The sequence below is a fragment of the Mytilus trossulus genome, chromosome 10, assembly GCF_036588685.1.
Source record: "Mytilus trossulus isolate FHL-02 chromosome 10, PNRI_Mtr1.1.1.hap1, whole genome shotgun sequence".
Taxonomy (NCBI): Eukaryota; Metazoa; Mollusca; class Bivalvia; order Mytilida; family Mytilidae; genus Mytilus; species Mytilus trossulus.
In genome coordinates this window covers 68,090,157-68,151,104 of record NC_086382.1, presented here as the reverse complement: position 1 = coordinate 68,151,104, position 60,948 = coordinate 68,090,157, and the positions used below count along the sequence as shown (strand labels likewise).

The following is a 60,948-nucleotide window of genomic DNA, read 5'->3' as shown; positions in this document are numbered from 1 at the left end:
ATGACAAAACACATAAAAAACGAATGGACAAGAACTGTCATAAAGCACAGTGTAACTCTTTCTGACATAGTGACATATTAAATAATTTAAAACAAGAATGTGTCCCTATTACCAGGAATGCCACATCCGCACTATCATTTTCTATGTTCATTGAACCGTGAAAATAGGACCAACAGTCTTATTTAGCATTAAAATTAGAAAGATAATATCATATGGAACATGTATACTAAGTTTCAAATTGATTGAACTGTAACTTCATCAACACCTGCCTTGACCAAAAACTTTAACCTGAAACGTGACAGACGGACGAACGGACGCACGAACGAACAGATGGACGCAAAGACCAGAACACATAACGCCCATAAATGGGACATAAACAAATACAGAACTCGAAGTCAAATCCAAAAGGGAAAAATCATAACAACTGAGAAAATCAAACACTATTTATCAACGAAACAAATGAAATAAACAACTGCACTGTAAAACCTGGTACAATTAAAGCTGAACATAAAATAAATGATTAGATTTAATTACAGGAGACACAATATTACTGGGAATGATAGAAAATATCAGGTGAAAAAGGCTTTGATTGGTGTTGTATGTCGATCTTGTAGTTGTAAATTTTACTACAATACAGAAAAAATCCTTTATTAATAGAGAAACCATTCAAACTAACTTGATCAATTTGTAATCAGTATATTTGATTCTTTATATTAATAGTCTATGATTGCTTATGTCTTTGAAAGTATATCTTACTAATGGTTTCTATGTTTCATTGTAATCAATAAATTTGTAGTTCATGTAATTAGTTGCTATCTCACTGATGTTAACACCCTCACCTACACACTTTTAATTATTTATAAATACTTTAAAACAAATGAGCATTCACTACATAATTTGAGTAAATAAAAACTTTAAAAATCTCAAGCTGTAATTATCATAATTTTATGCTATAGTTTTTACACTGTACCAATAAACTGATACACACGTGTCATTGTTAAATCATCCCCACAAACGGGAAACACATTTACAATTTTGTCCCCAAAAATTACATCTACAAGAAAGTGAATCACAACAGGAATATTTTAGTTCAGATGACCATGGTATACATCTTCTATTCCAGCCAGAACATTGGTTGATGTATGATCGTAGTTGTTGATGGTACAAACTATTCCTGAAAAAGAGTGAACTCGTTAGTACCGTTATGATAAGGATTTACACAATATAGAGAACTTTACAATACAAGTATATTCTATCCACCGAAGGTTATAAACTTAAGCATTGCAAAATATTTTCAATGAGAATGGACCTAATTGCATATATCATCTGATCTTTTTTAAGTCTTTTGAGGAATCTAGTACTTATGACAGCCATTTTGGTTGTCTCAGTTTAATCATTCACATTTTGACTTTGTGCTATACAGAGGTCCGTGTGTAATGAGTAAGACATATTTGTTTTTTTAAGGATTTGTTTGGTTGCTGTTTGATCAAATTATCAGCAATCCTCGTTCGTGTTTCAACGGGTGCCACATGTGGATATACTTTGCATTCCGGAGCACCAGTTTCTGGTAGAGTTGGTGTTGCTCAATTTTTAGTTTTCTATGTATTTTTATGTATACGGTTATGTAGTTTCATCCTCTTTTGTGGTTGACTATGACATTGCCAAATTGTTTCGACATAAAAGTTTGTATCATATTTCACTCTTCTATATCAAAAGATATACAGCATGTGTAAACAACTTAGGGATATACTGTGTTGATCTGAATAGGAATTAGTTTTCCAAGGGTTAAATATTGATGGTCCGTAATCTAGCCAAATACTCCAATGTGGACGTGAAAGCTGTTCTCAGTTTTTGAAAAATGTATTCAGGATGTTGTGTTAGATACGTTATAGTACATGCGATGCAGTAATGGCAGCTACGAATGTCAATCCAACAAAATATCCAGACGATTATGTAATAGTTTCATTAAACACAGCACATTACGTAACTCTGAATCGATTTTGTTGTTATTTACGTTTCCTGGATAAATGTACTGGTTATATGTCATTTTTCAGCAAAAGGAATCGAAATGTATCTCTCAATAATGATTAAAAAATTAAACGTATAATGAAAAGTCTTCAGAACAAATAAGATTAATATTAATCCCTTTAGACCATTAACTTCAAGTAATAGTGTTTTATGTTGCTTATTTTTCAATGAAAATGTTGCAAATAAACTCATCATAGATACCAGGACTAAATTTAGTATTTAGCAAGCACATTGAATAAGATGACGATACGCACATTTCGACTATTTTGGTGATTGTTTTTATGTGATATTTAGTTACTGTAAAATTTGGAGTATGTTCTGTAAGACCTCTTTTTGGCCCCAAAATATAGCAGTTTTACAAAGTTGTGAAAATTAATCTTTTATCTATTTACTGGAAAGCAGAATGCTTTTGCTACATAAATATGGGCGGCTTTTGCCCATACAATACACATACATCGGATACTAGCATCATTAAGTCATGTTAAATTACTTAAATTTTCATAACTTTAACATATAAGATAAATTTTAGACGGTTTCCGTCTTAAATGAAATTGGACGCATTCGCGTTCATTCATTACATTCAAATGTAAGTTGTATTTGATGATTATACATTACATATATAAAGGTTGAGGATGAACACGGATGCGGCCACTTTCATTTTTGACAAAAACATCTGAAAAGTGATGTTATTTGACATAACTGATAGATTGTTTCATATTTACGCTTGAATCGGAGCGTTTTTGATGACTGAATCAATTAAAATGTTTCACACAAACTAATTGAATCCATTGAAATAGACACTGAAGTGTTTAAAAAGTGTCAAACATCTTTCGTTAGATGAACCTGAAATTTGAGGCCAAAATCGGCCCTAACCGGACCTACTTCTTTGTTAACTCGGTATTATAAAGTGTTGTTACACTTATCTCTGTTAATTCATTGTCTGTTGTAAACATTCTTCCAAAAGCTATTTTCTCTCATCTAGATATATGTTTATCGACGATTGTTTATTATACGTGCTCCTACTACTACTACTTCTTCGGATGACCAGCATACATATAAGCTGATTAATTTCTAAGATTAAATTCTAACAGAAAGTCGCTTAATTTGCCACAAGTCATTACACGTGACTAATGAATCATTTGGAACATTTCAAAGCATTTTTATCCGTCAAGTTCAATATCTCAAAAAATTAGCGATTCTATGTCCACTAATAAAGTATTACAGGAGATTATTAGTAGTTATATCCAAGCAACTCTACCACGCTTCTTCTGCTCAATTAGACTGTCAGCACCTTAAGTACGTCAGAAAATATGAAAACGTACGCCTCAAAAAACAAAGCTTTGATTTAAATATATATTACGTCTCTGAGTAATGATTTATTTGATTATTACAAGTGTTGATAACTTCTATTTCATTTGATCTCTGAAAGGGAGTTGTCTCATATCGTATGATAATCATATCACATCTTCTTATTCTTATATTTACTGTAATGCTATACAAATCTCGGCTTAATATGTATTATGTGTAATGCAATTCAAATGATAGAATGTCCTACAGGTGTTAAACAACTCGTGATTGAGTTATTCTTTAGATAATAATCATTATATAATAGTGTTGTCAACGAGTACGGGTGAACGCGCGCGGTTAGGAAATTTTACACTCAGTTTCTTAAATCTATTTCTCACCTCTAGGCAAAAGCCTACGACTATTTACAAGTATCATGTATAGTTTTTCCTTAATCGTCACATGAAAAGTGTTCACCGTTCAATTTGAAAATACAAAACTAGATACATAAGGGGCATTATTACCATGCTGTATGGTTTTCATCTTTCATCTACATAAGAAAAAAATAGGAATATGACAGTTGTACTGATTCGATGCAACTGCGTGTGGACGTGTATTAACAGAGGGTAACACCAGCATAGTAGTCACTTTTTATAAGTTAAGTGTTCACAAAATTATGTATTATTCGAAATACTAAGGATTTTCTTATCCCAGGCATAAATTACCTGAGCCGTATTTGGCACATTTGTTTGTAATTTTGGGTCCACAATGCTCTTCAACTGTATACCTTTTTGGCTTTACAACGTTTTTTAGCCTGAGAGTCACTGGTGAGTCTTTAAAGACGGAAAACGCGTCTGGCGTATCAAATTATAAGACTGGTACCTTTGATAATGTATTCGTTTGATGTGTGTGCGCTTTTAATTCGATAAAAAAAATTGATTAGGGACTTTCCGTTTTGAATTTTCCATAGGGTTCGATATTCTTATTATTTTACTTTTTTTCTTAAATCTCCCGACTAAACAGATAAACAGGACCAGTTTGGATTGATTAAATATTTTGTTCCCCAGTTATACAATTCATATATGTTCCTATGTTATACAATTCAGATATGTTCCTCAGTTATATAACTCAGATGAAAGACAGATGTTAATGTTTGTGTTTAAACCAAGTAATTATCAGCTGTCAAGTATAAGAAGACGTGTATTGCAGACCATGCGACATTCGTTACTCCAGAGAAAATGTTCTAATCTTAATAAATAATCATCATTATTGTAAACAGAAAGTTAATTATATACACCTCAATAGCGAAATATGATTGATATCTGTTTTAATTCCCTGATGTATTTAACAATCACAAATGTACTTATTGAAAATGTTAATCCAATTGAAATATTGCTTCTACTTCTAAAATTGAAAAAAAATTAAAAAATTGAGATGTAAAAAAGTTGCTACATGGAAAAATTATTTCTCAACATACAGCTCAACAAGATTATACCTATCTTTATTTCATACAGTGGTAGAAAATGCATATAACTTATTCATAACTTTGAGAAGTTTTTATCTATGAATTGCACCTTATCTCTAATAAACCTATACTTGTCAGAGTTATTTTTGTTAAATAACCCGTTTAACACTAAACATCGATTGACACATGTCCATCTTTTCGTGTCAGGTATACAATTGTTTGCTAGATTTGATTTAACATCAGGTAAAATTTGTAATTTCAATAATGAACATAGTACTTTTCGAACAGAATAATTTTGTGCACCTTATCACATCAATATTATGTAATTGATACTATTTCCTGAATATCCATGGGGGACTTTAATTGTATATTAAATATATCTTTTTCAAAAGATCAAAACTGTGTATATCATATTTATTTGTAATTGCTAAGTTGTATCGTTTCAATATCCAATTTTTCTAAAAGACCACTCCTATTATTAAATGAAATAAATAGTATATTTCCTGAATATTTAATCTTTCCTTAACCGATTGTCATTACAGAGATAATGTTTGTCAATTACAGAAAAAAAAAGACAAAAACAGTACTTATTGGTCTTCTAATTACGGCATACAAACAGACAAAACAATACTTATTGGTCTTCTAATTACGACACACAAACCACCCATATGACACTGTATGACTGCAAATCTACGCTATAATAAGGAAATGATAGAGGATATTTTAATGTAAATAATCAAAAATAGACGACAACGAAATTAAATCGGAACCAGATAGTAAAACATGAATGATTAAAGGCAACGAGGTTAAACCATTAACGGTATGATATTTACAAGACAACATCGATGACGAAACCTAGACGTAGATATAATTTTTATCAAAATAAATATTACAATATAGTTTATAATAATAAGAATGAAGTAGTTTCCCTAATATGAAAACTTGAAATGTAAAAAAGAAGATGTGGTATGATTGCAAATGAGAACAACTCTCCAAAATGACACAGAAATTAGATATAGGTTTTATTAAAATAAATATTACAATATAGTTTATAATAATAAGAATGGAAGTACTTTTCCTAATCTGAAAACTAGCAATATAAAAAAGAAGATGTGGTATGATTGCAAATGACAACAGCTCTCCAAAATGACACATAAATTAGATATAAGTTTTATCAAAATAAATATTACAATATAGTTTATAATAATAAGAATGAAAGTACTTTACCTATTATGAAAACTGGACATATACAAAAAGAAGATGTGGTATGATTGCCAATGAAAACATCTCTCCAAAATGACACAGAAATTAAAAACTATAGGTTACCGTACGGCCGTCAACAATGAGCAAAATCAAAGGTCCCGAAATGACAATGTAAAACAATTCAAACGAGAAAACTAACGGCTTAATATATGTATTTTATATTCATTGGAAACTCCAGTTGAAATATACCAAACCGTATATACCAATCAAGATCAAATAAAACCTTCATAGCATTTCTAAATTAAGAGAAAGATGAAATATTTTTGTCAAGTTTGTATCATTCCAAAAGTCTAACTTGTTAGTGTTTTATGATGGTAATTTCTTTTCATATTACATATTACTTAACCATTCAAATCGCATGCGACATAAACCATGATACAATTGATTTGATATCACATGACTAAATCAGGTTACCTTATCAATACAATTGCACATCTCCATATAAATCATGTCATCACAAATAGTTCTTGGCGATTCTTGGTAATACCTATTGAGTTGAACTTATGATTCATTCATTGGAATAATATCTATCTATATTAAATCTATCAGAATACTTATTTCTCCATTGCTCGTTCGATATTTGATTAGAATTATCTTCGTTATGATGCTTTATCATATATTTAGTACTGAATACAGACATCTTGTATATCAAATAAAGATGATTTTTTCCAGTCTGTATAACCTACCCTGTATTATATACCCCGTTTCGTATAGCTAAACCCGTATCGCATACCAGGCGTGGTGTCATATATTGAACAACGTTCACGTTTGAACTATGACGTCCAGTTGCAGTATTTTATGACATAAAACGAAATGAACCGTATTTAGATTGAATATGTTTGGCTCATTTATGACACTGATTCAGATGGAAAAAAAATATTTTGGAAAATGATAAAAATTCTTATTTTCTCTCCACTAATATCCACTATTTGTCGTGCTTAGATGCACATATACCAATACAAACGAAACTGATTCTACCAAAAAAAAAAAAGAGGAGTCTCATCATCCAAATTGGTAAAGTAAGCGAGTAATCATATTTTTGAGATTTCATGAAGGAAATTATATTTATTTCGGTGAAAAGGAGAGGGAACATTCACTGCATATTCCTTAAAAACAACAACTGACTATAAAAAATGTATTTTGGGCCAGAATATTTATGTTTCATGTGTAATACCAAGACAAGATTATTCTTTTTCAGCTAAATTCGAGTGTGCATATCTAAAATCTTCCACGCCCCATCGCAACAGCAAATGATTGTTTCCTTACATATCATGAATCTGATTGTGTATGGTCGATACAGTATGCGATACGGATTTTACCTTGTATGATTCTTTATGTACTTTCATACCACTGTCTTTTAGATTTATGTATAATAGTTTCACATATTGACATCCCGTGGCCTTTTATTACTTTCAATATGGTATGTTTAATATTGAATGACCGCCATTGGGACAACTATAATCCACAAATGATTTGAAAATAAAAACAGATCATTGTATGCTATCATTAATTTTTTTTGTAAAATATTTTTTGTTGTCGTGCTGTCGCCTGTCTTTCGTGGGTTAATGGTTTATAATTGGAACTACAATATATTCACTCCTTTCGAATTGAAGATATTTACAGTTTATGCCGAGGAAAAGTGAACATATTTCGTTTTTGGTGTCGGTTCCCACACGGATTTTACTTAATTTAACAAGATCCTCGGTTTAATTGAATTCAATTTTAAATACTATTTCTGCATGCGAAGTAATTATGTTAACCCTTCCTTAAATTCTGGTTGTGATCAATCCATCTAAATTAATTGGCAGTGGTAAGAGACAAGTTGAAAAATTGCAAAAAGCGAAAGAAGACATGTAACCATTTTAAACGTTTCAGGTCGATGTAACAGATATTGTATAAGATGGTAGAATTTGATATTTCCGATTGGTTATTTTCTTAGGAAAACAAATCATGACGACAATATACGTTGGGTATTGCGAAAAAATTCTACTTTGCCGAAAACATTAAAAAGTAGAACTATAGAAATATATTTTGAGTTAATGTATAGGAAGATAGTTTCAAGTTGCAAACTTCTGTATCTATTATGTTGTTACTTCGCTCATTAACATATGTGTTGAGTTTAGTAAAACTTATTGAGAGTACTTATTTATAAGTTGTTTCACAATACTACACATTAGTCAGCGAATTGTACTAATTTCACAATAGAGAGCCGTGCCTTTCTAAAGTCATTTCTCATAAACCAATTTCAAATTATCCGCCGAATGTTGCTAGGCCAGGTCAGTTTGACGTAGACTCTTCGAGTTCAACTATCCATTTTTTGTTTTCTGCATATCTCCAAATCAGCACAAACTTACAAACTGATGATATAACCGACAGAAATATTCACAACTACTTTCAAAGTTCCCTATATACAAATTCGTAACAGCCATAACTAAGTTACTCAGCTCGTCAATGTAATTGTTCTCATTGTTAGAGAGAAAAAGTGTACGATACTATAACCAAACTAATCCATTTAGAAATTCATTGACTGAAAATGTTAACGCCAAATTCATGAGAAGTAATAAATTCAGTTAGGAAGATATCGAGGAAAAATCAAAGACTATTAATTTCTAGACGACGTTAAAATGCTATTCATCTGAAAAAATGTCAATGCTTAAAGCAAGATAAAACAAAACATAACATGATTATTGCATTAAATCAGAAATTTAAAGTTATGTTCATCCATTCATCCATATTGTACTAAATCTAAGACATTCCCACAAAACTAAATCAAAAATATCCAGTATCATGTTGAAACAATTGCAGAACATCGTTACGTAACATACCAAACATCATATACTGTATTACGACTAGCTTAGTATTACTTTAACGATATCCATACTTTAGAGGTAACAGTAGTTTACAGATGTTCAATTCTCGTCAACGTAAACATGCAAAAAACTGAGAGGATTGTATAAACTTTAATGGCGTGACATCCAATACGTAATCCGCGTAGACTTCTATGCGAATGCACATTCACCCAACATGTTACTATCGAGAATAGGATACATACGACAAAAAATATGTAATTCCTGTTACATCTAAGATACAAGACCGCATACATAATCAGATTGTGAGTCGAAACACAGATCGCTTGCGAGTTGAAACACAAAAACATCGTAACGATTAACCAATGTGACATCATGAACATTAAACATTTGCCTAGACTATTACAGTCGCGATTATGCGTTTTAAAAACTTAAACTATTAATTGTAGTAAGCTTTAGACAACTATCCCCTTTGCTTAATTTACATATCGACTACATTGATTAATCAAACAGTTTTTTCTTCGTAAATGGGCACGGAAATATAATTCCTTGAGTTATTGTGAAGAACCAAATTTATTCCAAATTCCCTCCGAAGATAGTTGCATTAAAATAATGCACTTTTTGATCAATTAAATATTTGTTGAGTGTTGTGGCTTGATATTCAATCAGACATTCGGTATTCCAATGGGTACGAATTTACCACTTCTGGCCGATTCGTTTTTTAAAACTCATTATTTCATCCGTCCAATTGTCCACTTCCTAGTTTTTAGCAGTAACAAACCGTATGATCCATCAAATAGTAATTTCATATTTCAGTTAATACGTTACGCTGGTGCATGTTCAGACTAGAATGGACTTAATAAGCAGAATGTGAATTCGCATGACTTGTGATGTATTTATAGCAGTAGACGCTTCCCCTGTCGACATACCTTGATTTTATTTTTGCAGTAAGTGTAATTCCCATATTTTTTTGTGGCCTTTAGATTGTGTCTTAAACATAGATTTACGAGATGTGAGCAACGGTAAACTACTATCGCTTCAATTCGTACAGAAGCACATCGATTAAATCAAAAATAACTTTCAACAAAACCAGCCTTGTAGTTCTATACAATATACTTCAAAGGAACAAAGCAAAACAAGATCACAAAGGTATCTTGTCTTCAATTTCACCTTGTTAGACTTGTGCATAATGATCATTTTATTTAAGTGAAGTGGATGATGATAAATCACTGTACATCACTGCTTGCAATTTAACCAAGACATCGAAGTATGGTGGCTGTCTTCTGATTTAGAATTCTTAACTGAAAGACAAAGGCCTGTATGTAACTTTCAGGCCCCCAGAGAGTATTGCCAGAATGTTTTATTACCCTTATAAAAAATCATCAGACAGATTGAATCCATTAAGATAATAGTATTAACCAACATTAATGTATTCTCGACATTTCGGCATATAAGGCATTTTCGTGTACTCCTAACCATCTTGAGTTTATAAATGTCATATTGCTAAGTCGGGATTGATATACAAGCAAATGTCACGAATTGCTTATAAATGATTTTACATGAATACACTTTAACAAAAAAACCGTATAAGAATGCTTTTTGAAAGAAAAAGAAAAAACCCATCAGTTGATATTTAGCTGTTCGGGTTAACCAACATACTATTAATGTATTCAATCAAAATCCGTTTTAGTTTTATGTTCCTCTATCCAGTTTCGAAAATTGAAAAGACAGTTTTCAATGACCACGACAGACATTAAGTGTAGCAATTGTTCTCCAAAGTATGGGAATTTGCATGACTTGTGATGTAATTATAGCAGTAGACGCTTATCCTGTCGACACACCTTGACATTACGTTTGGAGTTTTGTGTGATTACCATTGTTTTTATGTGTTACTGTAGATGATTTCTTCCAACTCGATTTACAAGATTTGAAGCTCATCGATTAAATCAAAGTAAAAACCTGCATTTTTAGTTTTATACAACAAACCTCAAAGGAACAAAGCAAAACACTATCGCATTCGTTGAAGCTATACTTCAAATTTACCTTAGACTTGTGTATTATTATCATTTTATTTAATTGAAGTGGAAAATGATGAAGCGATCGAAGTATGGTGGCCGTCTTCTGATTCAGAATTCTCAACAGAACGACAAAGGCCTGCATGTTACTTTCACCCGCAGAGATTATTGCGAGAATGTTTTATTACCCTTATAAAAAATCGTCAAACATTTGAATCCATTACGATATATTTAACAAAAATTAATGTACTCTCGATATTTCGGCATAAAAGACATTCTTGGTACAATATTAATCATCTTGTGTTTGTAAAAGAGGGACGGAAGATACCAAAAGGACAGTCAGCTCATAAATCGAAAATAAACTGACAACACCATGGCTTAAAATTAAAAAGACAAACAGACTAACAATAGTACACATGACACAACATAGCTATATAGAAAACTAAAGAATAACAACACGAACCCCACCAAAAACTAGGGGTTATCTCAGGTGCTCCGGAAGGGTAACCTGCTCCAAATGTGGCACCCATCGTGTTGCTTATGTGATAACAAATCCTGTAAAGAGTATGATTCGGTAGGTCACATTCATGAAAGGGAAGGGGATTGTAGTTAGGACGTAAGGAACATATCCGATATCATTTGTAAAACGGTTAATCCATAACGGTCAATCAACTCGTGATAGCGTCCGTAAAATTTACGAAGGGATGATTTCAACTTCACCATTTCGAACTCCTGGTTTAATAGCGTCCTTTTGAGCAGCAACCCTCTATCAATAAAATGCAAGCACGGGAATATCGTATCAGTTGGGGAATATATATCCCGTATGCAGGTGCTGCTGGAATTTGGCTACTTAGAAATGGAAAGTTCACAATTGGAAAGCTGAAATCATCTCTTTTGTCGTAAAGTCTTGTCTTCAACCGACCCTCATTGTCAATTTCTAGAGATGTAAGTCAAGATATGATGCTGACTCAACAGAATCTCTAGTATCTTTTATCTGTAGTTCGATGTAAATGTCATATTGCTACGTCGGGATCAATATACAAACAAATGTCACGAATGAGTTATAAAAGAATTTACACGAATACACCTGAAAAAATCCGTATAAAAATGCTTTTTGATAAAAAAAAAAAAAAAAATAAGTTGATCTTTAGCTGTACGGGTTAACCAACATACCACTAATGTATTCAATTAAAATCCGTTTTAGTTTAACGTTTCTCTATCAAGTTTCGAAAATTGAAAAGACAGTTTCCAAGATCACGAAAGACACGATTTGTTAACAATTGTTCTCCAAAGTACAATTTTGGAACCTTCAATTAATTGCAATGCAATGAAACTAAATGAATTTCAATTCCAAATTTAGAACAGCTAAGATATAAATCTTTTACGACGAAATGTGTATACAAAGAACGCTTTAAGTGATAGTATTTGAATTTCTCCTTATTCATGCAAGACAAGAAAGCACGACGAATAGTAAGAAAGATTCATCTTGGTTAATATCATCCATCCCACTTTTATAGAGATAACAGAAATATTGGTCTTTTATACATGATAAATTTGAAAAGAGTATACATTTCATATTTAACACAGATGTTCTGAACTATAATACTTGTTTTTTTATCCAACAAAAGTATATACTCGTTTGTTTATTTACGGGATCGTGTACATATCTGGTTCTGCCAACCTCTAATGACACACATTACTAACTGCATTTCTATTTTTCTTACCTCCTAAACATGTCTAGGAATATTATTTGATAAAAGCTTCCGCGTAAAGACCATGTATATTCCAAATTGGGTTAGTAGGGAGGTGGGGCTTATTTTAAGACACAGTTAGTACTGGAGTTACGAATTGGGCACTATTTTATTATTTAAATGCATTTAAACTTCTGCTTGAAATTGTTATATGAAGGTTGTAGATATTAAATTGTAAGTGTCGACATCATTTTTTGTGTGCAGACCAATGGAAGTAGGTTCTTAAAATTGAACACTTTGATATAGGAATAAGAAGATGTGGCATGATTGCGAATGAGACAACGCTAGTCTGAATTCAACAAATAAAGATAGTTGATAAGATAAATTTATAACATAGAGTGCTAGCCTAAAACGATTCAAACGGGTTCAGTAAATTCCATTTGGGGTTCGAGCTTCGCTCTCACCTGATCCTTTATATATCCTTTTTGGTCATTAACACACGATGTAAGTTAGAATAAAGGACTTTTTTGCTTTTAATACTGACTTTATCACTGTGAAATAGTCAGTATTTAAATAAAAAAAAGTCCTTTATTTTGTTTATCTGTAATTACGAAAAATAAAAATAACTACAATATTAAAGCAAATAACAAACGAACTATTATATCGCATCGAATTACGGCGAATCACACCTGACGTCACAGGCTGCATTACGTCATTTTAAAGTTTGTCACAGTGTAGTAAACATGGCGTTCTCTTGCACAAAATATTAAAAAAGAAACGTTGCATGCGTTTTATTAATTTTGCTTTGGACACTATAACAATTCCAAATACAAGCTGTAAGTTCTTTTATTTTATTTTTCACAAAGCACTGAATGATAGGGATATGATATGAATCAGCAAATTTGTTATTGTTTTAGAAGTTCAACTTCAAGCTTTTATTTTTATTAATCTTTGGCTTATGGATAACATTTATCTTGTCTGACATTATACGTTCAGCGTTCATCCTGACAACGACCAAATTGACGTCAAATCATTTTTGGAAAGCACAGTGTAAGGATGACATTTATTTACAAATTATAGGCAGAAGCAACGAATCTGAACAAGCTGATTTTAAGTCGACTTCAAAATTATTTCAACTGCTACAAATCCTATGTATGGTTAATGTTTACTTTTTACGTATTACTGTTCCAATTCCAACGTTTTCTACATTAGGCCCCCAAGTCGTCCCTTTTTCAAAATTTATTCTGGACACGCATTTAAATTTGTTGAATTTTTCTTTGGTCTATGTGTACATATTGACAATGAAACCACATATTCTTTATGTTTGTCAGATGGTCTCCAAATGTCGGAAATGTTTGTTTTTCCTTTTCTAGCGGCTCTGATACGACAGTGTTATTTTGTGAGTAAAATTCACTATTATTAATATTAATCTTATAAATAAAGTACCAATGCTTACCATAAGATAAAACAAGTCAAAAATAAGGCAGATATTTTTCAGTAATGATGACTTTATGATAGCTTAGACTGTTTAGAGTAAAAGTATTTTTTCAAGTTCAACCTTCTCATTACCCAGACTATCCGCGTTAGGTCGGAACATATGAGCATAGTTGCATATATTTGTTACCATACGCTTATAGTGCAATCCTCATATTGTTCCACCCTTATATACAATTCTAATACATGAAGTTTGATAACACTACACTGACGAAATACTATTTTTCTTTGCTAAAACAAACAACCAAGAAAGAAAAATTTGACCACAGTGTTGGGAACAGGACAATGATCACAATTACAGTTCAAACGACACTTGCCCTTTCCATAGATTGTCCAGTTAAAATAATGCACATTACATATCCACTTTCAGAAGGGTTTTATATACTGTTATTTAGTTAAAGCCCTATTACTTACAAACAATTTTCTATTCATTCAAATATATTTGTGTCCGATTTTCTATTTTTTTTTATATATTAGCCTTTCATTGTTGGGAAAGAATGATACTTTTATTTCATTTGACATGTGCTTTACAATAACCATTTATGCAGGTACGGTAGATATGATGATACCTTTGAAACCAGTGGAAACATGGTCAAACTATGAGACATCAAAAAGAAATCAATTGTGTTTATTTATTTACAACCACTGGGTCGATGCCACTGCTGGTGGATATTCATTTCCCCGAGGGTATCACATGCCAACTAGTCAGCATTTGTGCTGACATGAATTGTCATTGATATGGTTATATTTATAAATTTACAACTTTTAGAAAATTTTGAAATACTAAGGCTTTATAACCTCAGGCATAGATTACCTTAGCTGTATTTGGCAAAACATTAAGAATGCTCTTCAACTTCGTTCTTTATTTAGCCTTTTTAACTATTTTGGAATCGAGCGTCACTGATGAGTCTTTTGTAGACGAAACGCGCGTCTGGCGTATATACTAAATTTAGTCCTGGTATATATGATGAGTTTATTGTTAGGTTTTATGTAGATCTTATCTACAACGCATATATTCTTTCAGTTAATGTATTCTTTTGAAAACAAAATACTATCCATCATTGATTGGAAAATGTCTTTATTTGTAAGCAACATACAGAGGAATTTACTCGGGTAAAAAATACAAGACAACTAAAATTTGAAAAGAATTTGCTAATTCAAAACGTCCAAAAATTTGACAGAACATTTCAAAGATCGAAAACATTCATCACTGCAATATGGCATATTATCAAATATAGAATAACGGAATCATTTGGTGTATCTAATATCTCAAACAAACTGATTGACTAATTACTTAGATTCAGGACGGATTGGAAAACATACAATTAAAAGTTTAGATGTCAATTCCTTAATTAATTATATTCATACATATGAATGAATGAATGGTTTATTAATCCACAATATTGACTATTTAAGGAACTGTCTGTAAAAATTCAGGAATATGACCATTTTTTTTCATTTCCTATGAAGTGTTCGCGCTTTTGATTTTGCCATTTGATCTCCGTCTAAAATCTCCAAGGAATTCGGTATGTTTGTTTTGTTACTTTTTATTACAATGCAGTATGCCAGCCAAAAAAGCTGACGATACACTGGTAAATTGAAATGCATTTAATTTGATAATACATAATAAAAGTATTTGGACAAATGCATAATTTATTACAAAACGCAACAGTTATTGTACACAAATGACAACTTTCTCTCGAATACAACAATCAACGATAAAGTGTGTTATGCATTTGTAGATAATTAAAATGTCGACAGTTTTAATACACCAAACCACGCACTTATAATTCAAAATGCCAGTGTATGTTTTTTCTGTTTATAAAAAGCATATATTTTTAAATGATGACACTCAAACTAAAGCACAATAACCAGATTTACATATGACAGAAACATTTCGAAACGTCCATAACATGTCAGTCCGTACCTATTTATGTTGGCGCTTGTCTGAGTAGCACTGTTTTACTGTTGTGCCGTTAATAAGTTTTCCTCGGTTTTAGTTTGTAGCCTGGAATTGCTTTCTCTTAATCGATTGATGACTTTGAACAGTGTTATACTACTGTTGCCTGTATTTAATCAGTTGTCCAAAACTAAAGAATATACGCCAACATTTTAAAAATATTCCAAAGAAAAAAATAATAATGAAATGAAGGCAAGTGTGTTAGAAAAATGAAAAATAAAAGGAATCCATCTTTATGATTACATCAAGAAGTGCTCGAACTTAATGAGTACCAATGTTTAGAACTATAATAATAACCGTATAATTGTAAATATGTACCAGTTGCATACTTGCCTTTTTATTACTCGTAATTTTTCTATGGCTTCAGTATCGGATTCAGGATCTACAAAGTAGAAATAAAATCTCCAATAAATACATTTGTGAGAGCTCTGTGACAAGTAAAAGAGGAATACCGGGTTAATATATATCCTTTACGACTGTTCAGGTGTATGATGATATATTGTTATATTGTTAGAACGTTTTGTCACACATATCCATTTTTTTTTATACATGAACAAACAAATATTTAATTCCAAAATGTTGCCTTGGTTTTACTTTTGAAAGAGAGACAAATGATGATATATCTAATGGATAGCCCAACTCAGACAGAAGCTGACATCAAACTTGCATAAACGAAAACCGACCAAAAGACTAACAACAGTCTACAAAACACAACATAGTAAACTGAAAGATTGAAGAACACGGATTCAATCCAAAACCAAGGGTAAATTCAAGTGATCAGGAATTATAATTAAATCTTAAGCCTAATACATGAAACATAGTTGGTGGTGAACTAATAAATCATTCGTCGTCAATGATACTATGCTCCTCCAGCAATTTAATGATAAAAATTATATATGATTTGTTAATTTTTGGTTCCTGTTATTTTGTAATGTGTAAAGTTAAAAGTTCCTAAGGAATAATCTACAAATGTTTTTACTGTTCTAGTAGAACCTTTTTTTTTCTTTCTACAAAACGTGTGAATAGGACTTTATTAACTTTTTGGCGGGCTCTGACTTCATGAAGAGTAAAAAGAAATATGAAGTAATTCCGTCACACGTGTCATATGCATGACATCTAGTTATTATCTAAACACTAAGTAAACCACAAAATCACACTCGGAGATATGCCTGCTATGCTTTTTTGTTTAAACATATTATTATTTCCTAAAATATAATTATTCTGGTCTTTTTGCTGATGTTTTACTCTGACGATAAATGTATAAAGTCAATTTTTATAATCATCACTTAGTTAAGTCGATTAAAGCTTTGTGGTGTTATACCAATTACCTATTTGTTCATATAAATTTGAAACCCGTCTTTCAATTGTGAAATTAATCTCTATGATATTACTGGCTTTCACGGTTATGCATTTATGCTGGTCGAAATGATTTCGTTTGTCCTTTGTTATACTATTTGTTCCTAGTTTTGAGATAAAATATGAACATCATATACACAAGGTTTGTTACTATCTAAACTTTTCATTTGATGAATGAACAACTTTTCCCAGTAATGAAAATAACATATTACATGTCCCCTCTATTTGAAAGGTGTTGTATGATTGCACATGAAACAACCATCTATCAGAAATATAATAACGTAGACGTTAAGAAAAAAAAGTCCTTATAAGGCCTTACTTACCAATACCGCATAGTTAACTATATTTAATAATATGTGCTTTATTTTGTATGTTCATTTGTATTGGTCGCTGGTGAAAAGTTTTTTCATTGTCAATTTCTACAAATCTTCTTTTTTTACAACATTTCAATTCATATCTTACAATAACACAATTAGTCAATTGGGTTAGTTTGTGTCCAATTCAAATAATATTGATTTTTCTTTGACATTTTTTGTTGTTTTTGGTACTGATTGGTAATGAATTTAATTCGTTTCTTTAAGCTACCAGATAACATATTATTTTTTTAAGACAAGATAGCACTGTGCACTTTTACAAAATAACAACTTGGTAATTGAATAAAACTAATATTATTATACATCTTCACTATTCAAGACTGGTAAATATTTATGAAGAGACAAAAGATAATAAAATGTTGCGTTTAATGTAATTCAAACAGACATAGTGGTTTATCGTAGCTATAAATACTAAATGAACATTTCACAGTTCGTTAATGACGGTATAATAATGACCGTTCCCGATGCTTTTCCCAATAAACATACAATAAATTGTTCCATACGGAAATTAATTTCTGTAAAGTCGTGATCACTAGTTACAGTTAAGGAAGCGTTGATAACTTATATGGGGTAAAAACTCACATATTGTAGGTGAGATATACATACATGGGAAAACGATCACGTACTATGTAGTATTAGAACGATAGGAAGGGAAAATTAAGTTAACCTATATAAATGTTTATTTGTTTGATAAGACGCCTCAGTTCATTGTTCTGATGGACATGAATATGTTTTACTACTGAGATATTTGACTGCGTAACTGTGCATATAAATGAATTCAACATGGATCTGTTAAAGCATTTACATATTGCACACACCAAGTATACTGTATCCGGTATTTTTCAATGCATGGCATTCTAGAGTTTGTGAAATTTAAAGTAGCTTAAATTATAACTTTCCATCTTGTAAAATATTAATTTCTGCATAGTAGCAAATTCACTTCAACTATGTACTGTATGTGAATATAAATAGATCAGAAATCCCACATATAGTTTTCAAATCAAATACCTCCCACACCAATGATTTGTGTATAGTATACAAGTTAATTAAAAGAAAATCACAATCTGGCAAAACGTTTCATAGTGACAAATCTATTCAATACATCTTTTCAGTTTTAATGCGTATAAAACCATAAAATTCACATTAATTTCTATCAAGATACTTCATGTAATTGAACAAAATTCTTTATTAGATTGCACAAAAAGAAAGTCAAACTAATAGGTTTGTTCATGAAGTTGGTGAATAAACCATTAGTGTTCATTACAATTTACACGGATAGTGCAAATAAGATATCAATGAACACATTTATATACGATGTTCAAGAAATGCATAGTATCACAAATTAACTGCATGAGGATATCGATTCACAAAATATCGGATATAAGCTTTCACCTAATTGATCTAAACAAGACTCTGATATTACAAATTACAGATACTTCCGTGGTGGAGCATAGTTGATAACTCAAAGTAGTTATGAACTAGCCTCATTAGACTCTCTCATTATCCTCACATCTGACGGTACATTTTCAGGTGAATGAGTGACATATCCATTCATTAACTCCTTTAATAGATTTCTCATGGAATTAATTTTCCTCGTATCTAATTTCACGAATCACAGATCGCACTTAAAAGATGTCTTTAATTTGATGGTAGACTATATTTATCATAACGGATGCTAATTCATATTCCTAATTGGAATATATAAGAGGTGTTCGTGGATAAGAATAAAATCATGATGGTGCTAACATATTTGTTTATTAAATGTGGTCTACTGAAATAGACGTTAGAATACTTCACTGAAACAAAGCTCAAACAAAGAATAACGAAAATCAAATTAGAAAGCGTTTTCATGTTGCATAACCTCTCCTTTATTGTTTTCTCTTCTTTCAATTTTAACATATTTTCAGAAATTTGACTTCAGATAGAATGATAAAATATTTCTAAAAAGGAGATATACCTATAATTCTATGCAAAGCCTTCACATGCAGACTTTCAGAATTAGATATTTATGACAAATTATTATAATGAGAATTTATCTCGAATATTCAATTCGTACTTTTGATTGTAAATCTCACCTGCTTACGAATTAATGAAAGCACGGCAACATTTATAACCAAAACCAGCAACACTATAACCAATCAAATGTTTCACTTTCAAATTATATAAAAAAAAATGTTTGAGACATACAGAGAGATTCTTTTAGGTTTTTTCTTTTTATTGAAAGTTGAGTCCAGTAAATGCTTAATAACAAACATTTGCATGATCTACACAAACCGACTTTTACGTAAGAATTATTGAAAACATTAATACCTACCGAACAGCAGAAAATCAATGTATTGTTATGCTATTAGCGATTATTTAGCTTAGTATAACATTTGACATAGTTTATATGGTAATGTAAAAACGTGAACCATGCATGAGGGTATGGTATAAAACTCCCAGCAATTATACAAAACACCTTATAAATCGTTTTCACTATTTTTCCAAACAATCTGCTTTAAGATGAAAGATCGGACTGGTTTTGCCTTAGCACAAGCCTGTAAAAGAGCGATCAATTATGTTACTGTTCAAATTGAAGTGTTTTTCCAAAACAAGAAATCATATCAAGATGAACATGCATCCTGTATTTACTGTTAACTGTCAACAAGTCCTCAATGAATCAATCATTCTATTGATGAAGAAATAATAAATGTCAAAATTTTACACACTTTTTGAAATGTAGAATCTAAACTCATTATAAAAGCGAACAATAAAGTAAAACTTTTAATTCAGAAAGCGTAAAAGATTAATCTATTCGTACTTAATTAATTGAATTTGTTATAAACCCCGTCTACTTATTAATTTTCGAAAATTTTCTGGTGCTATCAGTTTTCCGTTCACAGGACAGGCAACATTTAATCATTTTACAAATAAATTGGAACGTAGTTCAGATTTAATGACGCAATTAACCATTGTTTCCGCAGATGACATAATACTGATATATGTGTTTGAATTAACATTTAAGATCATAAGGGGTAGACTGTTTTAGAAGATATACATAGCAGTTATACCAAACACCTTTAAAATCGTTTTCGCTATTTCTCCAATCAATCTTCTTTAGGCTGAAAGATCAGACCAGTCGGCTCGAAGCCAAAACCTGTTAAAAGGTGAGCAAGCATATTAATCTACGAATTTGAATATGTTATCATGCTAAACATGCATGCAGCATTTGATATTTACTGCCAACCAGCCCTCGATGAATCAATCATTCTAATAATGAAGAAATATCTAATGTCAAAAACTTACACATTTTTCGAAATGCAGAAAAAAAAAACTAATTATAAAAACGTACGATAAAGCAAAACTTATTTATTTAAAAATTTATAAAGCATTAAGTATTAACCCATGTGTTCTTTACTATTTCAATTTGTTATAAATGGTAAACCTATTAATTTTCGAGATTTGTATGGAGCTTATCAGTTTTCCGTTTGCAAGGCAGGCAACATTTTATCATTTTAGAAATGAATTGCAATGCAGTTCAAGTTTATTGATGCAATTAACCATTGTTTCCGCAGATGACATAATAATGATACATGTGTTTGCTTTATTCATCCTAAATAAACTAATCGTCCTTTAAACTAATTGACATGTTATAACTCTGACTGTTTATACAGAATTCAGTGGTACAATTGGTTCAATGATATTATATATATCGGTTTTAATATTGCCTGTGCCTGTAAGCAGTTCAATTAGAAAGCAACTCCAAATTTTTACTCTAAGCTTAACAGTGACAATCAAGCATTTTTTTTAATTAATGATTAATTTTCAAGCATTTACAAACGATTTATGAACAGCCATCACTATGCTGAGATTGTACAAATGGTTTGAGCAAAATACTTATTGTCGAAACGATCATCTATGACAATAATATTGGTGCCGTTTTCATTACTTATTATTATTAAACTGGTTCAATATTATTGTTAGTGGTGTGAATATGCCTCGGGTATTAACAGGCCAGTCCTTTAGTATTGGCATGCATATGATAATAATGTATTAATGAAATACGTTTTTCATACATTTGAAAATCATTTTTATTATATGAAATATCTATATCATGCGAACGTCTGATTCTAATTTTTTTTATAGGAGTTAATTTTACTTTGATCCCATAAAAGCAGAGTGTTATACTTTTTTCTGTCTTAATTTGAATTAATTTTCTATTGTTTACCTATTCTGTTATATTTCAATTTCATTTTACCTAACTGTCATGCTTTTCAAGTCAACATTGAATATTCGTATAGTAAATCTTCCTATTCAATTGGATTTGATTTGAGTCTTTGCGGGTTGTTAAGAGGTCGGTGAGTAGAAGTTAGTAAAGGAAACGGACAATAACGTATATATCAGATAATATATAATATTTTAATGGAATTGTGTTTACCAACATTAATATCAACCTGATCATAAACACTGTTCGTGAATTCGGATATACAAAAAAAGTACAGTTTTGTACTATATTTTTGATTGATCAAATACTTTTTAAGACTATTAATGGATTTTTTTTAAAAATAAAGAATCAACAATAACTTTACTTATTTTCATTTAAGAATTTTTCTGAAAGCAAAATTTGTGAAAAATGCAACTTTGTAACTGCTCAATTTTCTTTAACATTAGGAGTTTGTATTGAATTGTTGACATTTTGACTTATTGTATATTTACAATGAAGGTGATAGACGCATTTCTAAAAACGATTACTCTGTCCACGTAACGCTTGTAGGGCAAATGTTTCCCTCGTGTGTTTTAAGCTTCATATTGTATATTCTTAATCGATTTGCGATATTTGATCATTGGTAAACAACAAGCGTTATAAATATTTCGGTTTAGCCGTTTTCAATTATATTTTTAATGTTGTAAATTATACCAATGGATTCTAAAAGGTTAAAGGGGCACTAGCTGTCAAATTCATTGTAACCGATTTGACTCAAATTCTCATATTTGGTTTATAACAATGTAAAACATTTATCCAAACTATCAAAAGTCTAAAATAAACAGTTTACAGAGCATGGGGTAGATAATACATAGGTTCGTTTCGTGTGTATTTTAGTCCAGACGCCATCTAATTAACTATCGATTTGACCTCAGATGACCATATAAGCGATGTAAACAAAAATAAAGATACGAATAGATTAAAACAACACGTGCAATTGCATTTTTATAGGTATGTTTGATTTTATTTTATAGATTAAAAAAAGATGTTTCTAATTGTTTTTAACCATATAAGAATGATTTTATGTGCATCGAATTAGTAATCAAATGATTTACCGTAGTTTCACTTTCATTGTTGACATTCTTTTTATTTAAATAACCAGTACACGTACAATGCATGCGTTGTCAATCTCTAGCTAGGGGTTAACTTGAAGTTCACATGAATACCGGTTAGAATGATGATGACGTTTTCACTTGCAAGCGAATCAGTCAAAAATTATGTTTAATCGCTTATTTCAACAAAATTAAAGGAAATTGATTGCTAAAAGCAAATTATTATTTCATTATTCCAATTTGATTAATGATTGATCTAAAAAAAAATCATACTTTATTTTTTTATATATATCGTAGCTAGTGCCCCTTTAAGATATCTACTTCAGAATGTTAAATTACACTTTTTACAGATATTATTAGAAAATACTTTCGATGTGTCTTCACTATTCAATGTTTACTGCTATTACTATGCTTAATTTAAAAAATTAAATAATGATAAAACAACACAACATCTTGTTATTTAAGTGTTTTACTACAAAAAGAGTATCATGGATAGCAGTTACTAGTTTCGGCATTTTAAATGTTTGGCAAAAATTTTGATTTTTTAATTTTACATAAATAGTAAAAACTATTATGAGTTACACTACTAGCTATTCCCAATGATCGATTCACAGATTGATTATGTTGTCTCCTTTAAAGACAGATTTCTACATATTTAGGAATGCGCTAATTGTGATAATATCCGTGATTATGCATATGCACTAATTGATTCTAATAGTTTTAAAGATCCACTCCAAAATCTCAAATCGCACTTTTTACAGTTTCTATTTGAAAATACTTTCGACTTGTCTTCGCTATTCACTACTGTTACAGCTCTGTCTAGTTTCAAAACTACTACATTTTGTTATTTAACAGTGCTTTTGCTACATTAAGAGAATCATTTATTAAATAACTTTGTTTCAGTGGAACAAAAATTCCTACAACAAAAAATTGAGGATGATATTATTAAATTGGATCTCAATTTGTAGACAACATGCTTGGTAAATTGCTATTTTAAGAGACATTACATTTGATATTGATGCTGTTTATGCACTCACACTGACCTACTTGTTTTTTAGTCACATGATGCAAACGTCATTTAATCCTTCTAAAAAGAAAAAAAAACATTTTGATTTTTACGCCTGTCACCAAATAACGCACATTCCAGTCAATACTTACATCTAATATACATCAGTGAATTTTAATAGAAAGATAGAACCGACAAAAGAACGTCCTCTTTTTTTCATTTTAAGCCTTTGACGAAGCCGGACTGCAACAAAAACCAAATGTATTTAACCATGAACGAACCTCATTATTAATTGAATCGTGTCATATATAACAATATTTCATGTTATGTTTCTCTAGTGTTAGCTTTTTGTTATTACAAGTGTCAAATATCAAGGGATGATATTACAGAAAGCCCCCAAACATCTTTTTTTAATCTAGAATTATAAAACGAGGCTTGAATGAAGACAGGTAATTTGTTTGTAGTTTAATGCTAGACTGCTGACCAAATGGACTTTTCGACAAATGTTGATATAAATTTACAGTGTCATTTAGAAACTGTCCAATACATATTAGTTCCTTTCTATCATAAAACCATAGCCTATGATTTAAAAAGCTAGTAAAACCCTCAAATACATACTGAGCAACAGTGTCTCTTTTGTGACTTCAGTTATACATTATATGTTTCTTTGGGAGTGAAGAACCTAAGGAAAATGGTTTTTTAATGTTTCCATGTATCATCTTCAATGCTATTAAAATTTCATACCGACTAGTATGAACTCCGCAAACATGACGATATCGATATGTGTATTGATACCATATATCCCGTAGATGACACTTGGAATTTATGAGCTAGTGACAATGCTGATAGTAAGTTTAAGAACTAAGAAGTTCTCATGTTTTACAGGCAAGTCTTCCCAATAGCAACGAATACATCTATCCAATACCTTTTTCGGTCTGTTAATTTGCAAACAGTGAAACTGATTGTACGGATAACTCATTGCGTGCCCTTTAACTAACCATAAGTGTTTCACTGATTCTATAAATCACTATTCAAATGTTCAACACAATATATTTGCTTTAAATAAGAGATGTTGTTATTATTCCTGACGTTTCCTTCTTTTACAAAATTGAGTTTAGCTTGCATCTTAGTTATTTACTAGATTTTATTCATTTTCAATATTCAACACTGTTATATGTCATTGGTTTCAAGTTCTCTGTGCTACTTCTATATATCTTTGGTATAGGAATATTTCATTGTATTATTCTTGTCCGAATAATGATTGATGACTCATTCCGTCTTTGTCATGGAAATACTGCCCCGGATCTCCTTGATTACTGCGGAATCTATTAACCTATGACTTCCAACACAGTTAATGAGTGTAACAACGATTTTGTATGAGAGATAAATTTCTTTTACAATGCAAAGACTGGTACGGATATCCAATCTTATTGATAGGAAAATAAATGATATACATAGAATTGAATGGTCGTTAATTACCTGAAGGATTACTAATCTGTGTTAAAGGTTTGGTATGCAACAAACGCACTAAACCTAATGTCAATGTCGATCCTTTTTTGTTTGTGAAAATGCCAATGACATAACAAACACACGAACCGACAATCTCAGGATAATTACAAATAGTGACATCCTTTGTCTAGTGCATAAGCGTTAGAGGTAAAAGTCAGAATCGAATTATTTTGAGAATGCGTATTAATGTACTTTAAAACAAACAAGGGAATACAGAATTTACCTGCATAATATATCCGCTTTGCGCACAAAAATGACAAAACACTGTCCTCGCTTAATAAAATTATACGCCTGCTATATTTGATGAGTTTATATACAGTTTCTTACAACCTATGCCATTGGCAAAGTGAACAACCATTCCATTGGTTAATTTCAATAAATGTATTTATTTTTCATGGACATCAATGGCAATACATTATGTTATCAAAGATACTAGACTAAAATTGTGAATGCCAGACTACCCTTGCGTGACGCTCGAATTACACAGGTTAAAAACGCTCACCCCTTAAAAAAAAACATTGAAAATCCGAAAATCGAAAGGTTTGATCAAATACAGGTAAGGTAATCATTTTCTGGGGGTAGAAAATCTTTATACTTCAAGAAAGTCAAACCTTTGCAAACAGGTGTACTAATTACTTTTAAAAATTATATACAAATGAATCTTAATCAGAGCAAACAAAATATTTGGATCAGCCAAAATCAAGAATTAAAATGTTGGTAAGACTTTACTCTCGGAGATATAAATATGATAATTTCACTTACATTAAAAGACCTGGTTTTACGAACCCGTATGCTAAATTAAATCACCTTCTAATTGTGTCTGGTAATAGATTATAAATACTTAGATTTGTGTTAGTTTTTGATAGATACTCAGCTCTATTCAGTACAGGAGTGTCAGCCTAAAATTTGCAGGTCGATCCAAAATAGGAGTATCAGTATCGTATGCTCAATTCCACTCAAGCCAGGAATGTCGATGGGAAGCTCAATCCGATTCAAAACAGGAGTATTAGCATAAACTGCTCAACTTATTCAATTTACGAGTGTCATCATAGTATGTTCAAATTCCTGTATGTATGATATCTGCTGGTTAAGTCGTTGCGCTGCGTGTTACTTATAACAACATCATGACCTTCTATTGTCATAAAGAAAAAGTGATATGAAGGTGACCTTCAATACTTACACCTACAACATAACTATAGTCAATTCATCAACGAAATAGTGAAATAGTAAATGAATACAAATTATAAATGACACAACGGTCAATAAGATCAATTGAATTGTGATTTAATTAATCGTCTGAGACGGAACTATGCATTAAACGAACGGAACCAATTTAAATCATTTAATGAAGACATTCTACATATCGCCTTTCATTTTTCATTACGACACTATGCATCTTTACACTGTTGTCGTCAGACACACATGTTAGGTAAAATTGTACTTCGGAAGTAATTTTCAGAAATCTATTAACTATATAATGGGATGGCAAATTATTATAAACCATATAATTACATTTCTGAATGAAATTAAAATGATGATTTATCCTCTGTTTAATGGTACTGAGGGTGTAGGCTATTTTCATTCTTGATTTCAATTATAACCGTACAACTGCTTTCGACTATCTCATGAAATTTAATTAATGTTTACATTGCGAGAGAACACATCGAAACATATAACATAAATTAGTAATGCAGTATTTTTGCAGTAGGTTTGCAAAACGCGTCCCTTCGTCAGTTATTGCCGATTTGACGAACACTTTGTGTTCGATGTTGCTGTTTCTGTCGAAATTCATAGTAGACTGACTATCTCCGAGTTTTCAATAATATTGGTTGTGCTAATGAACATTATGGAACTTAAAATTTCTTGAGGTTTAAAATGTGTTACGTCTGTCATCCTTTATCATTAAACACTGTCTCCCTCTCTATGCTTTTTTGTTTAATCATCAATTATCTTTAAAAAGACAGTTTCTTGGTATTTAATGTTGATTATTTTAGACAAATCTTGAAAGCTTGTCTTACAATTATAAATAAAATGATACATAGATAATACCAAATAAGGAAGCAGTCAAAACATAATTAAACGAAACCGGGAAGTTTTCAGATCAGAAGAGGGCGTAAATTCTAGACTCAATTAAGTTTACTAATTTCAATATGAACCTCCAAGATAATTTTGCAAATAAATTATGATATCTTAGATTAAAATAATATGTTATGATTGTTATATTAATGCGGTAAAAAATATCAAAGGCGTTATTTAAAAAAAACATTGAGTTTCATATTCACATATTTCTGTGTGATCTCGGTTAAACAGAGAACAGATAAATACAAAATGGTTTATCCTGTCATTTTTTGTTCAAGAACAGATTTATGTCAAAAAGACCTTAAAGAAATAATCAGTAAAATAATTCTTTATTCTTTAAAAATATTTCCATCAGCTGCGCTAATTAGCACTTCACATCAAATTGTTTCCTATTATAATAAATGCTTAGATATTTATATCAAATAAAAAATTCTCGTTGATACGTTGATGTTCTATTTTCTACAAATGACATTATTTTTATCTTTATAACAATTAATAAGTACGACTTATATAGATCAACGCTGACAAGACATATACTTCAATTCCACTTTACACTTATATCTCTGACGTCAATTTGACTTATATTTGTGACGTCAATTTCACTTCTATTTGTTACGTCAATTTCACTTATATTTTTGACGTCAATTTACAAGCTCGTCCTTTTCTCTATTCTGCTTTAAATAGATAGGCAACAATAGTACACCACTGTTCAATAGTTACAAATCGATTTAGAGAAACAAAATATCGGTCTCAAACTGAAACTTAAGACAGCACATCAATTATAAAAATGGAAATGCTGATATAAATTATATAAATAAATAAACTCATCATAGATACTAGGACTAAATAAAGTATACACGTCAGACGCGCGTTTCGTCTACAAAACACTCATCAGCGAAGCTCGAAGTTAAAAGTAAAAAATGCCAAAAAAAATGCCTGCATAGGAATGGACTATTTGATGACAACTTGTATATTCTTAATTTGGTACTTGAAATTTTTAAAGAACATGGTGTATTGAACCTGGGAAACTTTCGCTAAAACCAAAACATTACACGAGAGGACCACAGTACAAATAAACACAAGAGCACTCACACAAGAACACTTACATAAATGAAGGATATAACAGTATATAATAAAATGTAAACCACAGAATAACAAATATTATTTTATTACAATGAGTTTCCTTTGATGTAAATTTTTTTAAACTGAACATACTAATGTGATCTGAATGAATTTACAAGTGACGTAATATACAGTTATTTGGTCAATTTTCCACATTCGTTTATCAAAAATCAATATTTGACCTTATAAAAGCATAACGATTCTTTATGTTTTATATTCAGATAATGCAAGTGCCTATGCTAGATTATTCTTATATGAATGTTGAAAAATTCTTTTTGACATTTTCGCCTATAATGTCTGTCCGTTTTGTTCTCATATTGTGTTATTAATAAAATGGCATTTTATACGACTGTCCTCCACATGAGATGTAAGCCTAGCTATAGCACAAGGTTTTAGTCCCTATTTTCTACATAAGGAATGCCTGTACCAAATCAGGTATATGACAGCTTTTTTCAATTCGTTTGGATGTTATTGCGCTCCTGATGTTGACAATTTCCATTGATATCGATATGTTTGTTATTTTAATCTGTTTTACACGATTAAAAAAGTTGGGCTTTGCTATTTTCGCTTTATCCACGTGAAAAATTGTTTGGGTATATTTCGCATCAATTTTGATACTTATTACTTTTCCTTGCCTTATTGGTTCATCAATCCAATACAAGCTATCTAAGATCGGTTTCATTATTCCATTATGAAAACACTAATACTCCCGATAAATGTTGAAAATGACTATCTTCCCTGTAAGAGATACAAGTCATTTTATATAGAATGACAAGGTCCAATATATGTCGATGTGTGGGATTTGGGTGCATCTGATAGGGAAGTAACGACATCAATTTAGAGAGCCGTGGTGTAGTGGTTAGTGCATCGGACTTCTAGCACAAAGGTTCCTGGTTCGATTCCCGTCTGGGATGAAAATTTCAGGAACTCAATTTTCGGCTCTCCCTTGACACCATTTGCGAGTATGGTCTTGAGGAAACGATGATAGTCCGTCGGAAGGGGACGATAAATGGCTGACCCGTGTTAAGAGAGAGCCATATCTCTTGCACGTTAAAGACACCCTTGTAGATTTCGAAAAAGAGTAGGCTAATGCCGCTACAAGGCAGCACTCGCACCCGCAAAGTGGAAAGGGATTAATATAAGTTGCAAAACTTGTTTCCCAATCCACTATAAATAAATATGTTTAAACTAATAGATATAGGAAGAAATTAGAATATGCTATCCTCATATTGTCACTAATATGTGTCGGCTATCTTTGGATTATTACTTTTTCTATAATCATTTCTATTATCATTTATATAAACATTATTATGATTACGATTCGGGCACTTGAAGATGTTCGCTTTTAATGTTTTTGAAATTTTTTCATATTTCGGAAACCTCTGCTTTTATCTATTTGAATGCCTAAAAAACAATTGAGAACTTTTTTCCCGCCAAAATGTCAATGGCTATTTCTCAAAAACAAACACACGGTCATATTCTTTTTTTTTTTTTTTAGACTGAGTATCGAACTTCCTTAAATGTGAGTGCCATAGATAAAAAAAACAATATTGGTTCTCAAGAATAAAACCCTGACGATAAGAAATTGAGTTTAATGTATTAGTTCTAAGTCGCCAATCTGTCTACTTTAAAAAATATATATAATGCTTAATATGAAACATAATTTAAGTCATGATTTTATACTTGATCCTAAGTTCAACTAGCACCCATTAGCAATATAATATCATCAAAATGTTTTTTTTTCAATATATACTGGTGATGAATAAAATAATGGATTGTTCTGACAGGAAATGCTTAACCAATCGACAAATAAGGTTTCACGAGCTCGTTAACTATGTTAATTCTCTCGTTGAGTACTGCTCAAAACCAACGTCTTTAAAGCCAGGGATGAATGCATCCTTGAAAGGTTATCATGACAAAAGGACTAAAACTAATATCAAATTTATCTCAGGTGAATTTAAGAAAAATAAGTAAGATATGATTGATGTCAAAGGGGAAATCAAACTGCATAGTAGAATAGGCGAAATCAAGGTAAAAAGAAAAAGGCTAACAGACAAACACTTTAGTTTGTTTAACACTTATAATCGTACTAATAATGGCATTTTTAACATTTTTGGAATTGAGCGTCATTTGTGAGTCTTTTGTAGACGAAACGTATATAACATTTCAATCCTGTTATCTATGATGAGTTTATTTGTAAGATCACAAATCATTCCTATCAGTAATTATGAGTCTATGAATCTCATAAAGCACAACATTGTTAAGACAAGTTCACTCAAAGTCTCTAACGTATTAACATCGCAACTTCGACTCATGTTTCCAGATGTTTATGCCTCACGGTCTTTGTAGGCGGAAACATATTGCAATGATGGATCGACGATGACAACAGATTGGTTTGATTACAATATCTATGTCTTCAAGTCCACTTGTGGTAATTATTTCAGATTTTTATTGAAATTGTTAGAAGAATGTTCATAAATTTGAATTTTATAGTATCAATAAGTTAAACAGAATCTTCAGTGATAATGAACTGTAAACTTATCCATACGCGTAAATCTAATTCAAAGTATTCAAAGTCTACTTAATATCTGTAATATATCTTTATAGACAAAAATACGGGCGATGTTGTCATGAAGACGATTGTAACATTACTAGTAGAATAATTAAAAAAAAAAAAGAAACTCACCGAAAACCAAGGGTTTACTAAAGTAATTCAAAAGGGTAAATGTTCCCCTTTTCACTTATGACAATCATTGTGCAAGTCAGAAAAATCTGGTGCACTCCTTGATGAGTCACAAGCCATGAAAGAATATATGGATTTGAGACTTGCATTCTTTTAGTTAAATTTTATTTTATTTCTGTTTCTTTTTCTGTCAGTACTAGCGTTGTTTTTATTTCATTAACATGTAATTTTTCAATACTTTGTTTCTGCCTATTATATGGATATTTACCTCATTTCATTTTGTGAAACAAGTCATATTTTGAAATACCAAAATCGTTGAATGATTCATCGTTTGTGTAGTAGAGCTTTCAATTTAATTATGAACGCAAAAAGCATCAAAGTTAATTCGAGTTATTCAATTAATGGAGCAAAATCAACACAAATATTCTTGCTGCTCCTTAATTTGGAGGAGCAATTTCTTTAACAGCAAATGATGATAATAAAAGCATCGGAAGTATAATTGGTTGTATTTTCCACTGGATCCTTAATTGATTGAACAGTAAGTGATTATGAGATATCCTACAGCTGTTCTTATAAATAGCTAATAATTATTAACCACTTCATTCAATTTAAGTAGGGTATCATTGCGTCACAAAACTAACTTAGAGTGGAAACATACGCCTTCCCATTCTTTTGCTCCACATTACTAGTGCTTGTTGAGTTTTAAAGCTTTTGATCATATCAAACACAGCCATCGCTTCAGTTTCTAGTATTACTCAATTTGCTGCTAGGCTTCCTGTCCGTTATGCAATCATAAAAATATTAATGATACACGATGCTTTTATTTCTTATCTTTAGAATTAAATCATTTTCTCCTATTCCTATGTATTATATTGTATGTGGTAAAATTGAAAATGGAAAAACATATTTTTTTCAATGTTATGTTCTTAATGATATGAGACATGAATTATATGTCAAAGTCCGACTTTTAAATGAAGATTTTGAGTTACTATGCTATTTGTAAAAGTTGCGTTATCTAATGTGTAATGAAAATTAATATGGTTCATTTTTTAGATAGTTCGCTTTATTCTATGTTTTACCGACAAAATGATGTTGTCATCAGGATATTATATATGTTTTTTTAGCTGGCATCCTTTTAATGAATGTTAGATTAAAATATCCATCAAAACCTATATGTATTCTAAGATACAAATTGCGATTGAATTAATGGGTAATCAAACTAACTTGCAAATTTTACATGTTTGTACAAACTTGACATCGAAATTAATTATTTGTTTACAAATTGGAAGTATCAGAAAGACGAATTACAGTTTACTAAAAAAAGCATTTACGTTTCGGCCAAGCAGGACCTTATATACCTTTGTGGATTAGACTTCTCTCAAAGTTATCGGTTTTCAGCTATCTTCAGCCCTTAACGATAAGAACTACATGGTGCATACATGATGATGCGAAACAATGAATTTACTTAAAAGAAAGAAAGACACATTTAAATGACCCTGTTGTCAAATAAATAACCTGGTATAGGTTTCATATATAATGTAATCAGACGCGTATGACCTTTACAAACCAGAATGCTATGCTGTTTTCTTAACTTGCTTATATATATCCATTTATCTATGCTATTAATTTTATGACAAGAATTGTTATAAAAAATCCCATGATAGAAGACATTGCCTTTTCTTTGTCAATAATGTATCATATGTCAATGTTTGGGGAATACTATTTCCTTATATGTTGGTGGGTTAAATATCATGTTTAAACAATTACAAGAGTATTGCAGTTTTTGTGTTAAATACGCAATCACTATTTCAGTATTTATAGTGTTCTGAAATCGTGAGATTTCAGAAACAATGTAAAGACAATATACCTTCAAATATCTTAAAATCTGTACATATAACATAATTGCATGTTTGTATAACTGACTACAATAGTTATTACAAATTAAATGTGTGCTTATCTAGTTTTCAAGAATAAGTTGGGTAGAAAGTCAAGGTCTTCTAATCAAATCAAATGTTTTACATTTTGATTACCGTACCAATAGTCTTATAGTATTTACATACTTTTTGTACGATATATACTTGTTTACTTACGTTCCTATTTTAACTTTAAAGCTTGGCAAAAGATATGTAATGTGCTGTTCATTCATAGTGAAGATTTAAGATTGTTTAATTTGAAACTTGAAAATTGCAAAATAAATTCTATTCAGTGACTAATCTCTCTCTCTCTCTCTCTCTCTCTCTCTCTCTCTCAATCTATCACATATTATCTCTCACATAGCGTGACTAATTTTCCCTAGATTTTCCTCTCGACGGAGTTAACACTGTAGTCTATTATAAGAAAGAACTACAACATATGGAAATTCTACATGCCCTTACGACAAGCCACGATTATATGTAACAATAGAAACAAAATTGTCCCTTAATTACTAGTGCGACGGATGGAACAATGTTAATAAAAAGGTCAGACATAACCTACAACTAACCAGCACATCTGGACATGTCAATCTAAATGATAAAAATCAAGGCTGTTTGGATAGCCGCAAGATATGTAAGATCAGCATTCAAACTACTATTGAATCTTTTAGCGACGACAATATAATATGTTAATTCATTTAATTATTTTCTAAAAAAAATTAGAGACATATTTCCAATTAAAAAAAGTAACCATACTTATACTTTGAACAATATTTATGTTTTGATTTTCTTTAAAAACGGTGTTAACATAAACTGGGTTATACAATAGTCATCATAATATAATACTGTTGAAACAAAGGAAGACAACACAGTGCTGCGTTGCCGGGTAGAGTATTGAAGTGAATAGACGATGCACGAGGAATATTATTACAGATAAAAAAACTAGTCATAAATGAACTAAAACTCTCATGCAGTAACTTGCAAATCGAAACAATGAGACCATTTATCTATTGTTAAAAGTAGTCAGTAGTTTTTTTTAAGCAGGCCTGATATTGAGGTGATTTGTTATTAAAATATATTCATCTACTGCATTTTTTTAATTTTTTTTTTTAGATATTTTTATTAATTTTCTGACGCTTTATATGGCATTGATGATTTCAGTTTTTGCTAAAGTTGATATAAAATCTGGGTTCTACTTTGGCAGTTTAACGTTTGATTATTGCTTAAATGATAAAACTGATTCCTTCAGATTTTCTACACCGTAAGTGACAACAAAACTAACGATACAAGATTATAAGAGGCATCACTATATATTAATGATTTGTTAGATAGACATGTGAGCGTAACTATTTACACTGAAATTTTAAGGAGTGACTAAATGATTTACAGCAGAAAATTCGTTTCAGCGAATAATGTGATAGCCACGATAATACGATGTATCGATAAAGCCGTGTAGTTTTGGTTGGTTATTTTATTGTTTTAACGATGATTTAACAGGTAAATAAAAAGTATCTAACTTTAAATTATATCATGACAGAACTACAACGAGTTGCTTTAAAAGGTATGTATGAATGAAAGGGTGTACTCTGTACTTGTCCACAAGATAGTAACCCAACAACTCATTTAACCAACAGTTTTTAAAAAACTAGATTTATGTAAAACTTTGAGCTTCTTCTTTGAAACATAATTTATAATAAAACTTATGATACCTATTTTTTACATCAACAGCAAACCGAAAAACAGAAGTAGTGTTGCCACAATGAAATAAAAGTAACCACAGGTCACATTTACGTTGACTGAAACATATTGCAAAGAACCCCTTTCGCATGACCCTTGTCATAAACTACTGTGTACTTACCTAAAAAAGTGAGAGTTTTTGAAAATCCAATCGACAAAACTAATAGCCAAATGTGCACAACAGCAGTCATATCTAATTAATAGTCCAATATCGTTATAAACTTCTCCAAAACAAAATATGTAGTTTTCCGTTATAAAACTTTATTGTCAATCCGATAATAATTATTTTCCAATACACAAGACATACTAAGGATTTTTTTTTATATAAAATCGTTGTTATTCAGTTAATAATCTCCAGTTAAAAGCTATTTTCATGAATGAATTGTTATTCCATATTCTAGGAGAATCTCACGTTTCGTCAATATTTTCAATAAGTCAAGGGCTTAATATGTAGGAGGATAAGGGCCAATCTCCAATATTCATACGCCTCAAATGTACAAATAAAACAGCAGAAAGAGTAAAAGAGAAAATGTCGCCCATACTGATTTAAATGATTAAATAGGATTGGTTGAAGTCATAAAATCAATTGATCACTTTATATCCATTGACAGTTGACCATTGATACAACAAAGTAATGAATGCAGGTTTCTGTTAGCGTAAAAATTAAAAACAGATACAAGTGAAACAAGCCGGGGTGCCTATCTAATTCACAATTATGATTATTTTAAATCCAATATTTAAAATTGTCTAAAGAATAAATGAAGACACTACTAGGATGAACTGTCAACAACCCAAAATATAATTGTCATAATTATATATTTAGTAATGATAAACAAATATCAAATTTACATATTCTTTATAGGACACACACAACATTTTTGTCCTTAATTGTCATCTGGTGCGATAGATTCTGTCGTTTTGACACTCGGCTTCTATAGTATGTCAGAAAGAACATTTTGCGTGTCTACAAAGTAATGTTTGTATTCAAAAAGATGTACCATAGTAGATTATAGTCTGTATTTTGAGGGGAAGCACATATACATGCAAGTTATCATTAATTGCTTGTCAACTGATCGAACTTAAATTGGAGTGTGGTGATCAAACAAAACCTGTTTATGTGTTACCACGAGTACATCTGTAACAAACTAAACTTTTTTATTTATGTCCTTTCACCCAAAGTCAATGACATTAGCTATTCGTTTTGAAATTTCTTCGGCGTTCGTTTTAATTTCATAGATTCACTTAATAATTTATATATCGCCTATTGACTCTTTTTTACGTCCATCGTTCCTTAACATATATAATTCATCTCGCATTCCAAAACAATTTAAATTGTACAGTGTATGTTTGTATACTACACGGATAAAGTCTGTAATACTTTATCTCTTATTAATAAGAACAAAACAATCGTTGATTTGATTTATCACTCCTGATATATCGTGAATAGGTTTTTCTCTCGAATATCTAAAAATTTGTTATTATTCAGGAGAAAAATTTGATACATATTTCGTTGTCACGTGATTGTACTGAACATTGATTTTACGGTTTTTAGTTACAAAATATTCAACCTCAAACGGTTTAACTCCGTGATATTGATTTTTTGTACATCAACATTTGATATTGACAAAAACACTATATATGAGATGGTATATAGATGTGTTTTTGGAAACCACAATTATACGAGTTGAACTGAAAGCGTACGTGTAACCTTCAAACAGAAAAGAGATATATTGTAACCTAGAAGCAAAACTGACGTTGGCCGAAACAAGAATGTGTCCATAGTACATTAATGTACAACTCGAAAACTATCGTTTAATATGTTCAACCGACCTTGAAATTGGGGTAAAAAAACTCTAATTTGGCATTTTTGTTAGAAAAATCAATCAAAGGGAACATGTGTATTGAGTTCTAGTTGAATGGACTTCGACTCAATCAAAACACTTAACTTGAAGCATTACAGATGGACGAACGAACAAACGATCGGGAGCAAAGACCGTAAAAAAATAATGCCCCACGGTTGTACACAATGAAATAAATTATTTGCTTAAACGTTGCTGTATATTCTTATAATCTACCAATTTTCTTATACCGAATATCTAAAGGAATGTTTATAAAAGAGTGGCAAGAGATATTACAGGGACAGTCAAACTCATAGATCGACAATTAACTGACAATGCCATTGCTAAATAAGAAAACGACAAACAGACAAATAGTAGTACACAAAAGACAACAATGACAACAAAGAATACTAAAGAATAAGCAACAAAAACTAGGGGTGACCTCAGGTATTCCAGTAAGGTAAGCAGATACTGCTTCACTTTTGGACCTGTCGTGTAACTCATGTTATAACAGGTAAATAGTCTAATTATGTAGGTCACAATCTAACAGGATAGCAAATAGGAAAGTTATAAAAAAATTCTGACATGATAAAAGTCTTTAAATAAACAAGCTAAATAGAGTTAAATTCTGAAAATATGTCTAAGATTGTCTCAGACACAGAAATGAATATGAAGAACATTAAATAATTACTGTTTATTAGATTTTTTGTTTAATCAAAAAAATCATATCTGTTTTAAAACATCACAGGTCCGATACAAATAAGCCTTTTTGGAAACTATTGCCCGTGTTTTAAAAATAATAATCGTATCTTAAGATTTCGATTTTGGGAATCTCACGAGCTTTTTTCCTAGTTATATGGTCGTTCCCAGTGAAACATTGAATTTCGTTAAATATCCATGATTTCTACATCCCTTGACTGCCCAATCTCTGGCGCAGATATCATATTTGTTCCGTTTAATTGTAGTTTCACGATCAGGTAGATGGGTGGTAGACAGATTATTGTTATTTATGTATTATTGTCATTTTGTTTATTTTATTTTGTTTCATATATACTTCTCTTAAACTGAGTTTTATCATGCGTATTGTTGTGCGTTTTTTTTTTTTTAGATTGGCTAGAGGTATAGGGGGAGGGTTGAGATCTCGAAAAACCTATTTAACCCCGTCGCAATTTAGTGCCTGTCACAAGTCAGGAGCTTCTCGCCATTGTAAGTTTGGTATGATTTTTAATTTTAGTTTCTTGTGTATAATTCGGAGTTCAGTATATATATATATATATATATATGACGTTAATTATCTCTGAACTATAATTCATATTTGTTTAGGGGCCAGCTGAAGGACTCCTTCGGATGCAGGAGTTTCTCGCTGCATTAGATACCAATTGGTGTAGTTCAGTTGTTGTCTGCTAGGTGGTCAGGTTGTTGTCTCGTTAACACGTTCCCAATTTCCATTCTCAATTTAACATGCTTAGTATGTTAGATGTCCAACGTTTTCGAGAGAAGAGTGTACTTTTGACTTGTCTTTTGTTGTTTATCCTATCTCGACTTAATTTTTGTCAGCAGCGATGTAGAATGTGAGTGTAGAGGTTAAGGTGTATACAGTGTACCTCTAGAAACATGTGAGGACTGCTCTTGTACGATGTGTTAAAAAGACAATTACAACTAGTCATGTTTCTTTTGATCTTGAACCGAAATTACAAATGTGCGGAAATTAATTGGTAGATATTTCCTTTTTCTACACACGTACCCTTCTAAATGTGTATAATAATAAGGATGTTATAACATATTGAACACATAGATATAGGAAGATGTGGTGTGAGTGCCAATGAGACAACTCTCCATCCAAATAACAATTTAAAAATTAAACCATTATATGTTAAAGTAAGCCATAGCTATTTACATGATATAATTTTAACCTTATTGATCTCAACTACAAATTTGTACGTTTTATGATCATTTGATATTATGATTAAATCTATATATGGATTATATAGTACATACATGTGATGTAATTTTATCACAAATGCAGAAAAAAGAAAAATGGATTTCACTTGCGAAACAGGTTCTATGGTTATGACAGTAAACGCAAAAGTCCAACAAGAACAAATCAAACATTACATCACGAACGTGGATAGAAAGCCAAACAAGTTGAAAGCAACCAAATAAGTGGGTACGTTAGGAATAAACATCAAATAAACCTTATACAGATAACATTCATCCTGATAAAATGTATCTCTAAGTTCTTGCAGTAAGCAAAGAGCGTGATGCCTTCCAAATACTTGTGTAAAATCAAAGGAAAACTTTACATGATTTTCCTGTGGTATCCAGCTGAAACAAGTGCAAGATATCAAAGAAGGACCAAAGATACCAAAGGGACAGTCAAACTCATAAATCTAAAACAAACTGACAACGCCATGGCTAAAAATGAAAAAGACAAGCAGACAAACAATAGTACACATGACACAACATAGAAAACTGCTTTATAAATCATAATTAAATGAAAACACGACTGTATTATCTTCAGATCAAGTACTTTTAGCTGTATGTTAAACAGTTTTATTGAGTTCTTCTGGAAATGAAAAGAAGTTCGAGTATTGCTCTGTGATACTTTTGTATGTTTTCTATTACAGTGAACAGACATTACAAGTTTTGGGAATAATGCAAATTTGGACTCAATAGACACCATAACCAGATTTAATAGAAACAATAAATGAATTATATGTTTGCACGCATTGAGCTCGCTCTTGGGACTAATTAAATGAAGCCCTTAAATTCAAATGTGCAATACAAAATCTCTTTATAGTCGTACTGCTAAATAACAATGAAAGTTTTAACGAGTCAAAATTTCTTTTAGATTTCTTAATTTGGAAACGTGTTTTAGCAACACGAATTTCATGACAATCTTCAGTATGACCAATGATGATTGATCGTATATATTGCCTTCAGATATCTGTAAATGAAACATTTTATTGCAACGCATTCCACTTGAAACAGCTGAATTACAAAATGTCAGAAAACGTCCATAAACAATAAAAACACATTTGATGTAGTCGATTCAATTGGAAGTTCAAAACGTTCTTTATATCATTGTTTTGCTTTCATTCACAAAATTATCTGAAGTTTAAATTACTTCATCAGGAATATAAAAATCTTTGATTCTGAACCGAGTTTATGGTTAGGTATTCCAACAAACACTGGTTTCAAATATTGTGTGACATCGGGAGAGTAAAACAAGACTGAATTATAATACCTTCTGAATATTCTACATTAACGTGCTTCAAATATTTACTTATCATGAATGTATTTATGCATATACATTTAAAAATTTGAAATAATACTTGTCCTAAATGAATAACGCTCAAAGCCAAAATGTATGATTTCAGGAAACCGGAGAGCTTTATGTAAAAGGGGACCTCAAAATGAATAGTGCTGATTTTTTTGTTAATTTTAAAAGTGCTTTGAAATTTGTTTGGTGTATTTTGTATGCGACTTTAATCAATAATGTCCAGCATTCCTAAATACTTTATGTTTTGATTGTGTATTTAAGAAAACTATAAACAGATGTTTAAACAATGCTATCTATAAATTTGATAGGCCATGTATTTTAATTAATCTCGTCTTTTCAATTGCTGTTTTCTTTTTCAGTTGATTCAGTTGTTACTAATTGTTTGACTAAAACTAGGAAGATCCCTATAGATTCTGGAGTGTTTTTTCTTATTTTCTTTTATTTTTTTGATAATTGAAAGCAATTTAGAACGTTTATATTAGGCTAATTTACATTATCTTCTATGTCTATTACCGTGTTTTATAGCGGGTACACAGTGAGGCATAATTTACTGTGCTTAAATATTTAATAAAAGTAAGTGAAGTACGGATTCACGTAATTGATTCATCTTTACAATGATTTACATTTACATTGTGCGTGTGAATTGATGGATAGCAGGGAAGAGTTAAATAATAATTGCACATAGTGACGACATATCGAAATATAACATTATTTTACGGAGACTACGATATTGCAAGTTATAAGTTTTAATCACATCACCCTATACTAAACGAAGAAGACGAACAAAAAATGAATCTGATGAAAAAGACAACAAAGAACACTGACCAAAATATCACTTTTCTACCTCAGGCATAGATAAACTTACGCCGTGTTCACACCAAACGCTGTGTACAGTAAACATGTTTACATTTGGTTTAATGTAACGCACACTAGTTTCACATTAAATTTGTTCACATCTATACACCTTGCTTAGCTACCTGTACATAAGATTTGTTCACACTTGTAAACTATATGTCATTTAAATGTTCATTACGTAGAACAGAATTTTCCAACAACTTTTCTAGTAGTTAGGGAACGACCATTTGACCTTAAAAAAAAAAGGGTGGGGTGATTTTACCACAATTTGATTTAAAACATGGGGTCATACAGAAGATTAGAATGAACAAATGTTCTGAATCCAAAGTTTGCCCATACATTATAGTGCCAAATATTGAATTGGTACCATAGAAAAATAAATAAATATAAACTTTCGCCTGAGAAAAAAATCTTATTCAGATGTCTCGATTACGCATTGAAAACGTAGGCTGCATCAGCTTGCTTACAGACCAGACTAGAATTGCGATGTTAAGGATCAATACATTTTTATCTTTTCTGTTTGTTTCAAATGATTTTTTTTCTCCAAGGAGTATTTAGGCAGCAACCATTTGATTTTCGGGGGGGGGGGGGGGGGGGTCGGTTGCTACAATCTTTTTTTTTGTCGACAAGTCCAAAATAGTTTTTTTTCTTTCAATTTTAGCATAAAATATAGGGGCAGCTAAGGGTGAAACAAACAAATTTTTTTCTCAGGGTCGCTGCCTTAGCAAAAGGGTGGGATTATGGTTTTTCTAACTGTATTTTAACGGACTTGATCAAAACTATAATTTTTTTAATTTTCAGTGGACTGTGCAAATTGGATAAAATCTCTAATTTTACTAAGTTTCAAGTTGATTGGACTTCAACTTCAGCAGAAACTACCTCGACCAAAAACTTTAACCTGAAGCGGGTAAGGCAGATGGACGAACGGACGGACGGACGGACGGACGAACGAACGGAGGGACGCACTGACCAGAAAACAGAATGTCCATCAATGGTACATACAAATGTGTTCCGACAGCTCCGTGAACATATTTATTTTATAACAATATTGATCAAATAAATGCAAAAAACCGTTCCCTTCTGCCAATCATTAGTAGAGTCAAAACCTAAAGAAAATGCATGAATAATTAAAAACACCCCAAAAAAGGATACAAATAAGAAAATAAGCCCACCAAATCTTTTCAAAACCATGTCATGCTAGCAAGGAACATATATGTACCTTTTAAATATTTCAATGATTGCTCTCAACAATACGTCAGACTCTGTATAGGCTGTATTTAAAGACAACCGTCATTCGAACATTTACTTAGAAATTGTATCTGGTGGAATTTTGGATCCTGAATGCTCTTCAACTTTGTAGTTTATTTTGCCTTTTTAATTTTTTAGTTCGATCGTCGCTAATGCCGCTTTTTTATACGAAACGTGCGTCTGGCGTACACAACTTTGGTATTTATGCTGAGGTTATTTATAATTCTGTTTATGTATTTAATGATATGTTTAAAATATCTTCTCTGTACTTAATTTATTTGGTGATGAGAAAAAATATTTACTATCAAATTCTAAAACAAACACAAATTTACTGAATAAGTAAGATTATTTTAAGAACACTATGTTCAGAATGAAACCTCTAATTGATTGGATCTGTGGAATTACATCAGTCTTTACAATTTTAGCACTATATGTTTTATCAGTGATCATAATTCCGATTATATTATGAAGTTAATAAAGATTAAAGGAATAATTTAACAAACGAAAGAAAAAAAACCTTTTTTTTGTACTCTTATAGTATTTATACTAGATTAATGATACTTAAATTAAAGTTATTCTCATAAAGTTAAATATATGCCCACGCCATTTCTTAATTATCCACCCTGTAGGGTTTAGAATGATCCGTGTAATCTTTAACAATTTTCTCATAAGGCGTGCAAAGATATAATCAATTAATATTTGATTACACGTTTTTTGTAATAATTTGAAATAAGTAATTGTTCGTAGACTACCAAGAGATTTATTTCCCGCCAAAGTTATTTTAATGAATTAGTACGTCCTATTCTAATCTTTTAACGGAGTAATCCTCTTTATCAAAGAACAGTATTAGGTAACATAACAAACTATATATCTGAAAATGTATCTTTCTACTTATAACGGTATTAGGCTCAAGACTTCATATTATTGTTAATCAGTTCAACGTTTGATATTAGTAGAAGCCTTGCAAAAAAAAAAATTTGATTTTTCGCAAAAGTTATATACGAACAACTCTCCCACATGTTTTTTAAATCGTCTTTTCTAATCAGTTTTTTTTCTAATTTAAAGTTGACTAAAATGAAGGATCCAATCAAGAACTCTTAGAAAACACATTAATAAACACCGAGAAATTAAACAAAAATTAAGATTTTAAAAATTACCTTACTTTAAAAAGTTACCTGTGTATATATATGCTAATTATCGGCTTTGTCCATGAATGAAAATGGTAATATTAATTTAACTGTAAAATTAAATCTGATATTCTAAAAGGGATTCAAGAACAGTTGAATACTAAAACAAAAGGAGACTTTATAAAATATGTCTAAATTTTTATCAAATTCGATGCCGCTTCATGATAAGGGGAAAATATTCAGCTGTTTGTCAACATGTTTTATTGCAAGTCTTAAATTAAAGATGTAATACGCCTGTCATTAGGCCATACAGACGTTTGATGTATGTTTGTCACAGTCCCGGAACCCGGTTCAGTTTATGTACTACACTAAATGGAGATCGCATCAATTGTTCAAAGTTAAATTTAAAAACAAAGATGGTTAAGGTATATTGTCACAGTATAAATAGTTCAAATACCTCATATCAATCTTTTTATTGACAAGCTTATATTTTTTCAGATACGGAAAGAAAGCTTTGACAATATATTGTCATTGCTAAATGGACAGATTAAATTAAAACTAGCCCAATGCATTGCAGCTATAACCTTTTCCGCATGAACTCTTGGGTTTACATTTGCAAACTATTAAAAAAAAATTATAAGAAAAATGAAAGCTATGAGTTGTCAAGGTATTTAAACTTCTGGGAAATAAAAAGTATAACAAAATACAAAACTCCAATGCACATTAAATAAGGGAAGTCCATACAAACCGACAAAATTATATGCTGTTTGTCGACGGAACAGGATGATATATTTAATATTCCTTACTAGGTACATATATTATCCGAAGAAATAAGTGGTCTATAACTAATGTTACGGGTAGCTAAACCTCCAACACAAGACATAACAATAACAACATGTCGTCGTTGCATGGTTATGATCCTTTTTTCTTATTATACTTATTAAATACACACCATCCATCGTGCGAGAGTCAAAAAATCATTTTTTCTGTTGGGTGGAAAATTAATTCAGGAAAATCAAGGAGTCGTAAATAATTGAGTTGATAATTAAAACAATAGCATTCGAGTTATTAACACTAAAGATATATTAATATGACAAGGATACATCGGTGCTGTCAAGTCATGTGAATTATCTTATACTCTTCCTCATAAAATTGTAATTTGTTATACTGACACGCTATTATCTAAGTTTTTAATAAATGTCATTCATCAATAAGACATATAAAAATGACGCAGATTTGACAATCCTATATTTATGATACTGCACGTCGGAAGCTGATAGGTTATTATTGGGGATGTGATATAATTACAAGATTATAAAATACCTTGATGACAATTTTCTCTTTGATTCTGACGGGTGGATGAATGAAATTGAAACTAAAACTGTATCCAACAGGGTCATTTTATAGACCTCGGTAAAAAGTTAACAAATTAATTCGTTCAAAGTGTGTTAGTTTACGTTTTTTGAATGAGTTAAGCCTTCCAATTGATATTTTATCATGTGGTTTTCTATGTTGTGATGTTATGCTATTGTTTCCAAAAAAAGGGAGAAGGTTTGGTACAAATTAAAACGTTTAATCAACTGCAAATGTTTGTATCTGTCCTAAGTTAGGAATCTAATGTACAGTAGTTGTCGTTTGTTTATGAAATTTAAACGTGTTTCTCGTTTTTCAATTTTCTATATAGATAAGACCGTTGGTTTTCCCGCTTTAATGGGTCAACACTAGTGATTTTGGGGCCCTTTGTAACGTTTTGTTATGTGTGAGCCAAGGCGCCGTGTTATAGACAGTACATTGATCTATGATGGTTAACTTTTATAAATTATTATTTGGATGTAGAGTTGTCTTATTGACACTCACACTACATCTTCCTATATCTAACACATTAAAACATCTGTCGTAGTACGTTTTTGATATCTGAAATCATCATCTGTTTTTGGTAGGGTTCGCGTGTTCTCTTTGTTTTGTTTTGTCTAGTATTGTATGTCTGTTGTTTTTTTCAAATTATTCGCCATAGCATGGTTAGTCTATTTCTGACTTGTTAGTGTGCATGTCCCTCTAGAAAAATGCGTCTATTTTTATCTTGTTTTCAATAGTTGAGATTCAACATTGTTCTTTATAGATGGATCGTCGAATATGATATGATGCATAACCGTGGTATCTAATGACAAAATAAGAGAAGCGTTCAATACAATCAATTACAATAATACATACATAGTTTTGATATCAAGAGGATAATCTCATTTTTTATGAGAGTTTCCAATCGAGATTAAGTACAGTTGTAATTAGCTTGATCTTACATGTACGTCATTCTGTAGAAACACATGATTCAAAAGGAAAATCAATCTTGATCGTTTGTTTTAGTTCTGTTATTTCTACATGTTTATAATTCATTTTGTATTAAAAATGTGATTCTTTTTTTTTATATATAAAAGAGTAGCGGAAGATACCAGAGGGGCAATCAATACTTCTTAATACTAGCAATGCGAAAATAAACTTCAATCAATCTGTATTTATTAAAATTAATTTTAATAACGAGTTTATTGTTTAAATTTTTATTTTGAACCTTTTTTTAATCTTTTTATTATTTTTTTGGTAGACGAAACACGCTTCTGATGTACACCATTATAAGCCTGGAATCTCTCATGAAGTTTTTTTTTCACAACCACTGATTCGATGCCACTGCTATTGGAGCTTTCATTACCAATGATGTCAATTATGCAGCGCTTTGGTCTGCACATGCATTAGAATTAATATTGTATTATCAATTAAAGAATAGTTTACAAATTTTGAATTGTTCCAAATACTTATGATTTTCCATCCTAAGGAACAAATATATTGTGCGAAAAATCTTTCGGTATTTTTTTATTTGCGCTTTAACTTTTATGATTTGATCGTCACTGATGTATTTTCTAATATCAAAAACAGTTTGTAATTCTAATAATAACCATGAAAAGTAATAACAATATCCTGAAATGTCTTTGAAAAATTAAAGATAAATTAGGGAAAAAATAGATTAATAATTGAAAAAGAAGGAACTGAAATAAAATAAAATAAAAAACTTTAGAAAGATAATGGAAATCAGTAGATTATACCTTTTAAATATCTGTATTAATTTGGAGCTGACCAAACCGGTTTTACAGATAGAACTCTCAAGACATGTTCTAGAAAAGATGTGTCTGAATCAGTTGTTTGGGTAGAACTTCAAACTGTTTTAGAGCGAATCTATTCTAGGTTTGAACCTCTCACATCTGTTCGAAACTATTTTTTAGGTTTCGCAGCTTTGCAATTCAAGGTCTCCAACCGATTCTGTTATTAAAACTAAAATCATTATTGTTTTTTTATAAATGTTATACAGACTTTATTATGCTTTACTAACTTTAATAGAATTGTAAAATATTAGAAAGTAATATTGGATTTAAATATGCAATAACAAACACTTCATGATAGATAAAACAAAACGAATTGGAAATGATCCTTAAAAAAGACATGATATCAAATCATCAAATAATAGTTCGAAACTGTTTTGTATTGCTATTTATACCTTATTTTCATAACTTTATTTTTACATCGATACTTTTTCGCTATATCGCTAATCAAGTGAATATAAAATTATACAAATGGACACCACAAGAAAGCACAGAGTATGTATAAATTGTAATGAGAATGAATTGCATCCCCCTTCATTGGCTTGTATTCTAACAAAACAAAATAAAACAGATACTTTATGAAAGAAAAAAGAGAAAAAAAACATATGTTAACATAAATTATATTAATGTCCAAAGAAGTTTAAACTCCAAATGTAAACTGTTGGAAGCTCCATGTGACTTAATAATGCAATCATTACTGCAATTTAATGGCAAAATGAGATTCATATGAGTCAAAGTTTATTCTTTCGATATGAACATATTTCCAAAAATGCAATATCGTATGATTGCGGTATCATTTCTGTGTCTACACTTGTGTTTTATCTTTACTGAGTATATTTACTCATAGAGTTGTAACTGCATTTAATTTGACGCAAATGTTAACATAACCTTAGTCCGTTTTTGTTTTAAAAAAATGTAATACTTATGTGTAAAATTAGTTGTAGGGTCTAATACAAAATTGCTTATAATGAAGTTTATACAAAAATTATCAAATTCAAGATTTGAGAGGTATAATTTTATTCAGCTAAATGTGTTTCTTTACATTTGTATTTGCTGTTTTAATCATAGGAGATATATAAACTCACCAGAGATACCAGGACTAAATTTTGTGTATACGCCAGACGCGCGTTTTGTCTACAAAAGAATCTTCAGTGACGCTCGAATCCAAATAAGTTAAAAGGTCAAATAAAGTACGAAGTTGGACAGCATTGAGGACCAAAATTCCTAAAAGTTTTGCAAAATTCAGCTAAGGTAATCTTTGCCTGAGGTAGAAAAGCCTTAGTATTTCAAAAATTCAATATTTTGTAAACAGTTAATTTATAAATGTAACCATATCAATGATAATTCATGTCAGCCCAAAAAGTACTGACTACTGGGCTGATGATACCCTCGGGGAAATAAATCTCCACCAGCAGTGGTATCGATCCAGTGGTTGTAAATAAATTCATTCTAGATACCAGGACTAAATTTTGACTATACGCTAGACGCGTATTTTGTCTACAAAGGACTCATCAGTGACGCTCAAATCTAAAAAAAAGTTAAAAGGCCAACTAAAGTACGAAGTTGAAGAGCATTGAGGAACAAAATTCTCAAAAGTTTTGCAAAATTCAGCTACGGTAATCTATGCCTGAGGTAGAAAAGCATTAGTATTTCAAAAATTCAATATTTTGTAAACAGTTAATTTATAAATGTAACCATATTAATGATAATTCATGTCAGCACAAAAAGTGCTGACTACTGGGCTGGTGATATCTTCGGGGAAATAAATCTCCACCAGCAGTGGCATCGACCCAGTGGTTGTAAATAAACTCATCATAGATACCAGGACAAAATTTTGGATATACACTAGACGCGCGTTTCGTCTTCGTAAGACTCACCAGTGACGCTAGAATCTAAAAAAAAGTTAAAAGGCCAAATAAAGTACGAAGTTGAAGAGCATTGAGGACCAAAATTCCGAAAAGTTTTGCCAAATTCAGCTTAGGTAATCTATAAAACAGCTTCATTTGAATGTACCATTAAATAAGACTACACTTCCGATGTTGATCGTGGGTTTAACTAAATGAAGTCATGACTGTTTCACCATGAAAGAAAAAAAGGCAAGCCTTGCGTATCCTGCTTGTCAGATATTATTGAGAATATGTCACATTTGATAACGATAAATAAAAGTGTAAGCTGCAAGAGCGTACATACACACAGTTATTGCTGATGAGTTCTCGACCCTAGGTTGTTGTTTGCTTGTTTGTAGTTAATGGGTGTTATAACATTAGCAATTACACAACATCTCCTTATATTTGTATTAATAATTACATATAATTATCTAAGGTTCCTGTATATAACGAGCAGTGTATGCACGTAAAAGACAAAATCGATGTATCAAAGCACATAGCCAATGCAGAACTTTTTAATAAAGATCTATGTTCGTTGAATAGCAATGACTTTTGTATTTAGCACATTCGTTTGTTTGAATGACCACATATGAACCAATGTAGTCAAGGCGGACAAACAACACAATAATGTTACGTAAATGTTATGTTATAAACAACAAACTTGCACGAAATAGAGAAATAGAAAAACAATATTTTTTTACAATGAGAAATGAATGTTCCAAATTATAGTTGTTTCCGTTCGTGTGGTGTGCATAAGCATTTGATTTTCGATTTGATGAATAATTTTTCGTTTTGAATTATTTTTGCAGTTTCGATGGTTTTGTATTCTTTTGTGTCAGTAAAATCCGTATTAAAAGAAAATAACATTGCACATTGAGATATTAAGCTATGATAATATATAACATATGCTTCCCAATATCTTAAAGAAAATACGAAGTCACAACAGAAAAAAAACACTAATTTATTGACAAAACTCGAACACACCAGTATATGTACATAAATTGTGACACAACACACAACAAAAAAATATATTTTGACCATCATGTATGACAATTTGCGGTTCAAACATAACAGTTCTGCAATAAACCATGAACATTTTCTGCTATATGATAGCTATGAATAACATCAACATTTGAACTAAGAGCATGATAATAATAATTACCATGTCAATAACATAACTGAAAGGTTAAAGTTCACCACGTTTAGATCTTTAATCTTGGTCCTTTAATACTTTGAGTATCTTCTTTGCACCTCTCTAAAGATATACGTATTTGTCATCAATCCCTCCTGATCTTTAATCAATTACATTATGGTAGGGATAGGCGGGATCCAATATATATGGTGCTGAGCTGGAATACACGAGAGAAAATTAAGTGGGATTAACTTCCTCTTTATGTATACTTGTAGTTTAATAATGTCTTGAGATCGTGCTCAACACACAAAAAATCTATCGAAGTCAACGCGATAATTGTGAAAATCAACCTTTATTTGTTTTGATATTTCAACCTGAAGTTAACTTAGGTTTTTCGAATTTAATGTATTCAAAGTCTTATCAATACAGATTCTTTACTAACATTGTTAAATCGAATTAAAAATAATTCGATTCGCTACTCAAACGCCTGTGAACGTCAACAACGTCAATTTCTAGATAGATATGCCGTGAATATTTGTATTGTTGTTATGCAGTCAGGAGCATTAAACTAAACTTATTAACAATAAAGTATGTATACGAGAAATGTGACCGATTGTTTTTAAATTCAAAGTAAAACAAATCTAAAAATTTCATAAGTCAGGAACATGTTGTTCAACGGTTGTCGTTTGTTGATATGATATATTAGTGTTTCTCCTTCTTCGATTTTTATAAAGATTATTCCGTCGATTTCCCTATTCGAATGGTCTTACACTAGCTAACGTGTGACCCTTTATAGCTTGCTGTTTTGTTTGGGTCAAGACTCCGTGTTGAAGGTTGCACTTTGATATAAAAAATGTATACAAATTGACACTTGAGTGAAGAGTTGTTTCATTGGCACTCATAATACATCTTCTTATAACTAGATATATATTAAAGGGGATCAAGCAGTAAATGAATATGAGAAATCAAAAATGAATGTCGATGAAAACAATACAAAAGATACCAAAAGTAGAAGAAAAACATAACCAAAAAATAAGAAAAAACAATCAATCACTTGAACTACGAAAACTACGCCTAGAAGAATAAAGATTGAAAACAAAACAAGGGATGAACTCTATAACTGCCATCCACGGATGAATAGTTGCATATAATTAATCCCACATGAAAAGAAATCACCTGCTAATGAAACGGCACCTAATGAAGACTTACTGAGCATTACAATTATTTGGATCAAAATATATACTCCATGACACCTTCAGAGTTTTAAGATCTGTGAGTTTCTCAAACACGTTGATTGCAAGATCTTCTTCCCTGATAGATGACGGGAATCCAAGATCCTCATAAGTCTTTATCACTAACAGTTCTGCTGCGTACGATTTTAGATCGTGCTAAAATTATATGTTATCAGCAATGCTATGTTAATACTATTTTTACATGTTGTTGCACCATTTGATAAACCTAGTGGTTGCTTTCAAGTCAAAGGAAAAAATATAAAGAACATGCAGTCTCTTGAAGCAGCACCAACGCAGAGAGAATATCTTCTGAGACTAAATTATTTATTTGTGTGAAATAATATTAAAATGTTAAAAAAAACTTTTTCTAGAACGATTCAGTAACACAAAATCAAATACTTTAATATGTTAGACTGTTAATGTAAAATATATACATTCGACAATGAATACGGAAAGTGCAGATTTGAATTATTTGTCTGCAACTTCTCCTGTTTTATAAAGTTTTATGGTTATACATATGATTAAAAAAATGATATATTATTCAAACTATGATGTTGATTTATATGAATTTTGGTGTTATTTAGAACACTAACAATTTAATAGCACGATACGCTTAAAGCATTGTTTTAAATTTCAGAAAGTATTTACCTTCTTTGTCTTGATCCAGTACTTAATGCGGGGTTCACACATTGCCGATTATTGCTCCTGATTGAGATCAGACAGCAATACGACACGAAAAGTGAAAAAGTCGGATTAGTATCCTCAATTATCTGGAATGTCCTATCATTGTCTGAACGCATTCGTTTTAGTTCGTAACAGATTCCTACGGATCGGGAAGGGTCCGAATAGTTCGACAAAGCATCCCGACAGTTAGGTGCGTCCCGTAACATTCGGGGCCACTCAACCGATTTTGTCTAGTCGGATTACAATCGTGGCTATGTCGTGACAGATTCTGCTGTATCGGATCGAATTCCGAACAATGTCTTGTGTATTCTGGACGGTGTCCTGTGGAACGGGAATGATCCGGAGTAATTTTTCATAGTTGTTTTTCTGCCGATTGAGTCCAGATTGCATCCAGATCTTGTCGATTGCGAACAGTTTTTTGCCGAAACCGTTCCGAAACAGTCCCGTTATTAATACGAAATTCGTCAATGATACCCACGTCAAAGTCCCGACAATTACAGAATACAATACGTCTGAGACCAGACAAAGCCGTTTACAATGCGATAGAGCGGACTATGATAGGATTACGTTCCGACAGTACTTGATCATCCCGAATATGAAGACAGTTTTCGAACGAATAACTTCCGTCAGCGTCGGTTCACTGTCTGATCTCAGTCTGATAACATTCGGTAGAGTCGGGACGCAGTCGTAACAGACTCGGTCGAATTTTACCTGGCGAAAAATACAAATCGGATTATAAGCGGATTCAGAACGGTATTATCGGGACTAATTCGCTTAGAAACGGTTGAATATCGGTTACATCTTCTGACATCAGACTCGGACTTCTCTTGAACTGAATTTTAATGTGCGTATTGTTATGCTTTTACTTTTCTACACTGGTTAGAGGTATAGGGGGAGAGTTGAGATCTCACAAACATGTTTAACCCCGCCGCATTTTTGCGCCTGTCCCAAGTCAGGAGCCTCTGGCCTTTGTTAGTCTTGTATTATTTAAATTTTAGTTTCTTGTGTACAATTTGGAAATTAGTATGGCGTTCATTATCACTGAACTAGTATATATTTGTTTAGGGGCCAGCTGAAGGACGCCTCCGGGTGCGGGAATTTCTCGCTACATTGAAGACCTGTTGGTGACCTTCTGCTGTTGTGTTTTTTATTTTTTATTTTGGTCGGGTTGTTGTCTCTTTGACACATTCCCCATTTCCATTCTCAATTTTATTTTTTACAGAGTTTGTCTTTAGTGCCGTGTGGAGGCAGTAGAGTGCCTCCCCGTGCTTCAGGTTTATGCTCTTATAATATACTAGATTATGGAGTGTGTGTCCGAGCGAGAACTTCTCTAGTTCATTACTTTAGGAATGTTTATCAAAAAGTAGTATTTCAATATTCAGCCCCATTCTACTAATTGGTCAGCCATCAGTCATACCCTGATATACACTATCTTTTTCGGGTAATTAATACTGATAGCGTTCGACATTTTCAGCCGAACAAATTTATCACTTTTACTTAACTTAATTATTGTATGCTGGTTCATATTCTGGACGCCAATCTTTGCTCCTTTATTATGTAATTCACTAACAAAACAATTATGAAACTAAGAAACGGAAAAATACTAAATACTAAACTTGTTCAAAGGGTATCTACACGTCTCAATTTTCAAAATCGGTTATCTAAAAATACTACCATCGCTAACATTTTTAACAATAAAAATCGTGGTTACCCTTCTATCGATAAGTGTCATGCCAAAAAATGACTTACATGTCCCCGTCTGTCCACCAACAATACGGTAAGGTCCACGTTTAATGGTCGCACATTTTCTTTAAATTTTGAAACTGATATTACTTGAAAAACAAACAGTATTATTTATTTACTCACATGAAACAAACCGGGATGTGGTATTCAGTACGTAGGAGAAACTGGAAGATATTTATCAAAACGCACTCAAGAACATCTGTATCGTTTTAAAAGACCTAATAAATTCAAAAGTATCATTTACCAACACCTTAAGAAGCACAACCATCCTTTTAAATATTTAGCAGTTCAACCTTTAGAAGTAGTAAATAAGCAGCCTGGTGAATCGCATTCAAAGTTTGTACGATCACGGAAAATAATTGAATTAAATTGGATTAAAAAATTACAGACAGTTTACCCTCTCGGTCTAAATGATAATATCATGGGAATTGGTAATATATCTAGAACCAATTCCGTTAACATTTTGGATATTGTTTCTAAAACTGTTCGTAAAAACCGTTCTCACGGTTGTAGAACAAATCGCAATCAAAGAAAATTTCGGGCCAATCATACCAATATTTCGGACCTTATTTCTATTTCAAAAAACAACGGCAGACATTATCTGTTAACAAAACTCTGTTCGTTACCGGTTAATAAGTTAAATAAAATTTTGGAGGATTGCAACACAATTTCATATAGCAGTCCTAAGTATGAAATTGTTCAAATTATTATGGCATATTGTTATTCTAAATTATTTCCCAAAATTGATCGCCCTGAAGATCATAAAAAACATTTTATTAAAATTAAGTATGTCAACAAAGGCTTTGATTTTGTAAATATTGCCGGTATATTTAACGACCATTCTGTTAAAGAACAAATTCCTGGATATTTTGACAATACTGAGCTACCTCTTATTTGTTATATTTACAAGAAATCTACCCGGAAATTTGTGTTTAATTATAGTCAATTGTGTAAAGATGTTAATATCAGTGAAAATACACCTACTTCATGTAATTGCAGTAATTCCGAATATATTTATGGACCCATTTCCCATGTTATAACAGGAGATCTTAACATCGTTCAAGACCGAGAGTTAAAATCATTTCTCAGTAAAGGACCTAAATATCGTCCCCCGTCAATTATTAATTGGAATGAGTGTCGTAATATCATCCACGACTCACTCCTTACTTACTGTATGAAATGGATAAAACGGGAAAAAGCTGACAAAAAATCTTTGGACTCTTTTTTTAATTCAGTAATGAAGATAGTTGATATACGTATTCAACATTTTAAAGAACATTTTACTATTAACAATAACCACAATAAACCTATTTCTCGTATCAAACATAAACTAAAAGAACTAGCCAAGGAATTTGTTTTTGTCCCGGCCGATAAAGCTGCTAATAATATTATTATTGTTTGACGTAAATTTTACATCGAGGTTCTGAAAAAGGAAATCACCAATTCACCAACATTCCAACTGACTCCATTTTCAGAAAACGAAATCTGTAACAAACATAAACTTTTAGCCACCGCTTTACAAGCAGAGCCAAATACAATGAAAGTTCCAACTATGTATTGGCTTCCGAAGCTACACAAAACCCCTTACAAATATAGATTTATTTCGTCTTCAAGCCATTGTTCAACTACTAAATTGTCTATTATTCTTACCAGCACACTTGGTACAATTAAAAACCTTATAATAAATTGTTCAAATAAGGCCTTCGAAAATAGTGGAATAAATTACTTTTGGAGTGTCAAGAACTCGTTGGAAGTACTTGATAAATTGCATGCTTATATTGGTGATTTTGAATCTGTTCAAAGTTTTGATTTTTCTACCCTGTATACCACATTGCCTCACATTCTCATTAAGAAAAAATTCACACATCTAATTAAATGGGCATTCAAAAAATCAGAATGTGAATATATATGTTCAAACTCTTTTAGGTCATTTTTTAGTAGCAATAAACAAAAAAACTATGTTAATTGGACATGCTTTGATACTATATATGCCCTTGAATTTTTACTAGATAACATTTTTGTTCGCTTTGGGGATTCCGTATATCGTCAGATTATCGGAATTCCAATGGGGACTAACTGTGCACCACTTATTGCGGACCTCTTTTTGTATTGTTACGAGTTACAATTTATGACAAAAATAAGCAAAGACCCATCAAAACAACATCTGATAAACAAATTTAATAATACTTTTAGATATTTGGATGATATTTTGGCTCTCAATAATGACGACTTCAGTATGTATATTAATGAAATTTATCCTGGTGAACTCACTTTAAATAAAGCTAATACTAACAATGACCACTGCCCTTTCCTCGATCTTGATATCTATATCACTAACGGAAAGCTGAATACTAAAATTTATGATAAAAGGGATGATTTTTCATTTCCTATCGTTAATTATCCGTTTTTAGATGGTGACGTTCCCTTGTCACCATCTTACGGTGTTTATATATCTCAACTTGTACGATTCGCTCGTGTATGTAACAATGTTTTAGATTTTAACGAGAGAAATTTATGTATTACTGAAAAATTATTACACCAGGGTTTTCGATATCACAAACTAGTCAAAACATTTACTAAATTTTATCATCGGTATAAAGACATCATTCGTAAATATAGCTCAACATGCAGACTTTTTATACGTTCAGGTATTTCACATCCAATTTTTTATGGAAATATTCTTTATAAAGCACAAAGGTGTCAGTATTCACCTCATAAACTTACAAAACCTTTGAATAGACTTATTAAGAAGGGATATAATTACGATACTGTTGTCAAGTCATTAAAGATTGCATATTTTGGCGTTAATATTGAGTCACTGATAAGGTCTTTGCGTCGGAACTAAACACATTTATTCTAAAAACAGTTGTTGGCATGACACGGGTTATGTTCTTCTCATATATGTTATGATGGTATGATACTAAACCCCTTACGGGAAGGATTGTGCCTGATGTTCATATGATGAAATCATAATCTTTCAGTCAGTTTAATTGAAGTCTGGAGCTGGCATGTCAGTTAACTGCTAGTAGTCTGTTGTTATTTATGTATTATTGTCATTTTGTTTATTTTCTTTGGTTACATCTTCTGACATCAGACTCGGACTTCTCTTGAACTGAATTTTAATGTGCGTATTGTTATGCTTTTACTTTTCTACACTGGTTAGAGGTATAGGGGGAGGGTTGAGATCTCACAAACATGTTTAACCCCGCCGCATTTTTGCGCCTGTCCCAAGTCAGGAGCCTCTGGCCTTTGTTAGTCTTGTATTATTTAAATTTTAGTTTCTTGTGTACAATTTGGAAATTAGTATGGCGTTCATTATCACTGAACTAGTATATATTTGTTTAGGGGCCAGCTGAAGGACGCCTCCGGGTGCGGGAATTTCTCGCTACATTGAAGACCTGTTGGTGACCTTCTGCTGTTGTGTTTTTTATTTTTTATTTTGGTCGGGTTGTTGTCTCTTTGACACATTCCCCATTTCCATTCTCAATTTTATCTGATTGATGTCGTGATCAAATTATTTTTTTTACAAATTTTAATTTAAGTTTGAATTTCCATCCACGATTCACAGGATCTTGATCAGACTTTTAATAAATTTTAATCGGGAATGGTCCTATCAAAAACGGTAGTAAAATCGTGAATGTGTGACCCCAGCTTAAGTAATCGTATGATAGATTTTACTTTTGTTGACTGTTGTTTGACAATATTCACCTGAAGGAAGGACAAACATTTCATGTAGTAATTTCGCAAATGTTCGTTCTCGTCATTTCTGTGTAAATTGATTTAAGGTTCTCCTTTGTTGCTTTTGAGAAAAAATTTGACGATGTCAGAATTAACTATTATAATGGTTTGCATCTAAATGTCATTGATATTGGGATAAGCATTAATTAATTTCACTCATATTTTTATTATACATTGATCACTTACGAATAAATCATTGAAGATACCTGGATAAACTAACAGACCCACTATTGGAAATATTACAATATCTATATATGAAGGTGGAACAAATATGGGATAGTTAACGGGACAGTCAAATATTCGATATATTTTTAATTTATATAAGAGTTCGATGGTGCCGAGTGCAATAACTTTATTAAAGTATTTCATTAAAAAAAACTATTAAATCAAAAACAATATCAATGTGGATATCAACTAGAGTAATTTAATTCGAAATGACCGTTGTTAAATTATTTGAAGTTACTTATTATTTCTGTTTTCACAGATTAACAACCATATTGTATATAACCTACAGAAGTACATATAATTTTAGTTAATCTATGACTGATTGTTTTAAACTTACGATTCTTTATTTCTAGATCTATTATTGGTAGAAGATCAACCTCTTGTAAAACTCCATCAATTGAAATATTAAACTGTATGGTAAATGGAGTTCTAGAAATAGACGTTATGTTGAATCCGGAGCGGTCTAAAGCTGATTGTAATGATTTAAGTACTTCCGGTAGTTTGACACTAAGTTCTTACCCTTCCGGAGCACCTGATATCACCCCTGGTTTTTGGTGGGGTTCGTGTTGTTTATTCTTTAGTTTTCTATGTTGTGTCATGTGTACTATTGTTTTTCTGTTTGTCTTTTTCATTTTTAGCCATGGCGTTGTCATTTTGTTTTAGATTTACGAGTTTGACTGTCCCTTTGGTATCTTTCGTCCCTCTTTTACTGAACCAATACCTCTTAACGGAAAAAGAAGGTCTGCGTCGGCCATCTGTTTTACTGCAGAACCCTTTCCAAGGGATCCACCCTGTTATGAGTTATGATAAACTTGTTATGTTGATGGACTGTAATTCAGTGGTTGTCGTTTGTTTATGAGTTACACATTAGTTTTTTTTTCATTTTTATACGTAAATTAGGCAGTTAGGTTTTTCGTTTGAATTGTCATTGTCATTTCGTTGATTATGCGGTATGGGCTTTGTTCGTCGTTGTTGAAGACCTATAGTTGTTTATTTCTGTGTCACTTTGGTCTCTTGTGGAGAGTTGTCTCATTGACAATTATAGTTTGTCTGTTTCGGAGTTTAATTTGAGTTGCGTTAAATATTCATTGGTGGCCATGGGTTGTTTTCTGGATTTTTTGGTCGGGATGTTGTTTTTTGACGAATTTAACATTTCCTTTCTCTTCCCAATTTGTTTTTATCTTGATATTCATATCACCTCGTTTTACATTTATTTCTTCTTTCGTGACATTCATGACATCTCTCTTGGTAAGCATGCCCTTTTTAATCGTTCATACAACCTCTATAAACATTCATACTATCGTTCTCTGCATTTATATCATATTTCGCTATCAGCCTTTAAATAATCTCCTTCAGTGTGTATGCCATCTCACTTACAGTCATTCTATATCTCTTAGCATTTACATCACGTTTGTCAGACAAAATAGTCTAGCACGTCGAGGTAGCATTACAAGTTTGCGTTTCTTTCAATATGTGTCTGGTTTTTTCTGTCACTTGTTTTGTAACGCTTATTTAAACCAACTGTCATTTTAACTGTATGAATAAAAAACATCTAAAGATGTCTATAGGGCAACATGTAGTCTTTAAAACAATAAAAATGTGACTATATATTATAGAAAATATAAGTAACACTCAATGCCTACCTTGATAGTTTTGCCTACTTTGTAAAGTACCATCTTACTTTTCATCAAATCAGCCACTTTGTCTATGGTTCTCCCACATTTTTGTAAGTATTCTTTATTTGGAGCAATAACTCTGGCTATAAATTTTGACAGAGATTCACCATGACGTCTCCCAACAAAGTCACCGTCATCTTCTTTATGAGATTCTTCTGTCTTCGAATAAATTAGATACGCTTATTATAATTATTAAGAGACGTCTCTTTCATAGTTGTACACCACCAGAACATGCATATGTAGCATAAGTAAGTATGTACAGTAAAAGAAATTTAGTAAGCCTACTTGACTTGAAATGGTATAAAATATAAACAATTTAAATTAAAATCACAAAAATACTGAACTCAGAGTAAATTCAATTCGGAAAGTCCATAATCCATATAGTCCATAAAGAATCGTTTTTCGTTGTCATTTTGAAATGTTTTATTAAGTATGCAATTTCAAAACTTGATCAAATTAACTATATTGAACAGCCAATCAGTAGACAATGTTTAAGTCGTATAGATATAACGATGAATAAAGTATATATTTTACACAAAATATTTAATACACCTTGTAGGCTAGACAGTCTATGACTGACAAATATCAACATAGTCGTACTTTTATCTCTGGTGGATACCGATAGTTGTCACTTTGTCAATTCTATCATACTTTTTTATCATGGAAGTCTTCCACCATTTATGATTCTTAGATACCAGAAACAAGGTATAATTTAAACATAATCTAAGTCAGCATATTTCGATACATGAATGTAGATCTATTTTTTTTTTAACTCAGAATATTAAGAAGTGGTCACTCAGAAATTTTATAATTCAATAAGGAATCTACAGAAAATTGTATTTATGGTACAATATATACTTTATAATGGCCTGTACATTTTTAAATATTCTGAAAGCATTTTGTGAGAGCTATCATTATATGTTTTAATTCTAAAGTCTATCATGAGCTTGTATGTCTATTAAAGTACGTTTTGCGTTTGTATGTTATTGCTTTGTTCAATGCACTTTAATAGATTAATATTATTAGAATATGATTTCGTATTTCAGCAAAAAGATGAACACTTTCAGTACTTTACATAAAAAGTAAAATCACAAAAATACTGATCTTGGAGGAAAATCAATTCGGAAAGTCCATAATCACATGGCAAAATCAAATAACAAAACGCATCATAAACGAATGGACAAGATTTGCCATATTCCTGATATTGGTACAGGCATTTTCAAATGTAGAAAATGGTGGATAAAACCTGGTTCTATAGCGCTAACCCTCTCACTTTAATGACAGTCTTATCAAATTCCGTTATATTTACATTGATGCGTTAAATAAACAGACACAATAAATAAAATAGTCAAAATATGGGTGCATCAGTCATCATCGTATAACAATTTTAAAAGGAACAATTTAACAGAACACAAAAACATCTACTATCAACGAACACATTCATTGATTTGAGTGTCTGACGTCAAAATTTTTGTACGTCACATAAAATCGTTCAATGTGCATACAAACAATTTTAAAATTTACATAGACAATTTTAGCATACCGGGTTAAAAAAAATCAAAAGTATGTAAGAATAAATTACAGAAATAGACCGAGATTTCAACTAGTCCAAAAGTTATATATAGAATTTATAAGAATCCACAAATAGTTAATTCCACTACGCGATTGAATGATTTTGATGTCCGATATATAATTCAAAACGCCTGTATGCATCTATCAATTGAAAGAGAAAACAAATCCTGATCAAATAAAATCAATATTTACATCAGGTCCATAATAAAGATCTGCCGATATAGTCGACAAACTTGCAAACACAAACACAAGAAACAAATATCCTAAAATAGGAACTAAATATGATCATACCTCATTTAAACACGTGTTATCAAAATCGTCAGTAGTACACAGATATCTAATGTTGAGTTAAACACCACATGATAATATAAACTTTTACAAAGCCCTTCGGACACATGAAGATATACATGTACAACGTGTAATTTGATGAATTCTTTCATTTTAGTATTTTTTGTATGTTTTTTAAGCTTTAAATTCTGTAG

The 60,948-nt window shown here is 31.3% G+C and overlaps 1 protein-coding gene across 2 annotated transcripts; it reads right to left on the bottom strand.

Annotated features, from left to right (window-relative positions):
- Positions 1–923: 923 nt before the first annotated feature.
- LOC134686533 (uncharacterized) lies at positions 924–35,705 on the bottom strand. Of its 2 annotated transcripts, none has more exons than XM_063546198.1 (3): positions 35,203–35,705; positions 16,326–16,389; positions 924–1,174 (listed from the first exon to the last, which is right to left on the bottom strand). In XM_063546198.1, the coding sequence occupies exons 1-3, from the start codon at positions 35,270–35,272 to the stop codon at positions 1,003–1,005; spliced, it is 306 nt and encodes a 101-aa protein (XP_063402268.1). In that variant the 5' UTR covers positions 35,273–35,705; the 3' UTR covers positions 924–1,002. The 2 variants fall into 2 exon arrangements, with proteins under 2 accessions (XP_063402268.1, XP_063402269.1); XM_063546199.1 differs by having other exon boundaries at positions 16,341–16,389.
- Between the last annotated feature and the right edge of the window lie 25,243 nt (positions 35,706–60,948).

What these genes read in the sequence shown, in the direction of transcription:
- LOC134686533 (XM_063546198.1), bottom strand. Translation starts at nt 35,272, where the DNA reads ATGACTGCTGTTGTGCACATTTGGCTATTAGTTTTGTCGATTGGATTT. An exon ending in AAAAACTCTCACTTTTTTAG is followed by an intron (nt 16,390 to 35,202) that starts GTAAGTACACAG and finishes TCTACTTTGTAG; the next exon opens with ATCCTGAATCCGATACTGAA. An exon ending in AAAAGGCAAGTATGCAACTG is followed by an intron (nt 1,175 to 16,325) that starts GTACATATTTAC and finishes ACTCTTTTTCAG; the next exon opens with GAATAGTTTGTACCATCAAC.